This window comes from Podarcis liolepis (genome assembly GCF_965112155.1).
Source record: "Podarcis liolepis genome assembly, chromosome: 15".
NCBI lineage: Eukaryota > Metazoa > Chordata > Lepidosauria > Squamata > Lacertidae > Podarcis > Podarcis liolepis.
In genome coordinates this window covers 24,076,351-24,147,725 of record NC_139566.1, presented here as the reverse complement: position 1 = coordinate 24,147,725, position 71,375 = coordinate 24,076,351, and the positions used below count along the sequence as shown (strand labels likewise).

Below are 71,375 nucleotides of genomic sequence, written 5' to 3'. Positions count from 1 at the left end.
GGAGAAGTCGCATATAGTATCAACAAATTCTACCTGAAGTGAGTTTCGAGAACAGAAAATGTGATCTTTCCAATGCAGGCAGTATCTGGGCTGCAGCTGAAACGAAACTGCTCAGGAGACATTCTCCCTGAAAAGGTTTCTGGGGATTTTAAATCTGAATTAATCATCTGAATATAAACTAGTCATCCTTTCAACGTTAAAATTTACGTCCTTATCCACTGAACCAAACCTCATGTTGAGAAGCTTTTGTCCCATGGAAGAAGTACAAGAGAACTGGGGATTTATTATGTGCCAGCTATTTCTAACCGTTAAGCAGGAAAAGCTGTCTTTTAAGATTGTTGTTGTCATTCCCAATGCCATTCCCAGCAGAACTCATCTCGCGTCCAAAGATCAATGGGTGTGCCCATAACTCAGATTGCTTCTTCAGCTTGCATCCTTACCCAAAATCTGCTGGTGATGGTTCCACACAGAACTTCATATAGCTTTTTTTCTTTTTCAAAGGCAGTGCCCCTCCCTACAACCAAGATCCTTCTATATTAGAGATCATAGAATGGTATGGTTGGAAGGGACCTTGAGGATAATCTAGTCAGTGGTGTAGCGTGGGGGGTGCAGGGGGGGCCGGCCGCACCGAGCGCAACATCTGGGGGTTATGGTTAGGGGGCGCAAATCCACGGGTTAGGGGGCGCAAATTACTTGCCTTGCCCCGGGTGCTGACAACCCACGCCACGCCACTGAATCTAGTCCAACCCCCTTCAATGCAGGGATATACAGCTGTCTCAGCGGCGTAGCGTGGGTTGTCAGCACCCGGGGCAAGGCAAGTAATTTGCGCCCCCTAACCCGGGGCAAGGCAAGTAATTTGCGCCCCCTAACCCGGGGCAAGGCAAGTAATTTTCGCCCCCTAACCCCTAACCTGCCGCCGCTGCCAGCTTCTTCTTGCTGCTGCCTGGTCTGGTCTGGTGTGGTTCTCTCCCGCGCTCAGCGCTGCGCTGGGCAGCCGCTGCACTGTCCCTCCCCCAGATAGTCCCTCGCTCTCTCTCCGCACCGCACGCCTGCCACCCACCCCCTCCACAGTGGGCGGCGACCCGGCGGCTCGGATCGGATTCGCACAGCCAGCACTGCAGTGAGAGAGAGAGAGTGAGCCAGGTAGGGGCAGAGAGCTGCGAGTGCGAGCGCCCCCCCCAGATGTTGCGCCCGGGGCGGCCGGGCCCCCCTGCACCCCCCACGCTACGCCACTGTGTCCCATAAGGGAACTAGCAACCTTGGCATTACCAGCACCATGTTCTGACCAACTGAGCAATCTAGGCTTGCTTAATCAGAAGGTCCCTTACAAGGTTAATTAATAGCTTCTCCCTTGTGACTTCTGCTCCTGTAATTGCTCCTAGGTAAAGGTAAAGGGACCCCTGACCATTAGGTCCAGTCGTGGCCGACTCTGGGGTTGCGGCGCTCATCTCGCTTTACTGGCCGAGGGAGCCGGCGTACAGCTTCCGGGTCATGTGGCCAGCATGACTAAGCTGCTTCTGGCGAAACAGAGCAGCACACAGAAACGCCATTTACCTTCCCGCTGGTTTATCTACTTGCACTTTGACGTGCTTTCGAACTGCTAGGTTGGCAGGAACAGAGACCAAGCAACGGGAGCTCATCCCGTCGCGGGGATTCGAACCGCCAACCTTCTGATCAGCAAGTCCTAGGCTCTGTGGTTTAACCCACAGCGCCACCCGTGTCCCTAGTGTAGCACAGAGGGGTATTAATGATGACTTGTGCCTTAACCAGCAGCATTGATCTGAAATGAAAAGGGGCTGTTATTGACTATTTTATGTTTATTTCTGCTGCAGAAGGAATATTAGGGGGAAATGAACAGAAAGATGAAACTGACGTCCCAGTTCCACTCTGGCGAGGAACAGAAACTGACGGAAGAAGGAGCTATTCATCAGTAATCCGCCCCCCACAAGCCTCAGTAGTGACTATTTTGAACTTGTTGATGCTGCAAATTCGTTGAATTATATTAAAAAATTGCTGCAAGCCAGAGCTGGTGGGCAGGCGGGCAAACAGGAGGACAGCTCTGCAAACTCTGGAATAAAACAATTTGACATTGCAACCATATCTATAAACGCCATCTATAAACAGCATTGATTGCATCCTGATGATCTGGAAAGTGAGTGAGCAACAGATTGCAAATCCATAGTGTGGAAACAAACAGGCACACTAATTAAAATAGCCCTCCCCCAGTTAATCAACCAAAGCTATAGTTGATTAATCAGTGGAGTCCATTAAAATGTGCAACTCTATGTTTCTGCCATCCTCTTTATGGGCTTAGGAAGCCTTGAAGTTCCTCTATGAAAGTTCAAGTTGACAGTCATCTCATGACCTTACACTTTCACTCCTGTCTAGACGGGGATGTTGGCCAACAATGGGGAGTCAGAGGAACAGAGGGCTCATTTGGCCCCATGACGAAATTTTATTTTCTATCATCTTCCCTCTTGATTTCTTGCAGACTTGCCCAGCCCAATTCCTGCTCATACACAGAGGGGGGGGGGGATCCTTCCCTCCCCCACGGCACTCTCCCTGCTGCTTCCAGAATCATAAAGGAGAATATTTAATATCAAAGAGAAAAGAAGGAACTCTGTTCCTGCACTAGCCCACTGGAAATGTGTGCTCAGAATGAGGGAAGAGTTGTAGCCAATGCTTTTTTCCTTTAAAAAAAAATGTTTAGGGGTACTCTCATTTTCCTACTCATACTGAAACACTGCCCCTCAATGAGGCCAGATTTCGATTCACAAAATTTTTAGGGGTATGCGTACCCCTGCGTACCCCCTGGAAAAAAATGCATTGATTATAGCTCAGTGGGGTAGCATTGCCCCTCACCCAGCTACAAATCCCAGCATCCTTTACAAACTACATTCCCCAAGATTCCTTGAGGGAAGCCGTGTGACTTTAATTTATGGTGTGGATCTGACCTCTGTCCTGTCGTCCTTACAGGGAATTAGTAGCAGTTTCCCTGTGTTTTGAATGGGGAAATGATCTCCCGCTACCTAGAGACGCCAGGGATTGACCTGGGACCTTCTTTACTGCTCACCTTCCAATGGCAGGGATGCGAGCGAATGTCTCCTAACTTTTTCCTCTTTGATGTGGTTGCGCAAATCCTCATCCTCTCTTCCTGGGATGGGAGGGTGGGAGCAGACAGGACGGGATGGTGAATTTCAATTAGGTTTCTCAGACAAGGGCTGGTCCCAGCTGACATTTCCTTTCTGAATCAACATGGGGAAGAATTTCCCATTTTAGGCAATCGATGACATCTCTTTGCCCAAAATCTTACACCGGATGCTTGGTACCACTCTGGAATGTAACTACAATCAGTGGCGTAGCGTGGGTTGTCAGCACCCGGGGCAAGGCAAGTAATTTGCACCCCCTAACCCGTGGATTTGCGCCCCCTAACCCGTGGATTTGTGCCCCCTAACCCTAACCCCCAGATGTTGCGCCCGGTGCGGCCGGCCCCCCCTGCACCCCCCACGCTACGCCACTGACTACAATAGAGAAAACTAAGCTCAGTGGTTTTGACAAGGACTAGAACCACTTTTTATACGATTTGGCATTTTACATATACAACATCGTTTTCGAGACAGCCCTCTACACCAGCCTGAGGGCACATGGACCATTCGTTCCTCTTTATTTGCCTGGAAGAGATGAGGTACATTCACATTTGTTCTGATTTGTGTGCAGGGAGGTTAGATAATGTTGTGTCAACATTGAGTGTTATCTCACACTTCCCAGTAAATTCCCCTATCTTGCTTTCCTTATCTTTTGGGCCACAGCTTTGTTTGCAACCGTTAGATCACACTGAGCCAAAGTTAAACACTATTACACACTTCCTAGCGCATTCTCTCCCCATACACACTTCACTTTCCTTTATCTTTTGGGAGAGTGGTTTCCTTGCGCAAAACCTCCCAGTTGCACAGCCTCAGTTTGCGGGTATGGGTTTGAATACCACCTGAAGATAGCCAGAGCCTGGGACTGAGAGATAGCAATGGTGCCGTGGTTAGAGTGGACCTGGGAGACTAGGGTTCAAATGCCCACTGGGCCCTGAAACTCACTGGGTGACCTTGGGCCAGTCATTCTCTCTTTGTCTGACCTGCCCCACAAGGTTGTTGTGTGAGGATCAAATGGAGGGGTGGGGGAAAGCGTGAAGGCCGCACCTTGAGATCCTTGAAGGATATCAATGTAGAAATAAATAAGAGTAGACTCCCATCAGCCCCCATCCAACATGGTCAACGGCAGACCCTATTTTTCAGGGATAGTCCTGGATTTACAGAAGGGCTCCCAGTTTCTGATTTGATTCTGGAATGTCTCATTTTTCCTTAAAGGTAAAGGTAAAGGGACCCCTGACCGTTAGGTCCAGTCATGGACGACTCTGGGGTTGCAGCGCTCATCTCGCTTTATTGGACGACGGACAGTTTCCGGGTCATGTGGCCAGCATGACTAAGCAGCTTCTGGCGAACCAGAGCAGCGCACAGAAATGCCGTTTACCTTCCCACCAGAGTGGTACCTATTTATCTACTTGCACTTTGACGTGTTTTCAAACTGCTAGGTTGGCAGGAGCAGGGACCGAGCAACGGGAGCTCACCCCGTCGCAGGGATTCAAACTGCAGATCTCAACCATCTGCTCCCCCAGGACACTCCATTCTATTCCACCCCTCCACAACACAGCATTCCATGCCTACTGATCATGCTCAGTAATCACTAGGCTATTTTTTGCATTTCACCCTCTTTGGGCTTTGCGCATGTGTGTGCTTTTACAGATATTTTTGTGGGTGATCTCCAATGCTAGTCCTGCTCAGAGCAGACCCGTTTAATGGATCTGCTCTCCGAGTGTGACTTAAAGGGCATTATCTACAAACTGTGTGCACCTATGTACACAAAGAGCTGAGCCATACACTCATGATTCACATGCAACATTCAACAAGTGTGCGCACCAGGGAAGGAGAACCTCAGGCCCACATTGTGAACCGATGTGAGATCTTTGGATGAAGAGCAGCATATAAATTTAATTAATAATATGTGGCCCTACAGGCCTCTCTAACTGGCCCTTCCATCTTTCTGCAGGCCACACCCCCTCATTCACAGGCCACGCCTCCTCATTCATAGGCCATGCCCCTTCATTCACCAGCCTCCCTTCTCACACCCTCATTGAGTGTTGATACCTCTTGCATTATCTGGGCAGTGGGTAGCCGCCCCTACCCCTTCCGTAGCTACAGCTCTGAAATGGAATAGCTATTTACTTATTTCATGGAATTTATATACTGCTTGATTGATTTTTTTTTAATTAAAAAACAAACAAATCCAAAGCAGATTACAAAACAGGAAATAATGAAATGATTGGTAGAACAACAGCAACAGTTAAAAACAGCCATTTGATGCCTCTGAGAAAGAATTGCAATCAACGAGAAGCTAAAAAAACACACACATTAAAACAAATGGCAACAGTCTACATGTGTGGATAGGCTTTGCCTAAAGAAAAATGCTTCGAGCAGGGACTGAAAATACCGTGAAGGCACCTGCTAGAATGAGAAATAAGAGGTAAGGAAATCTTGCAGGTAAACTGGTCCCAAACTTGATTTCTCCTTGTTCGGCTGAAAACCTGTGGATAGCTCTCTCTTGGGTGTTGATGGGACTATTTTGGCTACAGAAGGCTTAATTCTCTGTTTGCTATTAGTCTACTCTACAGCAAAGGTATGGTATCCCACAGCTGAAACAGTCCTAAGATGCTAAGATTGTCCATGGTGTTTAAGCAGTAAGCAGGGGCAAGAGTTGACTAGCCAGGGAATTGCTCTGCAGCGATAATCTCTCCCCAAACCCCACCCAGCCCCACAGGGGATTTTCTGGGCTGGAGACCTGAACACAATACAAATCTGCGTGGCCTTTTGGCTAGGAGGAATGATCTCTCGTGGGGGATTCTTTTATGCAGGCCAAGAAGCAGAAAATAAGTGTTTCACTCCCGTGGCTTGGGGAAAGCATTGGGGGGGGGGCACTCTGGCCCTCCTGAACTCATTGGACTACAATCCCAGCATTGCCCCCCAGCCAGCACAGGAATGATAACCCAACAATGTCTGAAGAGCTACAGATTTCCCCCACACCTAGCTTAGGATCTGTTTGAACAGAGTCCAAATTCAGCTGGTGAGCTTTGTGGAAGGATTTGAACCCGGATCTCTCAGGTCAAAGTCTGACCTCTATGCCAGGCTGGCCTCCCCAGGCATTCTACCTCTCAGCGAACACTTTACGTATCAGATAGTCTGCTCCTGAAGCTGTATGCACTGCAGAAAGTTTGAGGGTTGGGTCACCCAGAACGGCATTCAGTTAAATAGTAGAGCTGGCAGGAACCCCTGTGCAAGGACTCCTGTTTGGGCAACAGGGCTTCTCAGTCTCTCCTCCTCCCATGCCCCCCCCCTCAAATCAGCTGGGGGTGGGAGACGCTGGATCCTTCCATCCAGCAAGCAGAAATGCTTGTGCCAAAGGAATGCTCATTTATTTATTCATTTCATAAAATTTATACGCTGCTTTATTGTTAAAAACAATCCTCAAAGCAGTTTACAAAACGATGAAATAATAAAATTAGCGACAAGCAAAATCGGCAACCGTAATTTGAGACTTTCAAAAAGTTAAAACTAGATTAAAACTCGCACCAGCATTCTAAACATCTGAGCAGGCTTGTCTAAGCAAGACTGTTTTTAGCAGCTGCTGAAAAGAGAACAGTGGTACCTCGGGTTACATATGCTTCAGGTTACATATGCTTCAGGTTACAGACTCCGCTAACCCAGAAATAGTGCTTCAGGTTAAGAACTAGGATAAGAAGAGAAATCGTGCTCCAGCAGCGCAGCAGCAGCAGGAGGCCCCACTAGCTAAAGCGGTGCTTCAGGTTTCAGGTTAAGAACAGACCTCCGGAACGCATTAAGTACTTAACCCGAGGTACCACTGTTCAGTGCAGACGCCTGCCTGATATCAATAAGCAGGGAGTTCCAAAGTGTAGACCTAGTTCTTTACAAATGCAGAATTGGTATTAGTCTCAAAATAGCAAGACGTCGAATGATGTCCATGGTTCACCCAGGGCAAATGGTTTGACAAACCGTTATTAAAATATGGCTCAGTCTGGATCAGGTGAAAGAATATAGGGTCAAATGTCTAGAGTTAAAAATAATAATATTCCCATGAATATCTGAGGGGAAATGTGGGCTTATTGATCCACATTTTGATCCTAATGAAATGCCGATGATTCTGCCCTGTAACTGTACATTTCAGGACTTGAGCAAGGGAAGCTCCAGGGAAGTTTCTGTGCCATTACTGGGTTGATCATCGAGGAGACGAAGGTGGAATCTAGACACTTATAAAAAACGGCTTTGAAGCGTTTTAAAAAATACATTGAATTTTCCATAAGCCTCACCATCACCACCCAGTGTCACATTAGATATTGCACTTAAAACACACTTAAAATTTTTATTTGCAGCTGTATAGCTGAGTCCTAAGGCTGGATCTAGACACATCAAAAAAACTTTTCAGGAAAACACATTGTAAACCTCATAATGGGAAAATCATGTTGCTGAAAGATAGAACTCCACAGCGCCATCTAGTGTCAAAGTGTTATAATGCATTTAAAACACTTCTTTTTTAACTAATGTAGCTGAGTCCCCAGATGAGCTTCTGAAAAGCCCTAGAATCCACTCATCCCTGATCTGCTGCCCGCAATTGTAATTGTAATCCTTCTACATTGTAACCCTCCTTCCAGAGTGGCATATTTCCATTAGCAGGGCTATAGAGAATGGTTTGCAGTCATTGCTAGTCCTACTCTGAGTAGACCCCACTGAAATTAATAGAAGTCACCAACTTAAGTCCATTAATTTCCTTTTTTTTAAAAAAAATATTTTTTATTAAGTACAAATCAGAAAACATACATATTTACAACAAAAGAAAATACAAAGGAAAAAGAAAATACATATAACCAAGGGAAAAAATGAGAGAATACTTTGCCTCTTTTCATATTTACAGTTATTTATACCTCTATAAAATGCTATTCACAATAAAGGAGTGAAACGAAAGATAAGATGTCAGAAAAAAAACAATAAAAAAATAAAGAAGTAAAAGAAAAGGATCATAGGTGAAAAAATTTAAAAATAGATAAGTATTCACTATATATAGCCGTTTCCCATCTATATGTGGGAGCCCTAGGAAAATGCATTCACACTTTTTCCAGGGTCCCCTTTCTATCCAGTGGAAAGAGATCATTTGCATGAAGTATAAACAACCTATCCTGGGCCTAGGGCTACTTTCGGGAGAAGTTCCCATGCCTGCCTCAGGGACTGGGTGCCTTGAAAAAATGCCTAAGTGCCCTTAACTCAAATTTCCCTGTCTTCCTACAATAAGAGCATGCAAGCATTCCAGTGGCAAGGAGTTCCTGCGGCAGGGACCTCTGCCTAGTGCACATTCTTAACCCCACCCCCAACAAAAACGTAAGTCTAGCCAAAGCTCTCACTTCAGCTGTTCAGTATCTTTCGCCGCTTGCGCCCCAAACACAGCAACATCTGAGCCATTCTGTACACACAACACCATTCAGTGCCTTGCTGGATAGCACCCAAACATTACCTCGCTCTCCAATGTTCTCTTTGGATGGAGGTCAGATCAGCAGTGAAACGGAGGAGACCTCAAACGGCACTCAGTTGAAGCGGGATGTGTAATTTGAGTCACTTCAAAGCAAGATGTCGGAAGAACTCCTTCTGTTAGAGAAGACCCTCTTTTATCTTTCCAAGACCTTCTTGAGAATCCACCTCTCGGGGCTGCCACAAGCCTCATCTATGGGTAATCCATTGCTTAGGCCGTCCGCCGTATTGTACCAAATCGGGGTTAGAAGGGGGAAAGGAGCTCAGATCCACTTGCCTTCTGAAAAGCAAAGCCCTCAAAAAGAGACTGACTCACTGATCCAGCTGATTCTTGCTCTCCATCCTGGGCTGTGCCCAGAGGCTGGTCCGGTGAGAGGGGAACGACTGACTGTCTTTGATCTCATGACCAGACAGTGGATGCCTCAGGGGTTTTTTGGACTCCATGAGGCTCTCGTTCACCTTGCACCACTGCAGCCCCATAGGGATAGCTCAGTCGGGAGAGAATGAGACTCTTAATGTTCAGGGCTGTGGGTTCAAGCCTCACGTTGGGCGACAGATTCCTGCATTTGCAAGGGGTTGGACTAGATGACCCTCGTGGTCCCTTCCAACTCTACGATTCTATGATTACAGCAGGCCTATGACTGTATTCTACCTCCACTGTTGGAGGCAGTATGCAGGGGCAACTGTTTGGCCACTGTAAGATGGACTAGATAGACCATTGGTCTCATTCAGCAGGGTTCTTAGTCCTGAACAGTGGCGGAGCTTCATGCTTCGGCACTGGGGGTGGGTGGAGAGCAGGTGGGGGTGTGACGTGCATCTGGGGGCGTGGCTCCTGCAGCCAATCAAAAGCTGCGGAAGCCCCGCAGGATGTTCGGGTTCCAAAAGAACATTCGCAAACCGGAACACTCACTTCTGGGTTTGCAGAGTTCGGAGCCAAAACGTTCAACTGCCAAGGCGTTTGTTAACCAAGGTACGGCTGTATGAACTTTATTTTATTAATCTAGATATTCAAAACATCCTACAAAAGAGAACCATAAAACAAATATAAAACAGATCAAAAAGCTTTTTGGAGTTTTAATTGGTTGTTTGTAAGTCACTTTAGATCACTTTCTCAGACCCTCCAAGTGACCCTATTTTCCAGGGACGTCCCTGATTTAGAGAAACCATCCCGGTTTCTGATATGACCCCGGAATGTCCCACTTTTCCTTAGGATGTCCCTATATTCATTGGAGAAATGCTGGAGGGTATGGAGTTATCCGACCCCCAAGCCGTCTGAAGGTAATCCTGTACAGTGGTACCTCGGGTTACAGACGCTTCAGGTTACAGACTCCACTAATCCAGAAATATTACCTCAGGTTAAGAACTTTGCTTCAGGGTGAGAACAGAAAATGTGCTCTGGCAGCACGGCGGCAGCGAGAGGCCCCATTAGCTAAAGTGGTACATCAGGTTAAGAACAATTTCAGGTTAAGAACGGACCTCCAGAACAAATTAAGTTCTTAACCCAAAGTACCACTGTATAGGGAAGGGTTTTTTTAAAAAATGTTTAATGTTTTATTATGTTTTTATATATATAGGAAGCTGCCCAGAGTGGCTGGGGCAATCCAGTCAGATGGGTGAGGTATAAATAGTTAAAATTATCATTATGGAATGGGACGTCCCTATTTTCATTGGAGAAATGTTGGAGGGTATGCTTTCTACTGCCACACCACCAAGACTTTCTCGGTTCTCCTTCTCTATCCCTTTCTGAACTTTTCCTAGTTCCTGATAGAAGAACATATGGATCAGGCCAGTAGCCCATCTGGTCCAGTGTCCTGTCTCACAGTGCCCAGCCAGGTGTTCCCATGGGAAGCCCAGTAGCAAGAATGGAGTGCTCTCCCTCCTTCTGATTCTCAGGCTCTCGGAAGCATACTGTCTCCAGCAGTGGAGGCAGAACACAGCCACTGCAGCCAGGAGCCATAGAAAGCGTCATTCTCCATACCTGTAAGTGACGGGCTTTACTCTACCTGGAAAAGGCACCCAACTGGATCTCTGATCACCCCAAGGATCTGGCAACCGTTTCCGCCACTGCTGCAGGCGTCCCTCAAGAGGAGCGAAGCTCACCTCTCACCTCCCTTTGCTGCAAGTTACCGGATGAGGTTTGGAAATCAGGGAGGGAGATATTTCTGCAAGCGCCATTGTGAAACAGAGGCAAATCTCGTTTGAGAGAGCTTAAACCAGATGGAGATGGTTGCGAGGCCACCTAAAGTTTCCGAGCATAATGGAAAATTGAGGGCATAAGAACACGAGGCTTCCGGATCAGGCCCGTGGCCTGTCTAGTCCAGCATCCTTGTTCCTGCAGTGGCCAACCAGAGGCCCCAGTGGGAAGCCCAGCAGCAAGATCTGAGCCTGAGAGGGAGCCAGTCGAACTCCACAATCTGGGAGCAGCCACAGAAAAGGCTCTCTCACGGATCACCAACAGTTGTGCCTCTGATGCCTAGGAGACTGAGCGAATATGCCCACCCAAAGATCGTGGCACCAGGGCAGGTTCCTGTAGGGCAAGGTTTCCCAAACTTGGGTCTCCAGCTCTTTTTGAACTACAATTCCCACCATCCCTGGCCATAGGTCCTGCTAACTAGGGTTGATGGGAGCTGTAGTCTGAAAAAAGCAGGAGACCAAAGCTTGGGAAAGACTGATATAGGGAGATAGCCACATAGACTCCCTGGTAACTGGTCCCTTGAAGGACCAGGTGCGCAGCCTGGGAGTCATTTTGGACTCACAGCTGTCCATGGAGACACAGATCAACTCTGTGTCCAGGGCAGCTGTTTACCAGCTCCATCTGGTACGCAGGCTGAGACCTTATCTGCCCGCGGACTGCCTCGCCAGAGTGGTACATGCTCTGGTTATCTCCCGCTTGGACTACTGCAATGCGCTCTACGTGGGGCTACCTTTGAAGGTGACCCGGAAACTACAACTAATCCAGAATGCGGCAGCTAGACTGGTGACTGGGAGTGGCCGCCGAGACCACATAACACCGGTCTTGAAAGACCTACATTGGCTCCCAGTATGTTTCCAAGCACAATTCAAAGTGTTGGTGCTGACCTTTAAAGCCCTAAATGGCCTCGGTCCAGTATATCTGAAGGAGCGTCTCCACCCCCACCGTTCTACCCAGACACTGAGGTCCAGCACCGAGGGCCTTCTGGCGGTTCCCTCACTCTGAGGAGCCAAGTTACAAGGAACCAGGCAGAGGGCCTTCTCGGTAGTGGCACCCACCCTGTGGAACGCCCTCCCACCAGATGTCAAAGAGAACAACAACTACCAGACTTTTAGAAGACATCTGAAGGCAGCCCTGATTAGGGAAGCTTTTAATGTGTAATAGGTTATTGTATTTTAATATTCTGTTGGAAGCCACCCAGAGTGGCTGGGGAAACACAGCCAGATGACCCAATAGAAACGAACCTGCAAGTTATCACTGAATTGTTGAAACTATGGGAAGGCTTTGCCCTGATCCAGTGAAGAGCTTCATGAATGTGGCTGCTTAAATGTGCATAGCATCTGCTGGATCAGGACTTGAAAAGCACATCAGAGTGTGGGTGCTCCCTATCCACAGAGCATTGCACAAAATTGGGTGGGTTGCCTTCACACCTGCATTCCACCTTCTAGGCTCCTGCTTGTCACATGGGAGATATATTTTTATATATTGATTTGAGCAGGTTCAGGGGTCTTGCTACAGGCTTCAGTTCCTTCCTCTCGTGGTTACTCGTCAACATGGTTGTGCTATTATTCTATAGCAGTTGCAGAGAAAACCCAGAATGTGCGACTGGCCACAGAATTCAGTTTCCTGCAAACTGAACTGTTTCCTTTTTAAAAATGCAAGTTTCTAGTCCTTATGAGTAAGTGCAAGAGATGGTTGAGAGTGTGTGGGCAATGCATGACATGAGATCTCAGAAGTGAGAGTATTTGATGAGTAAAATCTCCAGCAGTCACAGAATGAGGAATCAGTGAAATATATAGGGAAACTCAGGACCATTTCACCTATTAAAATGGTAGCCAGTGCACAACCCACATTCACACAGAGTTTCAGCCATTCCTAGGTCCTTGGCTGATCATAGAATCATAGAGTTGGAAGGGAACACAAGGATCATCTAAGTCCAACCCCCTGAAATGCAGGAATATTTCACCCAATGTGGGGCTTGAACCCACAACCCTGGGATTAAGAGACTCATGCTCTCCTGACTGAGCTATCCTCTGTGCTAATTTCCCACATTAACCAAAGTAAGCTAAACATTAATGAATTGATTAGACTTCATTAGATTACAAAGCATTTGATCAAATAAAATGGTGAATGAAATTTAACGGTCAGTGAATTGATCAGTCAGGAAATGGTCATTGAATTCGTCAGTGAATTTTAATTGCAAAAGAAAAAACAATTTTTAATCAAAATGCCTCTTAAGTTTTTCTTTAACACTTAGAATTTTCAATTACCAATTGCAAATTTTTGTAATTCCACAGCAGCCACTAAACCAGGCATGTCCAAAGTCAGTTTTGGGGGCCGAATCCAGCCCCTGTGTCAGTTTATTTTCTGGGGTAAAATCCTAAAAAAAACCCTCAACAACTTCAATCCTAAAAAAAGGTCAACAACTTTGGTTGGCCCTCATGGCCCTTCACTTCATCAAATCTGGCCCTCTTTGAAAAAAGTTTGGACACCACTGCACTAAACGGACTAGGTTTTAATTGGTTAAAAACCATTTGAGCAACTAAAAATGTCCTTCCACCTCCCAACCTCCCCATGACCTGACCAGTGGATATAAACATATCAAAGTTGTGTTTAATATCAGAGCTTGCCTCCTATGACTCAGACCTACATCATCTGGAAACTACGGAAATATGGTGTGTGTTCTCCCCCTTTGTATGCAAATATATGCAGAATTCAAATGATTACCAAATAAGGGAACATAGGCAGCTGCCTCCTAACGAAATAAAATATTGTGGGGGCCCAGGTAAGCCCAGCCTTGCATAATGACTCAGCTGCCCTTGCTTGGAATCAGCTTCCTATGTCCCTGTATCTTAAGGGAAGGGCTGTGGCTCATTGGTAGACCATCTGCCTAGCCGGAATCAAGTCCCAGGTTCAGTCCCCATCATCTCCATGTATGGCTGGGAGAGACACCTCTTTGAAACCTTAAGAGAGATGCTGCTGCTCAGAGTTGAGAATACTGAACTGTAAAAAAGGTAAATGACCCCTGGATGGTTAAGTCCAGTCAAAGGTGACTCTGGGGTTGTGGTGCTCATCTTGCTTTCAGGTCGAGGGAGCTGGCATTTGTCCACAGACAGCTTTCCAGGTCATGCTGCCAGCATGACTAAACTGCTTCTGGCGCAACGGGACACCATGACGGAACCCAGAGTGCACAGAAACGCTGTTTACCTTCCGGCCACAGCAGTACCTATTTATCTACTTGCACTGGTCTGCTTTCGAACTGCTAGGTTGGCAGGAGCTGGGACAGAGCAATGGGAGCTCACCACCCATGTCCCATACTGAACCATACGTGTGTGGGGGGGGAACGCGGGTGGCGCTGTGGTCTAAACCACTGCACCTCTTGGGCTTGCTGATCAGAAGGTCAGCGGTTCGAATCCCCGCAACGGGGTGAGCTCCTGTTGCTTGGTCCCTGCTCCTGCCAACCTAGCAGTTTGAAAGGTAAGCAGCGTTTCTGTGCGCTGCTCTGGTTTTGCCAGAAGCGGCTTAGTCATGCTGGCCACATGACCCGGAAGCTGTATGCCAGCTCTGTCGACAAACGTCGGCTCCCTCGGCCTGTAAAATGAGATGAGTGCTGCAACCCCAGAGTTGTTCATGACTGGACTTAACTGTCAGGGGTCCTTTACCTTCTATAAAGGTATTTATAGATAGATTGATAGATAGATAGATAGATAGATAGATAGATAGATAGATAGATAGATAGATAGATATGGAACCGCGTTCCATACTGAACTGTATGTTTCATTGGTCTGACTTATAAGGCAGCCATCTATGTTCCCATGTAACTCCAAGAACATAAAGACGAGCTCTCCTGGATCAGGCCAATGGCCCATCTAGTCTAAGTAACCTGTTCTCACAGTGGCCAACCAGATGCCTGCTGGAAACCCACAATCAGGATCTGAGCACAAGAGCGCTCTCCCCTCCAGAGGCTTCCTGCAACTGGTACCCAGAAGCAATACTCTCTCTGTGACTGTAAAGGCAGGGCATTGCTACCATGGCTAGTAGCGATTGGTGGTCCTCTTATCTCAGAGGGTAGAGAATGAGACTCTTAATCTCAGGGTCATGGGTAAGAGCCCCATGTTGGGCAAACGATTTCTGCATTGCAGGGGGCGTGGACTTGATGATCCGTGGGGTCCCTTCCAACTCTATGATTCTCCTCCATGAATTTGTCTTTCAAAATCATCCAAGTTGGTGGCCATTACTGCCCACTACCTGCATGCAGTGGTGTAGCGTGGGTTGTCAGCACCTGGGGCAAGGCAAGTAATTTGCGCCCCCTAACCCGTGGATTTGCGCCCCCTAACCCCCAGATGTTGCGCCCGGTGCAGCCGGGCCCCCCTGCACCCCCCACGCTACGCCACTGCCTGCATGCTCTGCATAATTTTATTCTACTCTGTATTTCACATTATCTGAATTGCACATTTCAACTGAAAACTAACAGCCAGTTCTTTGACATTGGGTCTTGGGCTGTAAATATGGAGCCATTGCTGAAGTTGTTTTTATTTTATTTTTAAAGACAATTATTTGCTTGCTTATTTAAAATAGTTATATTCCACCTGACCTCAAAGCTCAAAGGCGAGTAACTCAATAAGTGAAACTGGATGTACAATGGCAAATCATAAGATTATTTATTTTATGAAAATACAAAAAAACCCCACAAGATTTATATTAATATCAGAAAACAAGTCAGTGCAGGTGGAACGTTATTATTCCACAAAGTCACATTCATACAACCGAGGCTGAATGCTTTTACTTATATAAACATACGTCATCCACTCTGGAAGAATAAATAAACCTGAGAAAACAAGTCCCATCTGCAGGACAGCAATGTGTTATTAAGTTAACTTTTACAAATATGTACATGTTGTATAAATATTGACCTCAACGTTTTAAATAGGCTTTCCCAGTGCAAAGGTGCTCTCCTAAAAATAAAAATCAGTGACGTTTCAATAAATAATAGAACCTTAATATTGGAAATAGAAAGAATTCTATATACTGCACATTGGCTGCTGAAAGTCTAAAAATAAAAAGGCGGTGTGTTGTCTCTGAAGCCGGTCTTCCTCAAAGGAGATGCATTTAAATTAATGAACATGACTATATCTTACTTCCACTGGTATCAGTGGGTCGCCTTGGATGCAACCCAGTATCATGTTAATTTAAAAATATATGCATTCTAAATATCTTCAGTAAACCCTCTCCATGTCCAACTGCCTGCAGAAGAACTCAGGTGTGCCGGTGACATTTATGAAAGATTTTCTTTGACAGTGCAGCTGTCCTCCCCCCCAAAAAACTTAGGGTGTTGAAATCTCTGATCTGTAGCAGCTTAGCTGTAGATTTGTACTTATTTATGGACGTCATCTCTGTGCATAGCTCCTGGGAGGCACTATCTAAGAACATAAGAAGAGGCTGCTGGATGAGGCCCATTTGTTCCAGACTCCTGTAGCCACAATGGCCCCCAGATGCCTTTGGGAAGCAGGTAAATAGGAGCATTCTGAGCATTCTCCTTTTCTGTGGCTTCCAGCAACTGGTATTCAGAAGCATTACTACCTCGCACTGTGGAAGCAGAGCACAGGGTCATCTATGGTCAGCCTCAATATCTTTATCCTTCATGCATTTGTCCAGTCCTCTTTTAAAGCCAACCAAGTTGCTGGGCATCACTGCCTCATGTGGCAGAGAGTTCCGCAGCTTAAACGATGTGCCTGCATCTGGGAAAGACGCATATAATGATACCAAGGAGGATGACCTAAAAAAGGGCCAGATCTCCTCCAAAATGATTCCTACACAGGAATATATAACTCAGCAGATTGTCGTCCACATAACCTCCAGGGAAAGGCAGAGATAAACCCGCCTTTAATTATGAAAGCACAACACATAAGGGAGGGCAGTATAAGGTAAAGGGTAAAGGGACCCCTGACCATTAGGTCCAGTCGTGGCCGACTCTGGGGTTGCGGTGCTCATCTCGCTTTCCTGGCTGAGGGAGCCGGCATTTGTCCATAGACAGTTTTTCTGGGTCATGTGGCTAGCATGACTAAGCCGCTTCTGGCGAACCAGAGCAGTGCACGGAAACGCTGTTTACATTCCCACCGGAGCGGTACCTATTTATCTACTTGCACTTGATGTGCTTTTGAACTGCTAGGTTGGCAGGAGCAGGGACCGAGCAACGGCAGCTCATCCCGTTGCGGGGATTCGAACTGCCGACCTTCTGATCAGCAAGTCCTAGGCTCTGTGGTTTAACCCACAGCGCCACCCGCGTCCCTATAACCTCCAGGTAAAGGCAGAGATAAACCCGCCTTTAATTATGAAGGCACAACACACAAGGGAGGGCAGTATATTGCCCCCTAAAAGGAAAACCATCCCCAAGGAGATCTCTCCGGGCTTTTGGACTAAAATGAGATATGTGCCTGCACGAGTGAGTCCTGTCTTTTACCTGTCCAGAATCTCCCAACACTCAGCTTCACCGTTGTCCATGAGTTCGAGGCCAGGGGAAAGACTTCTTTTCTCTGTCTACTTTCTTGCAGAATTTTCTAAATGCCTATTATGTCACCTCCAACTTGCCTTTTCGCAGAACTGAAAATTCCCAAGCGCTGCAAACAGGTAATTTTGCTGCAGGCAAGCCGTGGCTACAGGTAATTTGCTGCAGGCAAGACAGGCTCATTGAGGATTACTGCTGAAAACTCCCCCCCCCCCAGGCAGTGGCTCTACACTGGGAAAGTCCCCCTGATCTAAATATGCCACAGGCAACTCCCAGCATCATCTCCCTCCTGAAAGGTGTAGATTCCACTGTCCAGTGACATACCGGGAAAATAGAAGGGGGGGGGGAGTTATGCAGATGAAGAGGAGGGACCATGCAAATGAAAGCTGGCTCACTTTTCTGTAGCTTCCAGTGATGGTTTTCCAATGGGAGTAGACAACTTGACTGCAGCCTGAGACATGGTCCAAAGAGTGTCACCTGCAACCATGTGTTTACCAACCTTTTTTTGTGGAGGGGGCGGCAAATGTAGCCCCTTTCCTTTCTCTCTTCTGCATTGCAGAGGGTTGGACCAGATCATCCTTTAGGTCCCCTTCCAGCCCTACAGTTTTCTGTGGTTCTATGACTAGCTGCCGTTTCGCTCCCATGGGAAAGCCACAACTTGGATTGGAAGTAAACAGGTGAATGGGTGAGTCCTGCTCACCCCCCCCCCTTAGATCACAGAAACAACTTCTGCCTAGCAAAGGGAAGAGAGCATTTGCCTGTCAAAATCACATGCCGTCGGCTGTGGGGCTTCTGCTCCTCCTGCAACATGCAGCGATTTAGTCAAGCAGGGGATATTGAATCACTGCGGGAAAATCATTGGGCTATGATGGACAGCCATCCTCAGCTGGCCTCTGCTGATGCCCTGGAGTAACCTCTGAAGTGGATTCTTCCCAGGGATCTATTGCTGCAATCAAAACAGCAACAGCCCTTCAAACGCTGATTCAGCTGCCCCCCCATTTTATAATTTGTGCAACCTTATCTCGCTCCCTAATTCAGCTGCCCCCCCATAATCAATAAAAATTCAATACAAATCTGAGGTTCTGCCCACCCCTAACAAAAGCCTGCCCCTCAACAAAAATCCTGGCTATGCCCATGTGTATAGATGATATCATTTCAAAGTGTAGCATACCAACCAAGAGAAAAGTATTCCTGTCCATGTGCAAAGTTCCTGAGGCCAAAGTGTTCCTGTCCTTGTGCAAAGTACATTCTATGTCGGCGACACACACATTTCCTCAGCGGGAAATATAGGAGGCCCCTTTGTGCAAAGTGCCAGCTGAGCAAAAGGCAGCGAATCTCTGCCCCTATATCGTTCCTCTTCTTAATGCTGCCTTCTGTTCCACTCTTCTTGAATTCTGGATCTCAGGCCTGGCAACAGCCTATACTGCACAGAGCCTGGAGACAGGAAACAAAAGCTGTGAGGCAAGACTGAAGAACAAGCACCCTAGCTCAGTGGTTAGAGCATCTGACCCACATGGAGAGGACGCCAGGTTCACTCCCCGCCATCTTCAGGTAGTGTTGGGAGAGACCTAGTCCGAGACACCGCAGAGCTGCTGGCAGTCAGTGTAGACAATACTGAGCTAGGTGGCCTCCACTATAAGGCAGTTCACTGTGTCCCTGTCAGCAACAAAGGGCCATAATCTGTGTTTTGAAACATGTCACCCAAAGGCCTCTTCATGTCTTGAGGGCACCGCTTCTGCATTTGGGCTGGCCTTGCACGCAGATGCCTTCTGAGTTATTATTGTCTTTCGGGGAGGCTGATGAAATTCCATGTTTCTTTTCCTTTTTTTCTTTTTTGAAAAAGAACACGCTTTTGATGAGTCAGTCAGAAAGCTGCAGCCGGCTTAGTCCTGTTTCTCTTTTTCTGACGCTCTGCCCCTTTCCCTTTAGCTAGGTGCTTTCTGAAGGCCTTTGCCAAGTCGCCAATCAGCTTGGAGTAGTTCCGGAGCACCCGGCAGCCGTCAATCTTTTGCTGGAAGGCCGATGGGCCCGTAGGTCTCGCTGGGAGGGTGACGGCGGGCAGAGTCAGGCCCTGCAGGCAGAGGGTGCACTGAGTATTGGTGACCAGGCCGGTCACTTGCTGCTGGGCTTTTTCCAATTGGCTGTGCAACGCCTCGTGGGGACCAGTCAGTCTGCTTTGCTGCTCTCTGATGAGCATGAGGGAGTCTTTCAAACAGAGTGCTGTCCTGTACAACTCCTGCAGCATAAGATTCTGCGGTTTCCTAGCGATATTGCTATCTGGGAACCAGGGAACTGGCGTCGTGCTGCAAAGCTGGTCCGCATCTTGCACCAAGCCCATATGGGTCAACTAGAGACAAAAACAGAGGCATGTCAATTATTGGCTTATTGATGAAGACTGGCTTCGCTTCTTTGAATATATTATCTTCCCATATCCCTCTGACTTCCTGTTCTTCACTACGGTGGCGGTATTTAAATCCCACCTGATATTCAGTGAAGTATTATTGTAATTTGGCGCAGAGGTTTGCTGCTGTTATATTTCATTCTGCAACTCTGTGGTGCTTTTTCTTTGTTAAAGGTAAAGGGACCCCTGACCATTAGGTCCAGTCGTGGCCGACTCTGGGGTTGCGGCGCTCATCTCGCTTTATTGGCCGAGGGAGCCGGCGTACAGCTTCTGGGTCATGTGGCCAGCAGGACTAAGCCGCTTCTGGCGAACCAGAGCAGCGCATGGAAACGCCGTTTACCTTCCTGCCAGAGCGGTACCTATTTATCTACTTGCACTTTGACGTGCTTTCGAACTACTAGGTTGGCAGGAGCTGGGACCGAGAAACGGGAGCTCACCCCGTCGCGGGGATTCGAACCGCTGACCTTCTGATCAGCAAGCCCTAGGCTCCGTGGTTTAACCCACAGCGCCACCCGCGTCCCGTTTTCTTTGTTACCTACCTTCTTTTTCTGTGCCTACATGCTTTTGTTTATAACAAAAATTCAAAATAAAAAAGTTCAAAAAGTCATTTTTGGCATATGTCTTTTAATTCTAACCAACAGAGACTGGCCTAGCCCTGTGGATCGCTCGGCCGGTAGAGCGTGAGACCCTTAATCTCAGGGTCGAGGGTTTGAGCCCCACATCTGACAAAAGATACCTCCGTTGCAAGGGATTGGACTAGATTACCCTCATGGTGCCTTCCAATTCTATAATTCTATTCTATTAGGGCGAATAGGGTGCTTGCCCTCTCAACTTCAGTCTGTCCTCAGCCAGCACCCACCTGTCTGCCTGCTTTTTGCAACCAATCCAGGTGTTGGGACCTGTAGTTTGTTAAGGGTGCTGAGAGCTTCCTGTCCCCCTCTCAGATCTACAATTCCCAGAGTTCCCTGTGAAGAGGGACTGATTGTTAAATCACTCTCGATTGTAGCTCTGGGAAGGGAATATGGGTCCCCCAGCAACTCTCATCATCCTTCACCAAGGCCGGCCCACCTATTAGCCCGGCTGAGGCAGTTGCCTCAGGCGGCAGGCTGGGAACAGCTGGGTGTACAGCAGATCTGAGGAGCCTCTGTAGCCACCTGCCTAGATTCGTTTTCTCCTCTTCTGCTGCTCTGAAGGCCCTCAGAGGAGTGGGTCATTCGCCACCACCTGGCAAGAGCAAGGCCAGTACCGCCGACTCCCCTCCAGCCTCTTTTTCTCTCCCCCGCTACCGTCAATGCGCCAGGGCTTTCCTGGACCACCTCCAGTCACCTCAGGTGGCAGCAGAGAGATATAGGCAGCAGTGGCAGATTTTCTTTTTTCCGTTAAGCAACAAAATGTCTTCGGCTGGCCCTGCCCTTGACAAACTACAGTTCCCAGAATCATCTGGAGGAAGCTGTGTCTGTCTGAGTGTTATCATAGTGCTTTGAATGTGGGCTTAGTCTCAGGGTTGCCCTTGTAGGACTCAGGTGGGTTCTACACACAGATAAAAACCGTTCTGAAAATGCTCTTTTTAAAAGGCGTTTTTTAAAACCACATTGAATTTTCCATATGGCTCACCATCGCCATCTAGTGTCACATTGTATATTGTACTCCAAACACGCTTAAAACGTTTTATTTGCAGCTGTATAGCTGAGTCCTCAGTGGGGGACGAAACCAGGATTAGTTGGCTCCGCCTGTCGTTGGCTCTGTCGCCACCTGCTGTTGGCTGTGGAGCCTTCCTCCCTACACCAATCCCACGGGGCGCCAGCCATCACTGATTCAAACAGCTGATACCGCCAAAATGTAGGGCAAAGCAAAAAAATCTGAAGAGGGCAGGATTTCTCTGCCACTGGGGTTGCTGGAATGAGCAACAGCCGCAGGCAAACAGGAAAGGGCAGCAGGAAGTATGTCATAGAATAGCAACTTCCTGTTGTGGTGTGACAGAATGTGACCTTCTGTGCCAGGCTGGCAACAAAGCGATTGCTTATTGTCCCCCAGATGTGAGTCAAAACACAAGTGCGGTTTGTATACGTTGACAGGTTTGTGCGGGCATGCAAATGAACAGAAGTAGCAGGGCCGGCCCTATCCTTAGGCAAAGTGAGCCAACCGCCTCTGGTGGCAGATACTAGAGGGCAACAGTAGCGGCTTCTTGCTCCTCCTAATCCCTTCTCCTCTGATTTGTATATTTTGGCCTGCTGCCTCCAGTGGGTTGTAACCAATGCTAGTCCTACTCGGAGCAAACCCATTGGAATTAATGTATCTATGTCTATCATTATTGTTAATTTCAATGGGTCTACTCTGAGGGGGACTAACATTGACTACAACCCAGTATCCTGTCCGCAGGGTTGAAATAAGATCCAGCTACCTATATTATTGGTTGCCAAAGAAATGTTTCTTTCTGGTGCTTTTCTGAAAGTGCAGAACATCGGAAGGGCACCAGACTGAGGAACTGTGATTTGGACTGCAATTCTAACCCCATTTATCTGGGAGTAAGCCCCACTGAATTCAATAGGACTGACTTCTGAAGAGGGGTGTGGGGAAATTCTGATGGAAACAGGGAGTGGAAATTGCTACGGTTTGGTTTCAGTCCACAAACAAGATGTGTTTGATTACATTCCTCACCACCAACACACTTGCATTGTTTCGTCGGCACTGAAATTGATGTGGTGGAATAACATAATGACATTATTATTATTATTATTATTATTATTATTATTATTATTATGGCAATGGAAGACAGCTTGGAGTCGTTCAATGGCATACAGAAATGTGTTTCGTGCAAAATTAGAAGATGACCCACTATTCTGAATAATAATTAACAATAATATTAACAGCCTGCCCTTCACCCTGAAGCCCAACAACTAAAACAGCGTGTTGAAAACAACTTACAACACCAGAAATGAAGTGGGTTCTAAAAATATCCATCTCAAGTGTCGTAAGTCAGGGTAAAGAGGTGTATCTTATGTAACTAACTGAGCACACAAATGATCTAAATTATGTAATTCCGCCACAGCGGGATAGATAACATCGTTTTTGCAGAAGGCAAACTGCAACAGAATGTAAACAGAGTTGTATGTGAGGAATGCAGGGGTAGGATAGCAAGTGATTCCTTCTTACACCCCTACTTCCGAGTAGGCATTGCTCTGTTAGATTCCCTTGTAGGATGTCCGAGTGAATCAATCCCAGTTTACTTACATAGGACTTGTAGAGCTTCCGGGCAGGCCTCCTCATCGACATAACCAGTCGCTTTGTTTGGAGGAGGGTCTCTGAACCTGCAAAGCAGAGTTGGCAGGAGCTGGAGCTGGAATTCACTGGTGTCACGCCCAGGAGAACGAGTGGGGTCACCACGACTGGATGAGAAGATAGAGACAAGGAGCAAGTGAGACAAACAGGGTCCACGGAAGACGGCTGTCTCCGAAGTCCCAAGGCAAGCAGACTTGCGAGTCATTCAATGATACAGTGGTACCTCAGGTTACATACGCTTCAGGTTACATACACTTCAGGTTACAGACTCCGCTAACCCAGAAATAGTGCTTCAGGTTAAGAACTTTGCTTCAGGATGAGAACAGAAATCGCGCAGCAGCGGCGCGGAAGCAGTGGGAGGCCCCATTAGCTAAAGTGGTGCTTCAGGTTAAGAACAGTTTCAGGTTAAGAACGGACCTCCGGAATGAATTAAGTACTTAACCTGAGGTACCACTGTATATGGAAATGCATTTTGCACAAAAATTAGAAGATTTTGTCATTTAAAATAATCGGCCAAGCATTGCTCCTCCATGAGCACAACAGCATCCAAGCAATCTTTTGAATTTATCCACAAGAGCAGAGATTTTCAACCTTTTTGAGTCCACAGCTCCCTTGACCTTTCTATGGCACCAGGGGCGCCGACTTATAAAAAATATTGGGGGAGCCCACGAAAGCTCATGAATAATAAATAAGCTCATGAATATGCAGATAAAGTGGCGCCGCCTCCTCGTGAGCGAATAGGGGAGAGCGTGCTGCGCCTATTAATCAGCTCCGAAGGAAATTGGGTGGAGCTTTTGCTCGGGAGGGAGGGCAGGAGGCATGCAGCCCGACCCTGTGCATTTTGGGCTGGGGGAGGGCTCTGCTGGAGGGGCGCCCGAGATTATTGGGGGGGGCAGAGGCCCCCCAAACGAATTTTTGAGGGGGCTCGGGCCCCCTCAGGCCCCATGGAGTCGGCGCCTATGTATGGCACCCCTGTGGGGCTCAGGATCCCAGTTTTGTCACCCCTTGCCTGCAGCCCCTCAACCTTTTTCGAACATCCCCCCCCCCCTGTAGAGCGTTCCCTCAGCCTCCTCTCTTCTCCCCTCTCCTTGGGGGTCGTCTGGGCAGCTGCCGCCACTGGTCTCTGAGCTAATCTCCAACCCAAAGAGCGGTGCCTCCTCACACTGCCCCACAGGGGCCTGAGAAGAGGATGCCCCCAGCCTTAGTGGCCCAAAGGAGACTGGGCAAAGGTGAACATGAGGCCAGCACCTTACCTTGGGGAGTCAGCAGTGGCAGCAGCAGGCGCTGCCAAGGCCTGCATGGCGGAAAGGCTCCCCTTCAGCACCGGGCACTCAGCTCCCAGGCAGGCCTTGCCAGGGCAAGAAAAGCACAGCACCTGCCTGCCTGGTCTCCCACTTCTCTCTCCATTCCCAACAGCAAGGGCTGGCGGACTGGCTGGCTGGGCTCCCTCAACCACTTGCTTGCTTACTCCTAGGCCACCTCCTGGCAACCAGCCCCCGAGGCACCATTTTCCTGGAGAGTTTGTAGCCAGGGCTGCTGCAAGGAAGAGTCGTGCAAGCTTTTGGGGACGCAAGAGGGCAGCAGAGGAGAGAGGGAAGAAAAAGGACAGAGGCTAGCGTTGCCCACGGCACTCCTGACCAGCATTCAAAGCGCCCTAGGGTGCCACGGCACACTGGTTGAAAACCACTGCATAAGAGTTTCTGGCTGGCCCACTGCTGGGGGTCATTAGATATTTCTAAAGCAGGTTGACATTTCTCCGCAAAGGAATAATGGGTTAAGGTCTCAAGATGTGCGCTGGTGGGTGCATGTTGTATGCATGCATGTATGTCAATATGACATGTATGTGCTGTATGTATACATATTCCTTTTATATTCCACCTTTCCTCCAAGGATATCAAGGTTATGTGCATCGTTGTTCTCCTCCTCCCCATATTTTATCCACACAACAACCCTGTGAGGTAGGTTAGGCCAGTGTGTGTGTGTGTGTGTGTGTACATGTATGTAATATACATGTAACACACATACTGATTGTTCTACTGGAATAATTTGCGCTTGCAAATAAAGCAAAAGTGGCAATTAAAAACAGTGGCGGCATACATAGCATAGATTTAAAGCACACGACTGCCCCCAAAGAATCCCAGGCATTGTCATTTACCCTCGCAGAGCGAGAATTCCCAGATCTACAGTTCTCAGGATTCTCTGTTAGGGTGGGAGAAATGTGCTTTAAATACTTCTGCATGCAGAAGGTCCCTCTCTCTGCACCTGAAACCCTAAGGTAAAGGTAAAGGGACCCCTGACCATTAGGTCTAGTTGTGACCGACTCTGGGGTTGCGGCGCTCATCTCGCTTTATTGGCCGCAGGAGCCTACGTACAGTTTCTGGGTCATGTGGCCAGCATGGCTAAGCCACTTCTGGCGAACCAGAGCAGTGCACGGAAACGCCGTTTACCTTACCGCCGCAGCGGTACCTATTAATCTACTTGCGATTTGAAGTGCTTTCAAACTGCTAGGTTGGCAGGAGCAGGGACCGAGCAACGGGAGCTCACCCTGTCGCGGGGATTCGAACCGCCAACCTCCTGATCGGCAAGTCCTAGGCTCTGTGGTTTAACCCACAGCGCTACCTGCATCCCGACCTGAAACCCTAGAGGGCTGGTATTTGTCCAATTGGGCACTTGTGGATGTGAAAACGCTGAGCTTCCATATGTATATCTACATTGCTGGCTGTGGCTGATGGGAGTTGTGGTCCGAAACATCTAGAGGGCACCAGGTTGGGGAAGGGAGCTCAAGGTGTGTTCAAAAGCTGGCCACAGTGCTGGTTCCCCATGGATTCTGTTTCCAGCATCTTAGAGGTAAACAGCCACAACACACAGAGGAGCAGACCAGATGCTGGGAACGAAACAATGCAGTACCCCATGCCAGTCCTACTCAGAGTAGACCCATTGAAATTAATGGACATGGCTAACCTAGGCCCATTAATATCAGCGGGTCTGCTCTGTGCAGGACTAGCTTTCGCTACAACCCTCTGTACTCCAGCCGTTCCCTTTATCTGCCTAGCTCTGTCTTGTCACCTCATTAACAAACCAACACAAAATAACTGTTAGAACTGAGTAGCACACATGGAAAGAGGAACTTGAAAAAGAGCAGGGAAAAGAGAAGACACAGAATAGGCCAGCATCCCAGGCAAAAGGGAGGAGAGAGCGAGATTCACCACGTACCGAGACAAACAGCAATCACCCGGGGCTTCAACACCATGCTCAGACCGCCACGGGGTTGTTCAGCCAGCCACTGCTTCCTTCGCAAATGGCTCAATGAAGGTGGAAGTTGAGTCTTCCTCCCAACCCCACCCCGCTTGCTGATTAGCCAAACTCTGCTTTCAGGGTGTGACATTGCGTGGTGGAAAGAAAAGAGAAGAAGGAAAAAAAAACACGAGAAAAAGAAGAAGCGCCGTGGACCAGCCTCAATGAGTCTCTCAATGTGCGGTCTCCCACAGGAAACACATCCGGTCCCCGGGTCTTCGAATTAAGTTCCTCGAGGTCATCGTGTTTCCTGGGTGCCAGCTACCCAATACGGTCTAACTGTGTCTAACTGGGTTACCGAACCCCACTTCTCATGGTAGCAGGGTTCCAGTGATTTGGTGTCAAAACCAGGAGGGTGGGCAGGCGGTTATAGCTCAAAGCAGTGGTTGACTTTTGCCAAGCTAGGGCCCAAATGTTTTGTGCAGCTATTCCCATCATCCCAGCCAGCATGTCAAATTTAGACTATAGCGCCCATCGTAACAGCCATGCTAGCTGAGGCTGATGGAAATTGTAGTCCAAAAAACACTGTACAGTGGTACGTCGGGTTAAGTACTTAATTCGTTCCAGAGGTCCGTTCTTAACTTGAAACTGTTCTTAACCTGAAGCACCACTTTAGCTAATGGGGCCTCCTGCTGCCGCCGCGCCGCCGGAGCACGATTTCTGTTCTCATCCTGAAGCAAAGTTCTTAACCCGAGGCACTATTTCTGGGTTAGTGGAGTCTGTAACCTGAAGCGTATGTAACCCAAGGTACCACTAAACTGAGACCCATTGTCTAAGCACAACTTACCCATTATATTATCAAATATAGACGCGGTGTGATTTATTACAGCGCTTGCATGCGTTATTTATAGTCGCATTGTCTCAAAGTGGTAACAGACCACAACAAATAGATAGTTCTTACTTATTTTAAAGTATTTCTACCCTGCCATTCAGCCCAAAAGGCTCCTGTAGCAGTTTTACGTAAGATCAATAACAAACAAGGCAGTCCCTACCTAAAGGCCCACAATCCAAAAAACTGACACAAAAGGAATAAGGGAGAAGAGAAGAAAACAAGGAGCTCGCACACCAGTTCTTAAGTTCTTAGAATAATCGAAGGGAAACAGTTCAGAGAAAAGTAAGGAGTCAGACTGAGCTCATCTCTCTGTCTGATGTTGGCCACCAACTTGAATGGTTTGCAAGTAAAACATGGAAGAAATAAAAGCTATTGATTGTGGCTACTAGTCATGACGCAGGTGGCGTTGTGGGTTAAACCACAGAGCCTAGGACTTGCCGATCAGAAGGTCGGTGATTCGAATCCCTGCGACGGGGTGAGCTCCCATTGCTCGGTCCCAGCTCCTGCCAACCTAGCAGTTTGAAAGCACATCAAAGTGCAAGTAGATAAATAGGTACCACTCCGGCGGGAAGGTAAACGGTGTTTCCGTGCACTGCTCTGGCTCGCCAGAAGCGGCTCAGTCATGCTGGCCACGTGACCTGGAAGCTGTACGCCGGCTTCCTTGGCAAGTAAAGCGAGATGAGCGCCGCAACCCGAGAGTAAGACACAACTGGACCTAATGGTCAGGGGTCCCTTTACCTTTAATAGTCATGATGGCTATGGTCTGCCTCCACGGTTGGAGGCAGTAATGCTTCTAAACACCAGTTGATGGTGATCACAGGAGCAGAGAACGTTCTTGTGTTCGGGTCCCGTTTGCGGGTTTCCTACAGGCATCCGGTTGGCCAATGTGAGAACAGGATGCTTAGACGAGATGGGCCATTGGTCTGATCCGGCAGGCTCTTCTTAAAGTTTTTATGCACTGGGAAGTGTAGGGTGACACTTGCTTTGACACAGTGTTTGGCTAGCCTCCCTGCAAACAAACCAGAGTGAATGCAAATTAAATAGCTAACTTCATCCAATCTCCCTGCAAACAAATGAGGATGGATGCTTAATAATAATAATAATAATAATAATAATAATAATAATATATTATTTATACCCTGCCCAGCCACTTCCCCAGCCACTCTGGGCGGCTTCCAACAAAATATTAAAATACAGTAATGCATCAAACATTAAAAGCTTCCCTAAACAGGGCTGCCTTCAGATCATCTGGAGTCCTCCTCCATCGCCTCTGCATGAGCTTTCCTTCCTGTGCAGTGGGAAAATGAGTGCAACGCTACTGTCTACTTTGACATTTCCACCAGCCTGATGGCGGAAGCATGTAGGTGTTCCTCCTCCACTGGTCCAGTTTCTTAAAAACTGCAAGACAGCAAATTTGCTGGCGGGATCTCTTTTCCAAACAGTTGTTTTGACTCATGGACTGGTTCTGTGCAGTTTCAGAATCTCACACTGGGAGCCTTGGTAAAGCTGAGGTGAGAGAAGCAACGAAAAGACTCCCCAGCGGTTTGTGGTCTGTTTCCATTCTGACTAGGCAGCCGTCTATATACTGATGAAATTTCTGACAACTCTGCCACAATGGCAAACAGCTCCTTTATCTATCGGGGCATCGTTTTGCTGGCTTGGTATATATGGGATGGAAAGCCACTACATTGTCACAATGGAGGGAACAACAGCATTTAACTCCCCTCCTCTCCTGACCTTTTCCTCCCCAGGTGCTCATTAGAAGACCTTGCAGCTATGATTTTGTACCTGAGCTTGCTCATTTCCTCCTCCCTCCCAACCCATTTTCCTTTTGTGTCTTGTCTTTTGTAGATCAGACTTCTCCAACCTAGTGCCTTTCAGATGTTCTGGAGTACAACTCCCGCCTCGAAGGCGAACCCTTCAAATGTGCAGAACACTGTTGCAAACTGAAACACAGCCAACTTCGAAATATTGCAACCTCTCCAAATTTTGCTACGCAGTTAGCTCTCCAGCCAAGTCATGTGTACAAAAAATGCATACAGTTGGACAGAATGTGCATTAAAATGCATATATTAATGAAAAGAACCTACAAAAAAATCTCTTCTATTTGGGGAAATTGCTTTGCAAACTGTTATGGGCATTTGGAGAGCTAAACTTAAGACGGGGGGGGGGGGGGTGTGAGAAACTGAGAGAAACTGGAATTGTCACATTTTCTCATTTCTGCTCCTGTCACCCTTGATCATTGGCCATGCAGTGTTTTGAGAGAGGGAGAAAAACGTCTCTACCGACTTTCTCCATGCCAGGCATACTAATTTTATAAACTTCTGTCATGTCATGTTTTAATCACCTTTTTCTAGACTAAAAAAGTCCCCAATGCTACAACTTTTCCTTGCTCCATCATTTTCCAGCCCCAATGTCCTTTTTGAGGGGCGGCTGCCAGAACTCACCAGAGATTTGTACGATGTACCGTAGATTTGTATAATGGCCTTATGATCTTGGCAGTTTTGTTTCCCAACAATCCCTTAGGTAATAGTAATAGGGACCCCTGACCGTTAGGTCCAGTCGTGACCGACTCTGGGATTGCGGCGCTCATCTCGCTTTACTGGCCGAGGGAGCCGGCATACAGCTTCCAGGTCATGTGGCCAGCATGACTAAGCCGCTTCTGGTGAACCAGAGCAGCGCACGGAAACGCCGTTTACCTTCCCGCCAGAGCGGTACCTATTTATCTACTTGCACTTTGATGTGCTTTCGAACTGCTAGGTTGGCAGGAGCAGGGACCGAGCAACAGGAGCTCACCCCATCGCGGGGATTCAAACCGCCAACCTTCTGATCGGCAAGACCTAGGCTCTGTGGTTTAACCCATAGTCCCTTAGCATGAGGCAATGGACTATTTTTCCACAAGGGATCATCATTTTTTCCAGCAGGCTCAGTCTGGGAGCACCCAACTATGCCTCAAGCAAGTCACCATGACCCCCTTTGATGCTTTGTGATTAGATTTTTGTCACGTTTAATGACTGCAGGGTCTTTCGAGTGCTGATATTGACATAGCTGGCTTATCTATCACACAGAGATTGCATTTCTGCAGCTTTTTTGACAGTTGCCCTCTATTGCCATCCAGGTGGGGGGACAGGACACTCCTTCTGCTTATTGCTAATGAGAAGGAATGAGCTTACATGCCAAGGATTCCAGCTCCAACCTTTAGCATCCAACACTTAAAAGGAGGATTGGGGGGAAATATTTCCCCCCGCCCACCTGCCTGAAGGAGAACCACTGCTGGGTTAGATAGTGCCAGGGCTGGGGTGGACAATCTGACCTAGTTCACAGAAGCTTCCTGCATTCCTAGCTTCACTGATATGGCCAATACAACTTTGATTGACTGTTCGCTGAGCTTTCCTTTTAGAATTTCTAAAGCAGCTCCCTTGAAGCCCAATTTAAGGTGCTCAGGTTTGTGTTTAAAGCCCACAAACGACTTGAGCTCTCAAATATCAAATACCTACTTCCCCACTGACCCTCTTGCAGGCACACCAACTCTATGGGGCTGAGGCCTCTATGTCCCCCCCCCCATGTCCACTGGGATGGGGTTCAGCCCCTCCCCCCATTTTGAGGGGGCAGAGCAGTTTTGGTGGGATGTTTCCCTGGAGAGTTTTAATGTATTTTCTCCTATATGTATGCATGGTTTCTGTCAAAGTGACTTACCAGGGCAAAAAAGTAATAAAAATAAATTCAATTAATCATTATAATTATTATTTTAATGTTATATTTTTTATACTGCTGGGACCTTGTGGAAAAGGTCAGGTAAGATGCCATCAATCGCCTTTAATCATTTTCCTAGGATCTAGGGTATTCTTTTGTAGAGCTGTACCCTGGAAACCGTTCCAGGAGTCCGTTCGACTTCCAAAATTTTCAGAAACAAAAACGTGTCTTCTGATTGGCTGCAGGAAACTCCTGCAGCCAATCAGAAGCCCTGTTGGACGTTCTGCTTCCAAAAACAGTTCGTAAACCGGAACAGTGACTTCTGGGTTCGTGGCGTTCGGGAGCCAAAACGTTCGGGAACTAAGCTGTTTGAAAACCAAGGTACGGCTGTATTCCCTCTCAGGAATGTGCTCCGGTGTCAATCTGAAATAATTATTAGCATTTCCTTTGGGCCTCTATGGAAGGCTGGCAACAGCTTCCTCTGCTCCAACGTCATCACTTATTGTGGTTGCGTCTAAGCAACAGCCTGCTTCTTCTCAGGAATGTTCCTAGTCCGTTACTTGCGTATCTGCTTGCATGCTTGCGTTCGCTTCTGAAATGCTTTGTCATAGGGTCCATCCTGCATATCTCCCTGGGGATGAGAATTCATGCTGCCCTGCTCATCTGCTCTCAGCATGCGACGTGCAAGGAACCTAGGAGGCAGCCTCAGAACAAGTCACGCCACTGGTCCATCTAGCTCAGTAGGCAAGCTAAGGCCCCAGGTGCCGGATCCGGCCCAATCGCCTTCTAAATCCGACCCACAGACGATCCGGGAATCAGCTTGTTTTTACATGAGTAGAATGTGTCCTTTTATTTAAAATGCATCTCCGGGTTATTTGTGGGGCCTGCCTGGTGTTTTTACATGAGTAGATTGTGTGCTTTTATTTAAAACACATCTCTGGGTTATTTGTGGGGCATAGGAATTCGTTCATTTTTATTTTCAAAATATGGTCCGGCCCACCACATGGTCTGAGGGACAGTGGACCGGCCCCCGGCTGAAAAAGTTTGCTGACTGGCCGCGGCTCCCCGGAGGTTTCCGATATGGAGTTCCAACTCAACCAAGAGATGTCATGGGTCCTTCTGCATGCAAAGCAGATGTTCCACCTCTTCCCACTAGAGTGGATGCTCGGAACCAATACAGATCAGAAAATGTGTAGAATTTTCTTTGGGGGGAGGGAACCCCACAACCATCAATGTTACAGAAGCCCAAAGGGCTTTAACTCTGGCGTTTAGCATTGCTGGTCCCATCTCAGCTTCCCAGCAGAGATTCACACCCCTCACTGCTAACTTAAGGCCATCCCTTGAAGACCTTTTTATGCTGTCAGGCCTATAGAGCTGTTTCAACTTTCCAGTGGTGGTTGGTGTTTGCTGGGACTGATAGTGTGGAACACAGGGAGCCCAAACAGTGGAACGCCCTCCGATCAGATGTCAAGGAGATAAGTAAATATACAGTGGTACCTCGGGTTACATACGCTTCAGGTTACAGACTCTGCTAACCCAGAAAATAAGATAAGTAAATATACAGTGGTACCTCGGGTTAAGTACTTAATTCGTTGAGGAGGTCTGTACTTAACCTGAAACTGTTCTTAACCTGAAGCACCACTTTAGCTAATGGGGCCTCCTGCTGCTGCCACGCCACCAGAGCACAATTTCTGTTCTCATCCTGAAGCAAAGTTCTTAACCTGAAGCAATATTTCTGGGTTAGCGGAGTCTGTAACCTGAAGCATTTGTAAGCTGAGGTACCACTGTATCTGATTTGTTCAGCAACTAAGCTGTTCGGGAACCAAGGTACCAATGTACGTTTGATCTCGTTAATTTGGGCTACTGGTACTCAGTTATCTGGCAGATAGCTTTGTTAGAAAAACTTCCCTTAAACTGAAAGTCTCTAGGGGGGTCTAGTTTTAAAAAAACCCAGACAGATTTTATGCAGTGTGGTTTGAATAAGGCAGCCTATGGATGGATGTTCCCTCCAGTTTATGCTGCAGTATGGATTACAGGAAAATACAATCAATAAGATACAACACATCCATGCTCTTTCGTTTCATCTTATTTTATTCTTATGACATCTCTGTTCATATGGTGTACACCTGATAAGAAAGCGAGGGAATTAAGATTAACACTTTTGCTTGATTCCTCACACGTTCATCATATGGGTAATTGCCGTGTCATTTTCTTTTTCAAATAGACAGGCGTGTTTCTTAAGCCACAATAATATTTAGGCTGCGTTCATGTTCCATGTCTGGCCTGATGCTGCATAGTGATTTTCTTCTGGTATCTTCTTTTCCTTCTGTAATTTTTCTCATTTATCATTTTAAAGCTTCGGCAAAAATGATAGTTAAAAAAAATAAATATTTTAATATAAGAAACGGGTACGTGGCAGTGCTATTATTTTCTAGAAAAAGAGGTTCTGGATCTCGCCATGAATGCTGCCTCTCATGTTCTCTTACAATGCCAATGGCGCATACCTGAGATGTGCCAGAACTGAGTTCTGGCGAGTTCTGGCTAGGGAAAAAAAGCCCTTGCAATCTAATAAATTGTAAATAAAATGTGCCCCTGCAACATAGCCCTTCCCTTTCCTTCCCTGCCACTGCTTTTACAGAAATGCATTTCTTTTTTAAAAAAAAGATCAGGAGATCTGAACTTCCACGTCATTCTAGCTGGCCGGACGCAATGTAGGCACAGTGAGAAAGGAGGAATATTATTTGTCTCACCCAAGCGAGATTAAAAAAAAAGACGAGTGGGCATTGGGGAATCCCAGACCACTGCTGGCGTAGTAATGACTGGGGGGGGGGAGTTCTGGGGGGCTCTCCCCGGCTTGGAAGGCCCTTGGCTTTGCCCCTTAAATTCGCTGGAAAAGGATAAGAGGAAACACTTTACACAGAACTCGGTTTAAAAATAGCCTCTGTGGTTGGCTGTAGACTATCATGGTCTGTGGTTTCTTAATCTTACTTGCTCTTCAATAGACGTCACTGTGGCCTCATGATTCGGGAAAGAGCAGGAGGGCATTGCAAGGGAGGGAGCGTCAAGCTTCACTAGAACTTCTCAAGAGTTGCCCTGCCCAAGCAAATCCCGGCAGTGCTGGGCAGTTAGAAAACTGCTTGCCAAGGTGGAAACATTGCCACGTGAATGCCGTGGTCTTCTGCATGACCCCAGCCGTGTTCAGTATGGCTGGAGGAGAGGGGAGGAGATGGCCTAGGGGGCTGGGAGATTAACCTGCCACCCCACCCATCCCAAACTCTGGATTGCTGCTGCCTGTCAGCGTTGCCAACACTGAACTAGGTGAGGGATCAGCAAAGTTTTACCTGCCTGGGCTGGTCAAGTCCCGCAAAGATCTCTGCATGGGCCAGATCGCGCACATGCGCAATTTCCGGTGTCTGAGCATTTGCAGACGCAATTTCCGTCGCCGCGCCGGTTTATTTTTATTTTTTCCCAATTTTTAAAAAATTGATTTTCCAGAATTTTTAAACACACAAACAAGCATAAATCTTAACTGTACTTAATCCAATCTTAGTAAAATTGTTAAGTGACTTCCTCGAATCCCCGTGGCTGGGTTTCAGTGTATATCATTTTAACAGTTTTACAAAACCAAATTTCTCATCAAAGTAACTTAATCACTTAACATCATTCTTTCTTTTCATTTTAACTTTAAACATATTATTCTCTAACATCACATATTTAAATCCTAAGCCTATCTGGTATTTGCAAGTTTCCCCAATTAAGCTTTCTTAGCATATTTAACTAAATAGTCTTTGAATTTCATCCATTCCATCTGGTACTCTTCCTCCTTCTGGTCGCGGACTCTTCCAGTCAGGTCGGAAAGCTCCAAAAAGTCCATCATCAGTTTAGCACAGCATGCGGGGACTCGCCGAGTACGCGGCTCGGTTCGGGGGCGGCTCAGGGGCTCTCGGGGGCCACAGGTTGCTGACCCCTGAGCTAGGTGGACCAGTTGTTGACTCAGTGTGTGAAATGTCTGTGTTGGCTTTTACAGCCCAGCTCGTGAATGGACTCAAGTCCCCCCACTCCCAGTCAATTATCTGTCAGAGAAGAATGGATGAAGACAGAAAGCAGTAGAAGAAAAGCAAGGAAGATATTTATTTTTTCTTTTGCAACAGAGGTCCCCCGCCCCCGCCCTGCTCCCCCTGCAAGGAGGTGAGGACCCTAAACAAAGGTGTGTAACAGCTTTTAAAGGCTTTAGAAATTGCCCAACCCCTTAACCAAAGACCACCCAAAAGCATCACATGAGCATCACAGAAAGAAGCGGTGTACAACAGAAATTTGAGAGTGTGGCTTGTCTCCTGTTTGTCAATATAATGCTTGATGGTTGCATTATCCTGACGATCTGGGCTGTCTTTTGAAATGGCAAATACCCTAGTTTCTGAAACCATTGTCACAGCAGACCTCCCCTATTCAAACACAAAATATGCTCTTTTGACAGCATTTGAAGGATCTGAAAGCGAAAAGGAACTATTGGGAAAGGTTTTTTCCGAGATACTTCTACTGCAGAGGAAATATCTGGGGTCATTAAGAGAGTCAAGATGGCTTTGGGATTGCTCTTTGTACTCGGATAAAGCATATTTATTTTTCCTGGAATATTTCCTAATTTTGAAGGGTGGGGAGGGAGGAGTCTAAATATTAGAACAGAAACCGAAAACAATGCAAACTACCACATTCATTAAAAAAAAATATGAAACCCAGTTTAAAAAAATAAGGCTGTATCTTGCAGAGGTGAGGGCATACGGTGCAATACTTTGTTGCAGCAGGTCCCCCTTGCAGGAGCCGATTCCCAGAATACAGAACAGCTTGCTGAGGAGTGTGGTCGTGCACTGCCTCGCGTCCCTTCTGTTCAAAATGCACCCTGCGACTCCATTGCATGAGTGGAATGGCATCCGAAGGGATAATGTGCCACGTGACTTCAGCCTGCAGGGACCTGAGGAATTCCTGCATGATTCACGGCCATGCAGCGGAGGCAGTGATGTGGAGCAGCATCTGAGATCTGGTAGCTCCGGGTGGAGCCCCCTTCCAGGTTACCAGGGATTATCCCAATGTGCAGTCACATCCTGTCACTTTCCAGTCACGGAGGGCAGAGGCAGAGTCAAGCGAGGACCTCAGGGCAAGGGCCGTTGGAAGCATCGTACGAGTGACGGCCAGCCCAATAACACGCCAAGTGACGTCATTCGCCTGCTCCTCCATTGGCCCAGGGAATCATCTGCTAAGGACATCCGTCCTTGCTGGAACGTTGCAGATTTGTGTAGTTTTACTTAAGACTCCTGTTTCGTTAGAAGGGAAAGCACAAAAAAGGCCTGCTCTTTTTAATCAGCAAGGGACAGGTCTGTTCACGTCCCTGAATTAGTCATCCGACTAGATTTCAGAGACTTTCTGCATCAAGGGCCCATCTCCTGACATTCCCGTTCACATAGTGGCCAACCAAATGCCTCTTCCTGGGGAGCTCAGGAGCAGAACCTGAACTCAGCAGCCGTCTCCCACCCTCCTGCAGTTACCAGGAACTGGTATTCAGAGGCATAATAGATACCAGTCTAGCCTCTGGTGGAAAGTTATCTCATGTTAGTTTTGTACGAATGCATTCCTACCCTGCCTTTCACAGTATGAGAAAACTGTGAAAGGTGCCTAACATTAAAATCAAATTAAACATCCCAATTAAAATCTAATGCACATAAATATTTTTTAAAAGTCATTCCTCTTTCGAGAAGCCTTCCATAATCTTTTATCTCGGTTGGTGTTTGACTTGGATTTTAGGAATGGGTTTTTACATTTATGAGTTTATATTATATTATAATTATTTAATATTTTGTTTTATTTTATTAATCAAGTTTATATCCCACCCTACCTCCAAAGGAGCCCAGGCAGCAAACACACAAATAATGAAACCCTTAAGACAGCTAAACATACGGTAATTCCAGTGCAATTTGTTTTAAGTGTGTATATTTCTGTTTTATATAAGTAATGATATTGTAAATTGCTTCCTGATGCCTCATGGAAAGTGACTGAAAAATGGAACACATAAATCAACGAGAAAATTAATACCCCCAAAAATGTCTTTTACACATCAAAATAACAGCAGCCCAAATCCCAACTTGTTGTTGCCCAAAGAGCAAAAGATATGTCCTCTTTTGTGGGGGCCAGTATGCCCCACTGGTGGGAGTTTTACATTTTAAAGGAAATGTCTGGGATTTGGGGATGGATGGATGGATGGATGGATGAAGGGATGTGTTTTTTGCCTTGGGTTTGGATGTGGGCTGCTCTGCATGCCATGGCTGCTGCCAGACCAAGCTGGGGAAAGAGGCATGCAAGCACGGCGGCAGCAGCCCCCCACACCTCTTTCCTGGCACAGGCTGGCAGCAGCTCAGGCTGTCCTCTTTTCCGCTCTTCAAGATATGGCAATCCTATCTGGCTCTCCAACCTCTGTTTGAAAACCTCCAAGGAAGGAGTCCACCATTTCTTGTGGGAGACTGTTCTACTGGAAAACTATCAAAGCAACATTCATTCATTCATTCATTCATTCATTCATCATTCATTCATTCATCACCCACAGTTCTCCCTGATTGGACTTAACATTAGCTGTGTTTTCCCCAGAGCATAAAAAGGAGAAACAGCCCAATTCCCTCAAAAAGCAAGAGTTTGGCTCCCTCTGTTGACCAACCCTGTCATTTTCACATTAGCCAACTATTTTAACTCTGGAAGCAGAAGGAAAAACAACCCAAAAGCCTCTCAAACTTCTCCCCCCTATTTTCAAGCAGCAAAACCAGGTGCATAATTTTAGAAAATATTCTCCAAAGGTAGGAGAAATTGTACAGCAGCTTCTGAGGAAACGAGTCTACCAAAAATGCTTTGAGGTGGTGGTTTTACAATCATGCAGTTTATCAAATAAATTATGAAATGAAGAGAAAGAAGGGATGAAGTTTGGGACCCGGCTCTTTAAAAGCATCTAATGCAGTAGGGGCACCAAGAGGCAAGGCGAGGCGACAGGGCCAGAGGGGTAAATGACTATAAGACCTTGAAAAGCTGGAATCATCAGATCAACTCCATCCATTCTGCTGAATTAATTATAAACCAAATTGTTTCAACTGTATTTTGATTTGTGTGATTCCCTGTTCAGGGAAGTTTTTAATATTTAATGCTGTATTGTTTTTAATATTCGATTGGGAGCCTCCCAGAGTGGCTGGGGAAACTCAGCCAGATGGGCGGGGTAGAAATATAATAATAATAATAATAATAATAATAATAATAATAATAATAATAATTAATAATAATAATAATAAATTATTATTGACTGTTTTGGATTCTGTTGCGTTATTACCATATTGGCCTGAATATAAGCCTCACTTCCCCCCCAAATTCCGACTGTGAAAAGTTGGGCAAAATATCCCTGCACTGCAGTGTGTTGGATTAGATTATCCTTGTGATCCCTTCTAACTCTGATTTTTATTATTATTATTTCCAGAGAGTATTCTGGAAAATACCACCCTCTTTCTTCAGGGGGAAGCAAAGAAGTATCAACGTTTTGGCTTGTGTCTTTTACGTGTCATGTCGATTTTTCAGTTGGCTCTTCCATCCTGCGGATAGATTTACATTCTGGGCTGTGAATGTAAAATTTATTGCCCGTGTCTTGACAGCGTTACCACATAAACAGCTCCTACAGAGCTCCCACAGGCGCTGTTCCCTGCCAGGGAGAAGCCGTCCTTCAAGAAAAGCTGTAAAAGAAATTCCTTTGCTGACAGGAAAGTCAAGTCCGGGTGTTGCTGTTCTTTTAATGCCCATTTTTCATCACCCGTCTTCCTTGCCGGTAGCTGCTTAACAGGACTGGCGCCTCAATTTTCAGGCTTCTGTTTTCCAAGGCTGTCATTGGTGGCTGTCATCCTGACCTTTTACTATGATAAATCCCACATGGAGTGGCTGTGATAATCTATAGAACAGTCTGTGCTGGATCAGGCCCCTGGCCCATCTAGTCCAGCATCCTGTCCTCACAGCGGCCAACCAAATGCCTGTGGAAAACTGGCAGCCAGGATCTGAGCAAAACATAGCTCTCGCGTCCTGCAGTTTCCAGCAACTGGCATTCAGAATTGAAACTGAAATACTTTATTGTCACTTGTACAACTTGTATACAGTGAGATTACACGAGCACCCCCCACTCAGCTCTCTTAATTCCCCTCGTTTACTGACGCACACCCACCAAACCCGAAAGTCAGTTGCCCTGTTATCTTTTCATTCAGCAGCCTAACAGCCCACGGATAGAAGCTGTTCTTTACCCTGTTGGTGCAACTAATCATGCTTCTATATCTTCTGCCCGAGGGCAGGAGATCAAGAAAGTGCCAGCCAGGGTGTGAATCATCCCTGAGAATTTTCCTCACTCTCCTGCTATTTCATCCAGCGGATTCACGGGACAGCCCATAATATATTGTGCTGTATTCACCACCCTCTGTAGGCACTTCCTATCAGTTGATGTCAAACCAGCGTACCACACAGTGATGCAGTATGAAAGGACACTTTCTATTGTTGACCGGTAGAAGGAGATAATCAGATGTTGATTGACATCGTTCTTCCACAATACTCTGAGGAGATGGAGTCTCTGTTGGGCTTTCTTAACCACCTGGGTTGTATTGATTTTCCAAGTAAGGTCAGCACTGAGATAAACTCCTAGGAATTTGAAGGAAGAGACTCTCTCCACAGAGCCCTCCCCAATATACAGCGGGGCTAGTTCTCTCTTCCTCTGAAAGTCCAACACCATCTCCTTTGTCTTGCTGATATTAAGGTGCAAGTTGTTCGCTAGGCACCATGTAGATATTTTTTGGACCTCCCCTCTATATGCTGATTCATCTCCACCTGTTATTAAACCCATTATGGTGGTGTCATCTGCAAACTTAATAATTGCAGTAGACGGTAATTACTACATCCACATCTGGAGGCAGAACATAGCCAAACACTCAGCTGGTAACACTCAGAGGGACACGGGTGGTGCTGTAGTCAAAACCACAGAGCCTCTTGGGCTTGCTGACCTTCTGATCAGCTGTTCGAATCCCGTGCAACGGGAGCGTTGCTCTGTCCCAGCTCTGCCAACCTAGCAGTTTGAAAGCACACCAGTGCAAGTAGATAAATAGGTACCGCTGTAGCGGGAAGGTAAACGACGTTTCTGTGCGCTCTGGCTTCCGTCATGGTGTTATGTTGTGGCAGAAGCGGTTTAGTCATGCTGGCCACATGACCCGGAAAGCTGTCTGTGGACAAACGCCGGCTCCCTCGGCCTGAAAATGAGATGAGCACCGCAACCCCACAGTTGCATTTGACTAGACTTAACCATCAAGGGGTCCTTTACCTTTTTACCTATAGCCATGGGTGTAGCCGAACACTCAGCTGAGCAATTTGTGACTGTCAATGTTAAAAATCCAGCAGGGGAAAATTTCTGTGGTGCCCCCCACCCTGCCGCCCGCTTCCCTTGATTATTTTGCTTAATGGTTACACCAGCCTTGATTAGACAAAATCACCTGTCACAAGCATTATTTGCAAGAAATAAATGACCTTTATTGACAAAATGTAAAACTATGCGCACACGCACAAACACACACAAATAATGTAAAGGACTTTGCATTCTCGCGGCACGCAAACTGGCTTTCATTGGTGTAGTGTTGAAAAGAAGTATCGCCGGGTAATTCGTCTTAGAACTGAGCCAGGAATCCGGAACTAGCAGCCAAAATGAGGAATGTCAGTAGCTGTGAGTTAGCCCCCTATGAGAGCCCTTCGCTTTCTTGAGATCTACATAGGAGGCGATCTCCTTATCTGAGCACACCTATTCTCAGCCCTGTATTAAAATACTGGAAAACAATTTCAAGGATGCCATCACTGGTCTCTGTTCCCTTGCGTTCTGCCAGAGGTCTTCCAACGGTGCTGGGTGGCTGCGTAGGAGTTCTCAGGCCGGTTTAGTGTCTGCAAAAAGCTTCATTCTCTATATAAACTGGCACAAAAGGAATCCAGGACTGGGAGGGTCGATTTCAGGCTCTGTGGTGTGGAGAGAAATGAGGGCAACACCATCCCTCTGGAGGGCAGGCACACAGGGCTTGGGCCAGCCCACCCAGAGGGCAAGGACTCCAGCCCTGATCAAACCTACCCTCTTAGACTTACCCAGCTCCCACCACTCCTTTGTGGCTGCCTGCTGAGACCTAGCCCTTCGCCATGGCCTAGAGAAAGCACAGACAGTGTCACCTGGCAGCTGTGCTACTTCACCTGTGCGCCAGGTGAGAGGACTAGGGATGAGCAAAAAGGTGGCCACAAAGGGGGAAAGCATAAAGGAAACACATTGTGCAGCTCTTGGACAGAGACTAAGAATGCCCAGTCAGCTCTAGCTAATTGGCAACCATAGAAACCCAGTTGTGCAAATGACAGGCAGCCACACCTTTTCCTAAAGCTCTTCCTGAAATAAGCCTGAAACCAGACGTAGCTGTGAGACCTTACCCAAACTAAAGGGGTTGCACTTCACTTGGTTAGCAGGCCCAGACACAGTAGAACCTCTATTTGCGACCATAATCCATTCTGGAGGTCCATCTGGAGGTCAAAACGGGTCGCTGGGAGAGGCGCCATTGTGCACAGGAGCAGGCGGTGATCGCCCGCTTCTGCGCATGTGTGCACGGCAATCGCTGCTCCTGCGCATGCACGAATGGCGTCAAACCCGCCGGTTACTTCCGGGTTTGACGCGGTCGCGACATGGAACAACCGTAAGAAGAGGCAGTGGTAAGTAGAGGTTTGACTGTACTGGCAACCTGCTTTATTTATATTTATATATATTAAAGAGAAACACAAACAGAATAGGTTCCCTTTAGGCTAGCTTGCAAATCAGAAAGTTCCAGTGATGCAAGGCTGATCCATCACAACCGGGAAAACTACATTCAAAGCTGCTTCAAAAAGTTAGCACCCAGGAATGATCGAGAACTTGCCAAAGGTTCACATCTAAGCACTTCTGATTGCCTGAGGCCCAGCACAACAACACCCCCCCCCAAAAAAACCCCAAAGCAGAAAGGGAGGCAGCATTCTTCAGCTCGCTCTGGTTCCCTAGCAGGTTCATTTCATCAGGCAAGGACCCTCAATGTCTTTCACCTGGCTGGCTCTCTTTGGGGAATCAAAAGGGCTCTCACCCCAAACAAGAACAGAATGAGGGTGCCTTTTTCCTTGAGATGAACCCCAGCAAGTCAGGTTTGGCACTACCCTCCTTACAAAGCACCTGCCATCTGAAACAGCTCCAAAGGTCTGCATGATCTCGACTACCCCCTTCTCCAGCATGGAGTTCTTCAGCTGGTTTGGAGTTGGTTGTTTTCAAAACAAACAATACCCAAAACCCAAATCAAGCTCTCCAAGCTGCATACACATCAGAATAAGCTGGAGAGAGCTACGGGCACCAGTTTTAACTTGTTTGGAGCAGCTTCGGGGGGGGGGCAACCAAAAATAGGATCCCCACCACCACCACCTGCCCACTTTCCAGCTTACCCCACCTTCTTCTGGTCCTGGAACTGGGTGCCCCTTTGACTGGGCTGCTGGCCCAGCTGCTCCTCTGTCTGTCTGTGCCCTCCTCCCCAAAATAAAATGAAATCAAACACAGGGTACCGCTGGCATGAGCTCCTTCGCCCGTAGCCCAAAGGAAGGAGGAGTGAGAGGAATGGGACTAACTTCATACATCATTATTTTGTAAAAAGTATATAAATGCTTCATGATAAAGCACAATAAGGCACCCTCAGGTTTTAAGGCCACATGTAATAGAGGAATTGGGGGGGAGGGGGGTTTGCTCAAGTCCTTCTCCTCACCCTCCTCCAGCTCAAAGATCTGACGAAGTATCCTGTCTATTAATGCATGGGGGGGGCGGCACAGATGCTGACAGATGCCAGCTCCCATCAGCTCCAGCCAACCTGGCAACATCTGGAGGGAACATCTGGAGGAATGAGCGTTGCCTTAATACTGTTAAAACGGGGGGCACTGTCCCAGCAGAAAGCAAAGAGGGTGCAGGATGTGCATCAGTGGTTCTTAGAACAGCCACTGGGCAAGCAACCTACAAATGGGAACTTGGAGGAAGGTTAAAGTTTAAAAAAAACTGATGATGATCAGTCACTTAGGCCACAGTCCCACCATTCACAGTTAAAGCCCTGTGGTGCCCCTTTAAATAATCCTAGCTTCTCTCAATGAATTATGGGAGTTGTAGTTTGTTAAGGGTCATTGGAGGAGACATCCCCCCCATTCTCCTTCCAGAGCTACAATTCCCAGAGTGATAACAGTCAATCCCTCTCCCCAACGATCTTTGGGAAATGCAGCTCTGGGAGGGGAAATAGAGGGTCTTCCTAACAACCCTTCAATGAACTACGGCTCCCATAATCCTTTGGAGGAAGCCGGGACTGTTTAAAGCAGTATCCTAGAGCTTTAAACTTGTGGTGTGAATGTGTGGATTTTGCCAACCACCTCAACAAGGAATGGCCCCAGTTATATCCCAATCTTAGCACTGTGGATCATTTTGTTTTAAAAAAAAATCACAATAAGAAGTAAACTGTGCAATTCCAACAAATTAGTAACCACAACGAAAACGGCAACAAAAAGTTCCAGGCTTGTCTTCCTATTGGAGAAGCTCAGGTAATGTGCAAAAAAGAGACGGAGAGAGCTAGATTCTCCAGAAGCCCATCAGGAGCAGGAATCTCCCTCCTTGGCTCCAGATACACAGCTAGGCCGAGGGCTGAACGATAGGGCCGGAAGGCTAGAGCGAGGTTTGGAGAATACTAAAGTCTGATGCAGGCAATCGGAACTGATTCACCGGGTTCTGGGAAGTGTCTAGATAAGGCACAGGTTTGGGCTCCCCTCCTGGGAGCAAAGGAACAACAGCTCTCCTCCAGCTGGAGGGAGACGCACCAGTCGCTCCACGTTTCCAAGAAAACACTGTGAAAAAAGGACAGCTCAGCTCACACTCAGGGCAAGCAGCTTCCGCCTTGCTCCAGGGAACACCAGGTGTCAGGTGCAGTAGAAATCGGTGTACATACTGAGCCAAGGGGCTATCTCCCACTCTCCTGCCGTGTCTGAAGAACTTGGGTGACGTTATCAATGCCATCCTCTGGAACCTGGAAGAGATGGGGAAGGGTAGCAAACCAAATGGCATCTCCTCCCTGCAGTACAGCTCAAAGAGGATTTAGAATATTTTTTCATTTAACAAAATTCATACAGTGGACGCTCAGGTTGCGAACGTAATCCGTGAGGGATGCACATTCACAACCTGCAGCGGCGCATCTGCGAACGCACAGGTTCAGATTTGGCGCTTCTGCGCATGCGCAAAGCGCGATTTAACGCTTCTGCGCATGTGCGACTGCCAAAACCTGGAAGCAACCCGTTCCGGGTTTCGGCAGTCCGCAACCCAAAAAAAGGCAACCTGAAACATCTGTAACCTGAGGTGTGACTGTATGCTGCTTTAGTTCAAAAGACGAACAAACATGGCCTCTAAATAAAACATTAAAATGATAATTTAAAATAAAATAAAATAGGTAGGCAGCTGCTCACAATTTGGAAGACAGCCTGACCGACTTACCAGGGCGTGGTCGAAGTTGAAGGTGCTAATGTAATACGCAGAGATGTCTGCATCAGCGAGAGGTTTGGCAATCTGAGCGACAATCCCACATTCGTCTGGGGAGGCAAGGAGGCAGGTGATAAACTTGCGCCCTTTTAAAAAGAGTAAGAAAATCCCTCCCCTTCTCTTAAGCACTGATTGGAGCGCAAGCATGTGCGCTGGGTAGCAAAGGTCAAATGCACACCACACATCTAAGGTACTATGATACCACTTAAGCAGTCCTGGCTTCCCCTTCCCCCAAAGGATTCTGGGAGTTGCAGTTTATTAAGAGTACTGAGAGTTGTTAGGAGAGCCCTATTCCCCTCCCGTTTCACAGAATTCCATTTCCCAGAATTCCCTGTGAGGACGGATTGACCATTAAAGAACTCTGGAAACTGTAACCCTGGAAGGGGAATAGGGCCCTCAAAACAGCTCTCAGCACCTCAAACAAACTACAGCTCCCAGAATTGTTTGGATGTCTTCCCCATTGATTATAATATAGCAGCCAACATCTACCTTCCAGCGTTGGCTTAATGTTTTGTTTTATTTATTTAAAAACACACACACACACACACACACACACACACACACACACACACACATATATATATATATATATATATATTTGCTTTCGTAGATTTTCACGGGTACAGGAATGCAGGTTTTGGTGTCTTCGGGTGTCTTCCCGTGTAAGAGTTGGGGTGTCTAGGCGACGTTTCGACGAGGTCTCACTCGTCATCTTCAGGCTGGTGCTTTCGGCTTCTTGTTACTGGAACAGAGCTCTGTTCCAGTAACAAGAAGCCGAAAGCACCAGCCTGAAGATGACGAGTGAGACCTCGTCGAAACGTCGCCTAGACACCCCAACTCTTACACGGGAAGACACCCGAAGACACCAAAACCTGCATATATATATATATATATATATATATTATCCCACCTTTCACCATGTTGGTCTCAAAGCAGCTTAGAGCAATAAAATATACAAACATGGTAAGCTCTTAAAATAGCCCCACTAAGGCTGTGCCAGCTGCACAAAGAACACATTTTTACTAGATAACCCACGCTTACCTGGTACACGCTTACCTGGTACAGGTAAGCGTGGCTTAAAAGGGAAGGGAACAGAAAGAGTTGGCTCTTGCAAGATCTTGCTGCCTGCTCGCCTGGAGGAAATTCTAACTCGCCGCAGGCGATCAGGTAACTGAGCACTTGCAAGGCTGTACTTTATGGCTAGCATCTTATACTGTTAAAAACAGCCGTCCCTGCGGCTATCAGTAACACCACCCAGAAGGAAAAGCAGAGCTCAGAACGTGAGGGTGCACTCACTCACCGAAGCCCAGGGGCTGGCCACCAATCCTCACCATCCTCCAGAGCTCCCCTGAAGAGCTGGTCAGCAGGAGGTCGCTGGGGAACCTGGGAGGAGGAGACAGAAGAATTTAGTCACTGTCACCAGGTACCTTTTCTAAAGCCCCACACCCAAGTGATGCTCTGTGCTTTCCGCCCTCTGGCTCAGTTTTCCCAACACACAGCAACACACCAGCACAATCGCATCCACACCACGCATTTAAAGCACATGGCTTATAATTATATTCCAACCAAAGAAGAATGGTTGAATAAATTATGCAAATACTTGGAATTAGCAAAGTTGACTGATTTGATAAGACAAAAACCAAAAAATATAATCCAGAAACAATGGAAACGCTTAAATGATTATCTATGTAGACAAGGATTAAATGTAAGGTATTGGTTGTGTTCAGAATATATTTATGAGAGATTTAGAAAACTTATTGATTAGAATATTTGTGTGAGATTGTATGGGGAAAATACGGAACAACAGATACACTCTTGCTTAAAATGTATATAGGAAGTGCAGTGTAAGCGATGGAAGTCAATCAATGAAATTTTATTATTATTTTCATATTGAGATATCTGTAGAATAAACTTGGAAGAAATTCTTCCAACATTATTTCTTCTTTTTTTCTCTTTATTTTTTCTTCTTTTTTCTTTTCTTCCTTTTTTCATATATATGTACTTATTTGAAATATGTATGTATTTGTAACATTTCGCTTAAATTTTGTTACAATTATGTTAAATAAAGAATAAAATTATCCTAAATAAATAAATAAAGCACACAGCTTGACCAGATAACCCTGGGAACTGTGGTGCATTATCTGTGCTTTTATGGTGCTGCATGGATATGACCCTTTATCCCAAGACTGCCACGCGACAAATAGAAAGGATGAGAATCCAAACCACCGCATGCATTCCAGCATTCCAGTGTGACGCGGCAGCTAAAAAAGCCAATGCAATTCTGGGCTGCATCAATAGGAGTATAGTATCTAGATCAAGGGAAGTAATAGTGCCACTGTATTCTGCTCTGGTCAGACCTCACCTGGAGTACTGTGTCCAGTTCTGGGCACCACAATTCAAGAAGGACACTGACAAACTGGAACGTGTCCGGAGGAGGGCAACCAAAATGGTCAAAGGCCTGGAAACGATGCCTTATGAGGAACGGCTAAGGGAGCTGGGCATGTTTAGCCTGGAGAAGAGGAGGTTAAGGGGTGATATGATAGCCATGTTCAAATATATAAAAGGATGTCACATAGAGGAGGGAGAAAGGTTGTTTTCTGCTGCTCCAGAGAAGCGGACACGGAGCAATGGATCCAAACTACAAGAAAGAAGATTCCACCTAAACATTAGGAAGAACTTCCTGACAGTAAGAGCTGTTCGACAGTGGAATTTGCTGCCAAGGAGTGTGGTGGAGTCTCCTACTTTGGAGGTCTTTAAGCAGAGGCTTGACAACCATATGTCAGGAGTGCTCTGATGGTGTTTCCTGCTTGGCAGGGGGTTGGACTCGATGGCCCTTGTGGTCTCTTCCAACTCTATGATTCTATGATTCTATGAATTGCCTAGGAACACAGCAGCCGGCAATTTCCTAAGGCAAACTACGAGGTGCTGTCCAGGGCTTTCAAGCAAGAAAGGGGATTCCTGCCCTGACAGACACCCCCCACCAGGAGACGCTTCGACTGGCACTGCACATTGCCATCATTTGTGAAAGACAACACTGGTGACCATTCTTGGAATATACTGTGTATGCCGTTCTGGTCCCCTCAAAAAGTATATTGCAGCATTTGTAAAAGGTTCAGAAAAGGGCAACACAAATGATCAAGGGAATGATGCAGAGCCTCTCTATGAGAAAAGGTTGCAAAGTTTGGGACTTTTAAGTTTAGAGAAATAAAATAATAATAATAATAATAATAATAATAATAATAATAATAATTATTATTATTATTATTATTATTATTATTATTATTATTAATTTATACCCCACCCATCTAGCTGGGCTTCCCCAGCCACTCTGGGCAGCTTCCAAAGAAATATTACAATACTGTAATACATCAAACATTAAAAGCTTCCCTAAACAGGGCTGCCTTCAGATGTCTTCTAAAAGTCTGGTAGTTGTTGTTCTCTTTGACATCTGGTGGGAGGGCGTTCCACAGGGCGGGTGCCACTACTGAGAAGGCCTTCTGCCTGGTTCCCTGTAACCTCATTTCTCACAGTGAGGGAACCGCCAGAAGGCCCTTGGAGCTGGACCTCAGTGTCCAGGCAGAACGATGGGGGTGGAGACGCTCCTTCAGATATACTGGACCGAGGCCGTTTAGGGCTTTAAAGGTCAGCACCAACACTTTGAATTGTGCTCGGAAACGTACTGGGAGCCAATATAGGTTTTTCAGGACCGGTGTTATATGGTCTCGGTGGCCGCTCCTAGTCACCGTTCTAGTTGCCGCATTCTGGATTAGTTGTAGTTTCCGGGTCACCTTCAAAGGTAGCCCCACGTAGAGCGCATTGCAGCAGTCCAAGCAGGAGATAACCAGAGCATGCACCACTCTGGCGAGACAGTCTGCGGGCAGGTAGGGTCTTAGCCTGCATACCAGATGGAGCTGGTAAACAGCTGCCCTGGACACAGATATGACTTGTGCCTCCATGGACAGCTGTGAGTCCAAAATGACTCCCAGGCTGCGCACCTGGTCCTTCAGGGGCACAGTTACCCCATTCAGGACCAGGGAATCCTCTACACCTGCCCGCCTCCTGTCCCCAAAAAACAGTACTTCTCTCTTGTCAGGATTCAACCTCAATCTGTTAGCCGCCATCCATCCTCCAACCGCCTCCAGACACTCACACAGGACCTTCACCGCCTTCACTGGTTCCGATTTGAAAGAGGTAGAGCTGGGTATCATCCGCATACTGATGAACACACAGCCCAAACTCCCTGATGATCTCTCCCATGTAGATGTTGAAAAGCATGGGGGAGAGGACAGAACTCTGAGGCACCCCACAAGTGAGAGCCCAGGGGTCTGAACACTCATCCCCCCACCACTTTCTGAACACGGCCCAGGAGGAAAGGTCAAGTAAGAGGCAACATGATAGACCTTTTTATTAAAAGATGCATGGCAAGGCAAGAGCAGACAGAGAAGGTATTTTCTCCCTCTCTCAGAACACTGGAACTTGTAAGCCTTTTGACTGATATACCGGCATGCTGTGCTAAATTTCATTTTGTGGGAATGTTCAGGGTGGCAGGAGAGGATATATTGTTTATTAATATTAGTATCATTAATATCCTTCCTAACTTGCGCTAGCAAGTTCCTTCACTTAGCAGAGTTTACATTCCCCTTTACACAGCAGAAAACTAGTTGCGAACTCGTGTGAGTTTCTTAAGACAATACACAATTCAATCTGGCTTGCCCAGAATGAAATGTGTTCTAATATTTTCCTGGTAAGGCCCCTGGAATCCCTCCTAAAAGAATAAAGACACCACAGTCTTATTCATAGGCAAGAAAAAGAAAGTTTGCTCACGATCAGACAAGAGCACAGTGTGATTCCTGAAGACGGGCTTTAGGCTTTAAAGTCACAAACTTATACTAACAGGTTTATCCCATAAGGGAGATGACCTGGGGGGCTGCTTGGCTGGCAGCCAGCAGTTCATTCCAGGAAGTTCGCAGGACGAAAGGAAAATGGAAATGTGAAAGAGAGTGGCAGGATGCCTTGTCCTTTTACCAGGTCTGGAAAGGTCACACCCACCCACTAGTCACATGCAAGGAAGGATGCTCCAGGCCAGGAGGAACAGGAAGTTTCAACTGGCTGGACCAAACATTCCCTTGCATGTCCACTCTAGGAAAACAAGGAATGTTGCATTTGACTGCTCCCAGTGGATTACATCCCACACATTTACACCAGAGGGCCTGGTAAGGCACAACAATGATTGACATTTAATGTTGCCGATTTCCCACCCTTTCTGCACATGCCTGTTTTTGTTCCCCCATGGGAACCTCAAGGAAGAACTTGCACGCTGGTTTACTGCTCCAAATTTCATCACTTTTCTCTTGCAATTTTCTGACTTAGCGGGGCTGCAAACAGGGTCCCCCCCCCCTCCTCAAAGCAATTAATATGAAAATGAGTGCGAAATTTCCATAATGTTCTGCTACGTTTCCCAGAAGCAGCTTCTGAGTCATGCAAAAGCTCAAATGTAATTAAGAGTCAGGGAAATGTTAGGGACATAGAATAAACTGCCATGTGAATGCAGCCCTACTCTCAGAAAACATTTAATATAATAAAAGTTTTCCTGCTACCTGCAGCAAAGCTATCTACCTGACGGCACTTACTTCTTCTTGGTCTCAGCATCCATGACGATGGAGATGTACCCCTCGATCAGCGAAAAGGCAAAGAAAGTAATGGAGTCGAGGTCCTGGCTGGCTGAAGCAGCTTCTTTTGTGGGGCTGAAAAATGGGGTGAGGGGAAAACACATGAGTTGCCAAAATAAAAAACCGAGTAGCACTATGTGGCGTTTGCCTCCTAGGTGGGTCATAAGGAAAGGGTTAAATGAGTGTGATGTGATTGGCCAGTGGGAGCCTGAGGGGAGGAGTTAGAGTGAGAGATAGAGTTGTGTGAAAGTCAGTAGAGAGTTGGGAGTTGGAGAAGAAAGAGGAAGGATAAGTCTTGTGGGTTGGTCGAGTTGTGTGGGGAGAGGGTGAGAGGAACTGTTAGGTGGAGTCAGATAGATAGTTGGGATAATCAGTTTGAAGTTGTTAGGAACATATAGGACAGTAAAGTAACTAAGATTAAGAAACTGACAAGAAAAATTAACTGAAACCATAAACTTGTTCATGTTTAAAAAGATAAACTTGATTATTTGTTAATGTTAACAACTGTCTGGACTCCATGTGTACCCAAGAGAAACGGGTTGGTGGCAGCGAAGAGGCAATCACAGTGGAGGCACAGGGATCAATAGACCGTCAAACGTCTGGGGACCCTGTGTGATCGCCACACACTAACTGAGGGGGGTAATAATAAATTTCTATTAATTTTCAATTAAAGCCCAATAATAGCCTCATTATAACAATACCAATTTATATTACAATTATTAATACCAATCATTCACATAACAATTTGGCTAAAGTGGGGCTCCCGCATGCTAGATTTGATGATTTTCTTTATTTCTGCGTTCCAAAATCTTACTAGTTTCAATTACATTCCGGTCATAATAATGATCCGTTATACAACAACTGCAATATTAATAACGTCTATTCATGTTGACACTTTAAATGGATTTATAAGATCGCAAATGAGAAACTCAAACTATATCCTTGTTCTTCCTGTGTGCGGGAATTATTCTTGTCTGTGGTGTTTCTTCCTGTCCTTGTAAGATATTATGGCTTTCTTTCCCCGATTTTTGCTGTTATCCGTCATGCCTTTGGCAGAGCTGATATCCCATTGTTGTTCCAGAAATTTCTCAATCGTTCTGTCTCATGCTTCGTCGTTTTGCACCAAGAACTTTAACAACAGCTGCAAAAGTCACTCTGTCCCAGTAGATAAACTGTTGTCACCATTTTCCCTCTCAGCCTGGGAAGAAGAGAGGTCTGTCGAACTGCAGATGACTCAATAAAGAACCCTATCAATTTATCGGCAATTCACACACTCCTTTCATCTTTCCTTCCAGCTGAAGATATATGGGCAATTATACTTCCAATTAAATTAAATTCCAGGTCCTCTTAGCATTATTCAGTTCACTCCGTAAATAATAAAGGATGGAGAAGAGTCAGCTCTAGGTTTCAACCGTAAACCTTTTGCAAAATAGAGCTTCCCTCCTTTTTTTATACACACCGTTCCGTCTGATGTTATATTCCATATTTATAATCCAATTTCTTCCATCCTCACTTGTATAAATATAATTTGAATTAACATTCAGAGGAGGGTTGCTGAATCATAAATGTAGAGAAGAAAACTTTAAATAAAGAAACCGTAGGCTCCCCACCCCGCTGTCTTTGGCACCGAATGAAGTCTTATCTCAAATTCAAACCTTAAAGTCCTTGCAGTTGGTTTGTTCCGCAGTTTGTGATCTCATCTCTTCTAGCACGCGCCTGTACTTTAGCCCAATCTAACAGGAACACCTCTGCTTCTTAATGGCGGCATTGGAGGATTTTTACACTTAACGCCTTCCTGCCCCCCATATTCCATGCCAGACCGAGAGCCAGGTACCGAGACGAACTGCGAGTGAAGCCCCCCCCCCCGGTCCTAGGGGAGAATTTGCAAGGATGATTACCCTCAATCATCCTTATTTTTCCTTCGCCAATGAACTTCCCACTGTCATGGAGCCTGCTTCCACTAAGGCAGAGCAGAACCAGAAGCCCCCCAAACAGTTAAGTTTTGATCTTTGCACTGAAAGCAGAACATGGCTTGTGTCCGCTACACCTCTGCTGCGCTCTTACCTGTGTGAGTAGAACAGGACGTCAATGAGGATTGTGGCGATGGCGGGCAAGGAGTCCGGAGAGATGCTCAGGATACAGAACCTGTTTTGGGGGCTCTGCACAGGGTGGACAGTGGGGTTCACGTCTAAGGACAAGAGACAAAAGTGTTAAGACACCTGGCAGAATTCCCAAGGGATTGGCTTGGACCAGACAAGGGAATGCCATGGCAATGACAGGAGAATTTCCAAGCAGAGGAGCAGGGTTGAATTGCATTTCCACAACACCTGCAGCAACAGCCCATTTGACTAACAGCCATCTTCATTTTCTCCCTCTCTCATTGCACTAGAATTTGGAGACATCCAACAACGTTGAATTTTGTTGTTGTTGTTATAATTTAATACCCACCCATTAACCGTAAGGCCCCATGGCAGGTTACAATAATGAAAACACCATAGTGGGAAAAAAGCTTGCAATGTTTAAAAAAGCTTGCAATCACAGAAACATGGCGAGTCCTAAAAATCTACATCTCAAGTGTCAGAATTTCAAGCGCTGCTCAGATCCTAATAATAATAATAATAATAATAATAATAATAATTTATTATTTATACCCCGCCCATCTGGCTGGGCCTCCCCAGCCACTCTGGGCGGCTTCCATAGAACCCAAAAATACAGTAAAATATCAACGTTAAAAACTTCCCTGAACAGGGCTGCCTTAAGATCCATATAGTTAGGTTACTGGATTCTTTTAACTGCCTGCTCAATTTTACCTTTATAGTTCTTTATGTCTTAAATCTGTGTTTCTCAATGTGGGGCACATGCCCCACAGGGGGGCAATTTGATTTTTAAGGGGGGCAATTCGAGAAGAAAATAAATTGACTGGATATCACCAAATGAGGAGACTTGGGACTGAAGTGGACTAAATTGGTGCCTAGTATAAAATCTGTCTGCAGCTGGCATGGAGCACAAGGATCTCACTAACTTTAAGTCTACTTATCTTGAGGTGAGCTCAAATTGTATTTTGAATTTATTAGGTACCTTTTATTTTATTGTATAGTAATTAAAATGATCAAAGTATTACAGGAAAAGCTTCCATTAAAATTATATTTATGCATTTCAGTTTTCTATTATACGTTTTGAAACTATTTGCTATTTTTTCATCATCATCATCATAATTTCTTAGTGATTTCTTCCTCGGTACTTCACCTGTCCTTTTGTTCTTTTATTTCTCTCTTTCATGGGTGCCATGTTCTTTGGAGGTTTGTTTAGACCAAGTTAATGGCCCTTTAGGCTTCCTCCATGTAAATAGGAGTTCGCTTTTCGAATAATAAGAATTACCGTATTTTTCCGTGTATAAGACTAGGTTTTTTTATTTTAGAATTCTGCAAAAAATTGGGGGTCACCTTATACTCTGGGTAATCTCCCCCCATTTTCTCAATTTGGAGTACCAAAAAAGAAGGGGCTGTCTTATACACAGGGGCATGTTATACACGGGAAAATATGGTATATGTCACCTGGGGGGGTGGACACCAGGATTTTAGAGATGCTTAGGTGGGGCATGGCCAAAAAAAGGGGGTGTTGGGAACCACAGTTTTAAATGTTTCTTGGTTATGCTACCAAGAGAGTGGTGACTAAAAAAAATATTTTAAATCAGCCAACAGCTCCCACAGCTTTGTTTGCAAGGTTAAAGCACAAATCCCCCTATTGTCTAAGCAAAACAAAAAGATACTTTCTTCTCCTCCAAGCATCAACACAATGGATGAACTTTGTCCCCATCGGACTGGCCTGACATATTTTTGATAAAACTGGATGGCAGTGGAGACAAGGAATCCAATTTCAAAGCCTCCAAAAGGAGCCATAAGGTTACTGTGGCTGTTTCCATTGCAAGCCCTCTCTCGTTCCAAAAAAACTCACCTTGCTTTGGCTTGAGGAACCCGTTGGTTGCGTCGTCGCAGCTTGCGGGGACCGGCTCCCCGTTCACCTCCTTGTAAATATCAAATTCGCCTTCCAGGGTGTGGATCACGACAGGGAGGTCCTTCTCCCGCACCTGGAAGAGAGAGCCAAGGTCGTCGCCAGTGCAGAGCGGCAGCTGGTGCCTTTTGGGATGGGTAGAGCGGAAGGCAGGGAGGCCAACAGTAGGTGGCGCCAGTGGCAAGGAGAGCCAACGAATTTGAGCATGTCCTCCCCATCCTTTTCTTCCTGGCTGAGTTCTACAAGGGGAACACAGAGGAGGAGGAGGAGGAGGAGGAGGAGGAGGAGGAGGAGGAGGAGGAGGAAACTGAAAGTCAGGTCTCCCCCCCTTCATTGGTTGTAAGAAGGCAGGCTGAGGTTGGTGGGGCACTGCCATTGGTTGGTGGGGCACTGCCTCCACTGGCAGTGGCCCAAGAGGCTGGACGTCTGTAGTTCGAATTCTGGCTCTGGCAAAAACTCATCTGATGCCCTTAGGAGAATCTCCTTTTATTATGCATAAGATGAACAGCCTAGGACAGTGTTTCCCAACCTTTTTTGGGCAAAGGCACACTTGTTTCATGAAAAAAATCTCGAGGCACACCACCATTACAGCCCCGTGACGTCAGCGCACAGCGTCACGCCGGGAGGGACATGAATTGCTAGCAAATTACATAATCACCTCCTTGAGGGCTGGCTCATCTTCTCCGAAGGCAGAACCCCATTAATTAACAGGACAGACTCACACCATAGCCAAGACGAGGGGGGAAAACCTCAGTCATGCACAGTCATGCACATGTGGGGGCTAAATGAGGACGAAGACCGGGCAGAGAGCAGGGTTCAAATCACCCCACCTGGCCAGGACAATCCCTGGGTGCTCCCTTGGGCCACTCGCCTGACCCACCTCGCAGGGCTGTTGTTGCGAGGATAACACGGGGAGAACCACGCGCGCCCCCGGGAGCTCCTTGGAGGAGAAAGCGGGCGATGAATGCAGTGCACGAAATATATGAGAGGCGACCAGGTTTTGCAGGTGAGGGGCCCCCGCCAGCCTCCGCTTCCAACACCCGGCGCAACGACGCCGAAGTTTCCCCCCGGGCTCGGCTCGGGGAGCAGTGCTGCTCCCCCCCCGGCTCCCCTTCGCCCTTCCGGCTCTCTCTGCCGCCCACTGGGGACCCCCCTCACCTGCCAAGTCCGGAGCGCCGGTGGAAGTTGCATGCATGCATGCAGGGCGCCGCGTTGCCATTGCATTGCACTGCACTCCATGCAACGCCTGCACGCATGCATTGCCTTGCACGCCCGCCAAGGGGTCTCCCCACGGTCCGATGCGTCCCCTCCGGCGCGGATGCAGCATTGCAAAAATAACCCCCCCCCGACGCAGCCCTACCTGGGGGGCAGCCTCCGCCGCTCTGCCTCCGCGGGGATCCCCGGGCTCCATCCTGCCGCCCAATCTCCGCGGGGGCGCAGGCAGGCTGCGCGGGGTCTTCGCGGAAGAGCCCCTGCCCGCCCGGCCGCTGCCGCTGCGCTCATTCCATGGCCGGGAGAAGAGCGCTTCAAACAAAACGCCCGGCCCGCCAGGCCACGCTGGGAAACGTAGTTCGTGCACCCCGCGCGGGCGCGGAGCCCAAGGGCGAGGGGACTACGGATCCCGGCAGCCCCCGCACCGGGGACGGAGGGGGAGAGGCCGGGTGCAGGGATGGAGGGACGGGTGGGCGAGCGAGTGAGTGGCAGCCGCCAAGCCTTGGCCGAGAGCCAGGAAGGGCCTCCCCGGAGGAGGAGGAGGAGGAGGGAGGCGCAGAGCGGGAGGGAGGGAGGGAACCCCAGGGGTCATCTAGTGACGGCGCCCCAATCGAAAATTTGACTTTAAAAAAAAAAAATCTTTCAAATTTTTTAATTTTTCCCGCGGCACACCAGGCAACATCTCGCGGCACACTAGTGTGCCGCGGAACAGTGGGTGGGAAACACTGGCCTAGGACAAGAGTCAGGAACCTCGGACCTAGATGCTAAGTCTGGCCTTCTAAGTCTGTCTATCTGGGGTTCGGCCGTACCCCACATTGACTTTGGTTCGTGCCCTCCTTGAGTGGTTCTGCCTGGCTGGAATGTGTCCATAGACTCTGGTCATGCCTCTTGCTTGCCCAAGTGGAGGATAGAGAAGGACAGGGGGAGTGTGTGCAGAAACTAGCCTACTGTACAAAGGTAAAATTTACATTCGTTGCTCTGCCCACTTTCACCTCGGGCACTGCCCAGAATGGAATGTGGCCCCCAAAAGGTTGCCCAGAACAGAATGCGGCCCTCAGCCTGAAACCAATTCTCCACCACTGTCCTATCACTAAAGAAAACGGTCTTTTTTTCCTCGGCCACATTCACACCAAACATTTAAGGCACTATGGCGCCACTTTGAACAATCATGGTTTCCCCCCAAAGAATTCTGGGAGCTGTAGTTTGTTAAGGGTGCTGAGAGTCATTAGGAAACCCCAACAATCCTCCAAGTGGTATAATAATAATCAATCCCTCTTCTCAAGGAGCTCTGGGAATTGTAGCTATGTGAAGCCTCCTAACAAAATTCTCAGCACCTTTAACAAACCACAGCTCCCAGAATTCTCTGACAGACGCCATGATGGTTTAAAGTAGTATCACAGCACATTGAATGTATCATGTGCACACAGTCCCAATTGTATCTAGAGATGTTGGGGGTTGAAGTTCGGGCCTTTGGGGAAACAAAGGGCTCAACCATTAAGAGTCTGCCCTTCCTTGGGTGGCCTCCTCCCATTACAATTGTCAACTGTCTCCCCTGGGGATGGGGGGGGGGAAGTCACCCCAAAAGACTCACCAGGATGAAGTCTGTCTGATAGGTGGAGAGCATTAGCACCGAGACGTTGTGCTCTGCCAGTGGTGCGATGACCGACTTGGCGATCTTGGTGACCCCAATAGGCTGAAGGTTAGCGGAAGCGCTGCCGTTGGATGAGACATTGAGCACCAGCCAGGTGGAATCGACGACTTGCAGGAACTCAGACGGGGGCAGCTCTGGAAGACAAGGGTGGGGGGAGATCCAAGATTTGTTTTTGTGCTCCCCCCTCCAAAAAAATAGAATACTGCTGATGAAGTACAACTTATGTTCATCAGATAAAATTACAATTACACACAACTGTCTACCCAGGTCAAAACCTGAACTAAATCTCTTTTATCTTCCTATATACATAAGAATGTAAGGCTGCCGTCACAACAGGACAGCAGGCAGGCAAGCAAGCAAGCAAGTGAGCAGTGCTGGTGGTCCAAGTGAGCTGTTTAATAGAGGGGGGCAAGCACTTCACAGAGGTTTCGCAAGCAGGGGATGGGGCTTAAAAGAGGTGGGGCTTTGGTCAAGCTTCGAAAAGACAGTGAAGGAAGTGGGTAAGGTTTAAGACAGGGGGGTTGCTCAGATGTGGGGGGAGGGTGGTTGGCAAAGGGGTTGGCAGGTAGGCAGGGTTGAGGAGCAGAGCAAATGGGGCAGTAGCCCTTAGTAGCTACATAAAAGATTATGCAAACAACCATCTTCTCCATGGTATCTGAAGAAGTGTGCATGCACACGAAAGCTCATACCAATAACAAACTTAGTTGGTCTCTAAGGTGCTACTGGAACCAAGTTTGTCCCCTTGCACAGACCTGCAAGGTTACGTAGATCTGGGAAATTCTACTCGCAGCAATGCACCCTACTGAATATTACAGGGTGGTGACCCCAAAATGAGCATATTTTTGTATTGCGCAGTCTGTAGCACTTAGGAATGTTTAAAAAATATTAAGCTGTTTAGAAGGACTTTTAATTAAATAAACAAAATGGTGCTGCAGTTTTTACACGGAAGTTGTTGGGTTTTTTTTTTAAAAAAAAACCTTGTCTCTTATTTTTAAACGATCCAGGGAACTTCACAGAATTTTGAGTTCCAATGAGGTTTTGGAATCAGGAGCAACAGTTTACTGCAAGACTCCAAGCCCCTTGCCTCCCCACTTCCCTGCCAATGGGCTCTGATGCCTTTGGCAAGCCCATTCCCACCTAAGACAAACTGTCCCTCTAACCAGAGATTTTAGCGCTCTCTCTCTCTCTTTCTCTCCCCAGAATGAAGCAGAGCCAAAAAGGGGCTTGGAACAGTCCCCACTCAAGGAGGGAAGCAAGTACATGGTGTTCTCGGCCAACAAGGATTCTTGTTGATTCAGCTACTCCAGAGGTTAATTCAGAAGATATGAACCGCCTTTGCTTGACCAGACCAAAAGACACAAGGAGGAAAAACAGGAGAGGCTACTGGATTAGACCACTGGCCCATCAAGTTCAACATCCTCTTCTCTCAATGGCAAACCCGCAAGCAGGAACCAGGCACAAGAGCACTCCCCTGCCCCCCTGCAGCTTCCAGCAAGCTGCCTTCAGAAGCAAACATTAAGAGGTTTAACATAGAAGACGCCCGCTGAATCTCTATCGGAAGAGCACCCCACAATTTAGAACCCTGCACTGTTCAAGGTTCTAAGTCAGAACTTTAACCCAAGGTTCTAACACTTACAAACATCCAAGAGATGGCTTCCTTCCCTACAGACCTTCTCAGGTGTTAAAAGCGGAGGTGTGTGTTTTCACCCTATTCCTGTGGCTATAACCTGTTTTTTTTTAATAAAATATTTATTAAAGTTTCAGAAAAAGGAATTACATAAAAACAAGAAATACAAAAGTAAAAGACAAAAATAAGAATACAAGAAAAATACAGAATAAAATATATATATATAAGTACACTTACAGAAAAAAGGCAAAAAATCAAAATAAAAAATCAACCTTTCCATATCTTACATTCATATCCTTGTTTCCTGTAACCTGTTTTAACTGTTCTTAATTTTAAGTTTGAAATTGCTGTAACTCACCATAGGGCGTGCTGGTGAAGAGTGGGTAATAAATTTAGTAATAGTAATAATAATGATGATAATCATAATAATATTGATAATCATGATAATGATGATATAGAAGATACTTGCTGAATCTTTATTGGAAGAGCATTCCAGTTTAGAACCCTGCACTACGCAATGTTCTAAATGAGAACCTTACTTAACCCAAGGTTCTAACTCAGAATCTTAAGATTCTAACTTGCCCTCCGTTGCAGATATTCAGACGCAACACATGATAGGGGTGGGGCCAAGGGTGTCAAAGATGTTCCTGCTCCCCCTCTCGTGCCGTGGGAAATGCACAAACGGCATCTGGCTTGGGTGTCAAAGCACAGCCACATATCTACATTTATATATGGAGAGAGGGAGCGATGCAGGTGGGAAGCAAAGCTGTTGCGTCATTTGCCGGCGCTGCCTACCCTTCCCAGCGGAAGGCAAAGGGTTACTTTCGAATGGGCCTTTTGGGGGCTTCTGTTCCAAGGAAACAGGATGGAGTCGTTCAGAAGAACAATGGCCAACCAGGCTGTAGAAATCCTGGGAAGGAGAGCAAGGACTTCTCAAAAAAAACACACAAAAAGAACACACAAAACATCAACCAAGAAAGCACCAGAGCTTTTTAACCAAAGAATAAAACTGTATCTCTAGACTTCTAGAGGAAAAAAAAGCACTGGCAAATCAGCTGCTCTCAACTTCCAAGGGGGCGGGAGGTTAGAATGGCCCTTTTAAGAGAATCTGGTGTGAATGAAAGCAAACATCTTGGAAGCAAGTTATCAAAGGTTATGTAAATCCCCGTCACTGCCTGGAGAAAAGGCTAAACACTGGAGATTCCAGAAAAGGAACCCCCTCCCCTCCCCATGGCCTTTCCAGGTTGCCTATACATCATACAGTACTGCAGCACACATACTTTGGAACTCCCTGCCACTTGACACCAGGCAGGCATCTTCACTGCACTCTTTCAAGTGCCTGCTTAAAATATTTTTGTTTATGCATGCCTATCTGGGCATGGACGGCACACAGAATGTTGGGTGCTTTGATCTATTTTTCTGGGAAAAAATGTTTAAAATATCTTCTTCTTTTTTACTGGTAATTTTATTGTTTCCTTCTTTCTGCAAGTTCTTCCGAGGTCTGCTTGTTTGTTTTACAATCAAGCGGTGCGGTATATGTAGAAGAAGAAGAAGAAGAAGAAGAAGAAGAAGAAGAAGAAGAAGAAGAAGAAGAAGAAGAAGTAGTAGTAGTAGTAGTAGTAGTAGTAGTAGTTTGGATTTGATATCCCGCCTTTCACTCCCCTTCAGGAGTCTCAAACCGGCTAACATTCTCCTTTCCCTTCCTCCCCCACAACAAACACTCTGTGAGGTGAGTGGGGCTGAGAGACTTCAGAGAAGTGTGACTAGCCCAAGGTCACCCAGCAGCTGCATGTGGAGGAGCGGGGAAGCGAACCCGGTTCCCCAGATTACGAGACTACCGCTCTTAACCACTACACCACACTGGCTCTACACCACACTGAGATAAATAAAATGGGGGGGGGGACCCCAAACCATCTCTTGGCTGAGTAAAAACCAAGACTTCACCTACCTGGCCCCTCACACAAGCAGCCAGGTAGCCACATTTATACATCACTCCAATGGATGTGTGTGTGTGTTGCTTTTCCATGGGAACAACACCAGAAGAAATCACAGCTTGGGAAGGCCACGCCTTCCATCCGCTCTGAAAAATGTCCTGCCAAAGCCACTCTGGAGTGGATCCAGGAAGCAGTTATACAAAAGCTGCTGTTGTCAGCAGTGACCGGGGCGGCTTCCTATCTCCCTTCCTGTGGCCCTGCTCCCTCTTCCCCATGGGGTAAATAAAACAGAGACGCACAGTACCAACATCTGCTCTCCATCTGTTCCCTCCTATACTTGGAAAAAGCAGAGAACAGCAGAGAGATTTTCTTTTTCCTCTCTCTCTCTCTCTCTCTCAATCTCTTGATAATGCTCAAAATTAAGTCCAGGGCGGGGTCACCCGGCAAAATCGATCAACAGAACATAGGAAGCTGCTTGCCTTACAATATCAGTGTGTTAAGTCCCTCCAGGCCAGTATCACCTGCCCTAACCAGCAGCATCTCATACTAAGGAAATATTTTTTTCTTTAAATACAAAAAAAGACTGGAGATGCCAGAAATTTAACTAGGGTCTGTCTGCATGCAAAGGATGTTGCCTGCCAACCACCATTTAAAAACATCCTTTTCTCAGGGCTTCCTGGACTAGATGAACTTTTGCTCCTATCCAGCTAAGGCTCAGTGGCAGAGCCTAAATCCTTTTCCCACGTTGCTTTTTGTCCAGGCGTTCCCTGACCCATAAGGTTGGGTTCAGATTCATGCGTCTGAATCCTCAGAATTTCCATTTCTGTTTCTATTACTAATGTTTTTATAGGACTGGTTTTACAACACATTTTTGTTTTAAGGATATATTGTCCGGCTTTCTTAGATCATATGCGAAGAGATTTTTTTTTAATTAAAAAAAGTTACTGGTAAGTGGCGTATGAATGCTCTTAAGTAAGTGTAAACTCCAACCAAGGTATCAGTTAAGACCTAAAAGGCATAATAACCTTGTGATGAGCCATTTCAGCATCAGAGAAAAGGCTCTTTTTTTTCTTTTTTGGTAAGCAATAAAAATTAAACCCAGAAAATTGCATTAAGTCAGGGATGGGGAATCATTCACTCCTCTCTATCTGACCTTTTGGGACTCTTCCCAGGCCCCGCTTCCTCTCCCAGGCCCCGCCTCTTCTCCCAGGCCCCACCTCCTCTCCCCAGGCCCCGCCTCCTCTCCCGCCTTGCTTTACACCCTCCATGATTGCCTAGCAATAATCTTTTCTTAACCCCGCACCTCCAGCCAGATGTAGGAGAAAGGGGCGTGGGAAGAGTGTAGACACTAGCCTACCCTACAAAGGCATCACTTACATCCATTGCTCCCACCCATTTTTTCCTCTGGCCCTGCCCACCACTGACATGTGGCCCCCAGAATATCACCCAGAAAGGAATGTGGCCCTGAGGCTGAAAAAGGAACAACTCAAGCCCCAAGTATTCCTTTATCGGCAGGTATAAGCTGTTCCTTCACCATAACGTCCCCCTCCATGCAAGTAACCCATGCGACACACCCTAAATTAAAGTGAATCAACAGCTGTCAGAAATGGCAACAATGCCACGCTGGGAATCAAGGACGGTCATTGGTACCTTTAAAGCCTTCTTCATCCAGCATGATTGTATAGTCTTCAGGAGTCTCTGTCAAGCTGAAAAATTTGCACCTGGGAAGACAGAAGAAGAAGAAAAATCAGCATTGCATTTTTTTAATTTTTAGCCAACTGCATGAATGTTTGCTAGGCTTTGAGAAAGCACCCAGAAATTTCAAGTAGCCCAAGATGTGGCAGGCAGGAGTTTTGAAGGGAGTCATTCATATATATATATATATGCTACATACAGTGGTACCTCGGGTTACATACGCTTCAGGTTACAGACTCCCAGAAATAGTGCTTCAGGTTAAGAACTTTGCTTCAGGATAAGAACAGAAATCATGCTCCGGCGGCGCAGCGGCGGCGGGAGGCCCCATTAGCTAAAGTGGTGCTTCAGGTTAAGAACAGTTTCAGGTTAAGAACGGACCTCCAGAATGAATTAAGTACTTAACCCGAGGTACCACTGTATATATATTACTCCACATACATCTGCTTCCAAATCATTTCCAAGCCTAGCACAAGTGGCAGTTGCTACGGGCAACTAATGGATGGCTAATGGGAGGCAAAGTCAACTCAGGAACCTGCCTATTACATTCACACCACTGGCCCATCTAGCTCTGTACTGTCCACAGTCTGCACTGATTGGCAGCGTCTCTCCAGGTACTTGGGTAGGCAAACTAAGGCCCAGGGGCCGGATCCGGCCCAATCGCCCACAGACGGTCCAGGAATCAGCATGTTTTTACATGAGTAGAATGCGTGCTTTTATTTAAAATGCATCTCTGGGTTATTTGTGGGGCGTAGGAATTCGTGTGTTTTTTTCCAAAATATAGTCCAGCCCCCCACAAGGTCTGCCTGCTGAAAAGGTTTGCTTATCACTGGATTTCAGGCATAATAATAATAATAATAATAATAATAATAATAATAATAATACCCCACCCATCTGTGGAATCTGGGCAGCTTCCAACAAAATACTAAAATACAATAATTCATCCAATATTAAAAGCTTCCCTAAACAAGGCTGCCTTCAGATGTCTTCTAAAATCAGATATTTGTTTATTTCCTTGACATCTGACGGGAGGGCGTTCCACAGGGCAGGCGCCACTACCAAGAAGGCCCTCTGCCTGGTTCCCTGTTACTTCACTTCTCACAGTGAGGGAACCGCCAGAAGCCCCTCAGAGCTGGACCTCAGTGTCCGAGCTGAACGATGGGGGTGGAGACACTCCTTCAGGTCACCCCCCAGCCCTACCTGGAGATGCCAGGGATTGAAGCTGGGACGTTCTACAAGCAAAGCAGATGCTTTCCCACTGAGCGGCAGCCATGCTTATTCTAGCTTTCTTCCCATTCTCTCATTCCCATTCTCCCTTGCAAAATTCCAGCAGACGTTTGTGCAATTCTCACGACAAAAAGCTTCAGGGGAGAAAAACGTGACCCCCATCTATTTCTCCTTCCCTGGGACTTTTTGATCAGAGGTTGGATGGTTATCTGTCATGGATGCTTTAGCTGAAACGCCTGCATTGCAAGGGTTTGACTAGATCAGGCTTCCTCAAACTCAGCCCTCCAGATATTTTTGAGACTACAATTCCCATCATCCCTGACCACTGGTCCTGCTAGCTAGGGATCATGGGAGTTGTAGGCCATAAACATCTGGAGGGCCAAGTTGAGGAAGCCTATAGATGATCCTTGGGGTCCCTTCCAACTCTATAATATACATTTCTAGGAGTCAACATCAATTACCAAAACAGAACTATAACTGTTCTGTTTGCTTCTACCAAGAGGGATGGACAAATAAAGACCGCAGAGAGTCTCCAAAGGATTGAAAATGTACAGATATCCTTCTGGGAAGACACAGGACTCCTTGGCAAAAGACTTCCTATCTGAAACCTTGGAGAGCTGCTGCCAGTCAGTGCTGACTCAGTATAGTGAAGGGATGTTAGCTCAGCAGTGAAGCGTCAATCGCCAGCATCTCCAGGTCTGGCTAGGGGAGACAGACCCTTGTTTAGAAACCCTAGAGGGTTGCTACAAGTTATGTGCCATTTCAACAAAACACAGTTTAAAAACAAACAAACCACTGTTTACACTGATGCAACCTCAGAGATGTAACAGAAACTCCTGACAGCCGAGAACTTACAACTGTAACATACTAAGAAATTAAGGTAAAATATTATGAATGGCAAATAAATGTTCTGATTGCTGTAAATCCATTGGTACTTTGCAGAAGAGAAAACCACTCCCAACTCTGCATGGAAGAAACTCAGATTATTTCACTACAGAAACCTCCTAATTCCATGTGAGTTTTAAATGCATGGGTGAGTTTTAAATGCACGGGGGTCCTATGCAAGGCAGAAGTCAATCCTGAGGATTTTAACAGAACTTGGGGCAGTGCCGGGATTTTAAAAGGCAACAACAGCAGCCCTTGATTGTCGAGAGACCAAAAATTTAACAATGGTGGTGTCTGAAGAAATTTTATTTCTTGGCTAACTTCACACACCCCAACTGCAGCATTGGGGACTCTAAATCTTGATGTGATCTATTTGGACTGGGCTGGGCTACGGGACTAAGAAACCAGAACATGAGCAATGAAATTATTTGCTTCAGATCAGTGGTTCCCAAACTTTTTCAAGCCACCATAAACTCATTCCCAGTGCCCCTGAGGGATAGCTCCATCCATAGAGCAGGAGGCTCTTAATCTCAAGGTCATGGGTTCAAGACCCAGGCTGGGCAAAAGATTCCTGCACTGGATTAGATTATGCCTTTCAACTCGGATGATTCAGCACCCTATAAAATGCATTATTCAGAATAGAGGTTTGCATGACCCACTAAGGAAGATAAACAGCACAATAACATCCAAAACAGTAGCAGTTAATCGTGCCTTCATTCAAAATCCGATTTAAACTAAATTTAATTAATTCAACACAACTGATAAAACTTGATCCAGCGATACCAGCTTCCCAGAGTCTGACAATCATTTAGCAAGTCTTAGATAAGAGGCTTAGATTACCATCTTTAGTTAACTACTTCACTGCTCAGCAAACTCTTAAGATAGATGGGCTTGACGAAGGGATACCAGTTTCCCAACATCTGGGATAGGTCACTCAGCAGAGCATGAGACTCTTTTAATCTCCGGGTCACGGATTCGAGTCCCGCACTGGGCAAAAGATTCCTGCATTGCAGGGGGGTTGGGCTAGATGACCCTTGCGATCCCTTTTCCAACCCTACAATTCTGTGATTCTAAGTCACTTAGCAGGAGCCTTAAAACACCACCTCCAGGTGACTCCCTATAGGGGGCAGTACCTCCTATTTCGGAAACAGCTGCTTTAACTGAAAGACTCAGCACAAACACAGGGACTTTCTCTCCAATTCCAGAATCCAAAAGCGGGGGGGGGGCGCTCTTGCAAGTGTGGAACTCCAGAAATATTTCCCTGTTCTGACCGACTTCTGGAGTTCCACACTTGCAAGAGTCCCCCCTCCCAATGCGTTTGGATTCTGGAATTGGGGAGAAAACCCCTATGTGTATTTATATATATTGGAAAGAGAGGGGCTGCCAGCCAGCTGTGAGATCCAGTTGGAAGGGCTGATCTAATAACGCCCTGTAATTGTTTGCTTATTCTCTGCAAGGCGGGTAAGAGGAGGGTGTTAGTTAGGTTGTTTTTGCCAGCCTTTGCAAGCCAACTGTAGGAGGAAAAAGTAGAGGGGGGGTCCATTTTCAATCCTGAGAAAAGGGAGGATTTTCCTTTTTTTTCTCTTTAATTAAAAAAAACACACTTTCCCCCACATTTGACTCCAAGCACAAAGTGTGGGAGTGCTTATAAGCAGAACATATTTAAAACCTTGGCCTGCAATTTGGAGGCATTGAAAGGCTTGCTTTGAGAAACAGGAGAAAGAAGCAGAGTCCCACGGGCTCAAACGCCAGCAAGAATAGTCCGCTGTTACTACAGGAATATTACCACTTGCTCACCCAACACCCTTAGTTTGGGATAAGAGGCACACAGAGACCAGATTTGCCTGTTTGAGGCAGGGTTGGGTCTTCAGCTGCTCGTCCTCTGGGTTTTAAACAGGGTAGCACATTCTGTGTTACAAGATGCTGAGCAAAGATACCTGCTGCCCAAACAAGGCTCACTCCATTTAACCCAGATAAAGAAACAGAAGTGTTTTTCAGTAATTCCCTGAGCCGAGTTTGCAGCAAAGCACCCTGCCTATCCTATAAGATCCCATGCAAAGCAAGAGTTTGGAGGCAATCCTTGCTATGTCCAAGTGGGGTCAGGATTGCATCTGCCACCACACACACACCTTCTCGGCTCAACAGCACAACCCCTTGGTACAAGCAGATGGTCCTCTCCCCAAATAAGGTTTACTCAGAATGCTCCACACACTCCCTACAGCTCTCAGGTAAGTGGGCCCAATCCTGCAGTGACAAAAGAGGCTTTCGCACTTTGCACTCAAAACAATGCACTCTTGTGTTTGTGCATTCCCACAACCTCCTAGTAGACTCATATACACGCACGGAGGAACCCAATCCCTTGAGAGGAAGAATGTTCTCTCTCTCTCTCTCTCTCTCACACACACACACACTCTCTCTCTCTCTCTCACTCTCTCTCTCTCTCACACACACACCCCTCCTTTGCTCACCAAAACAACCGCTTGGACCACATGTGCACGTGCCCCCCTACACCCCAATCCACACGTTCAATATACCACCTTAGTCCATCCCCACAACTTCGCAGCATGCACGCAATCCTTTGCGGCACGTGAGCGCACCTAACAAGGACCAATTCTGCCCCTTCCCCAAAGGGCTTCACCCTGCGGATGGTCCACAACACTCAACACGCCTCCTCGGCCCACCTTCCCACAACCTCCGTCTACACGTGCGCGGGCTTCTAAAATGGGGCTCGGCAACCTTCGCTCAATGAAGCCTTCTCCTCTCGAGACTCTCGCATCCCCTTTCCGTCCTCCTTCCTTCAACCCCTTGGTGTACACGCGAGTGTGCGTACACACGACACGCATACACGCCGCTCGGAACCCGACCCCGAGCCACCCAGTCCCGGTGGGGCACCTGCTTCGCTGGGGCAGCAGCAGCATCTTGAGCAGCGGGTGCGTGTAGAGCCAGAGGCCGCTGCGAGCCAGGCTCAGCACCCGCACGCGGGGCTCCAGGATCCGCAGGTCCATCGCGGCGGCGGCGGCGGCCCGAAGCGCGTGTCTCGGCAGCGGCAGCGGCGCACCAAGCAAGGCCGGATCGCAACCCCGGCGCTCGGCTATAGGCGAAGCCGGGGCCGCGGCGCCGCCTCCTCTGCCAGGCCTGGCCCGGCCCACGGGGTGGAGGCTCGCCGGCCCCGGGATCCACCCACCGCCGCCTCCTTTCCGCCCCTTGGCTGCCGGCCGCGATGGGCGCCGCTGGGAGAAGGAGGGGTGTCGGGGTTAAGGCAGCCCGTCTGAAAACGCAGGAAGCTGCCTTCTGTCGAGTCGGGCCCTGACCCACTAATAAATAATAATAAATAATAATAATTTTATTACTTATATCATCTGGCTGGGTTGGCCCAGCGGGAATCCTTTAGTACTGACACACCAATGGCTTTCCAGGCTTTTCAGCAGGGCTGGATTTAGGTTTGATGAGGCCCTAAGGTAATGGGGCCCTTTATATGCCCAGCTGTCCTTTGTCAACAACAAATTGTCGCTGTTTTTTGTGTTGAATATATGCTATATGGTAATTTATGGACCTAATAGGTATCTAAAGCCATTTGCACATAACAAATAGCAGCACAACACAACACAAAGCATTGTTGCTGTATGTAGGTTTTGTTTGCTATTTATCTTATATTTTGGGAATGTACATCCAGTTTTTTTAACCTTTAAATTTTTGGGGGGGCCCCAAGAGAGTGGGGCCCTAAGCTTTAGCTTATACGTAAATCCAGCACTGGTTTTCAGAGACATACCCAGCCTGTGCGCAAAGCAGATGCCCCCACCACTAAGGATTTAAGGACTCTTCCTTAAAAGTAAGATTCTAGTCCTCATGGTCCTGTAAAAAAGAGGGCTGGTTTTCAATAGGAACCTATCAAACCGAACCATTCGTCCACCTAGCTCAGTACTGTCTGCACTGACCGGCAGCAACGGTGCTCCAGGGATTCAGGTGAGGGACAGCCCTGGCTGGAGATGCTGGGGATTGAATCTGGGACCTTCTGCATGCCAGACAGGTGCTCTGGCACTAAGCTACAGACCATCCATTAGGTAAAGGTAAAGGGACCCCTGACCATTAGGTCCAGTCGTGACCGACTCTGGGGTTGTGGCGCTCATCTCGCTTTATTGTCGGAGGGAGCCAGCGTACAGCTTCCGGGTCATGTGGCCAGCATGACTAAGCCGCTTCTGGCGAACAAGAGTAGCGCACGGAAACGCTGTTTACCTTCCCACCGGAGCGGTACCTATGTATCTACTTGCACTTTGACGTGCTTTTGAACTGCTAGGTTGGCAGGAGCAGAGACCAAGCAACAGGAGCTCACGCCGTCGCGGGGATTCGAACCGCCGACCTTCTGATCAGCAAGTCCTAGGCTCTATGGTTTAACCCACAGCGCCACCCGCGTCCCAGACCATCCATTAAGGCAGTGTAAAAGGTGAGGCAAAAGATTCCTGCAGTACAGGGTATTGGACTAGATGGACCCTTGTAGTCCCTTGCAACTACAGTATTATTCCTCAGTATATCTTAGGTCTGTATTCCATATTTCCTTGGCAATTGCAACACTTTATTATACTCAAGCCTTTTTTTCTTTCCTTTTTTCTGGAACCTTTCTGTTGGGATTGAAATTCCATTTAAAATATATATATATGCAAATAATTGGCGACGGTTTGGTGGTGGTTGTTTTTTACTTTTCAGCTATTCCCTGGAAAAGGGAAATCCAGATTAAATTGGGGAGGGGAGAGATTTGTGGACTGGCGTATTATTGATGCTGCCAACATCATGTAGAAGCTGCAAAAATCTTGCATCCACAAGAGTGCAATAAACACGCTTTTAGAAGCACCCTCATTGCTCTCTTTCCCTCGAATGAAAACGCTGAGAATGGAAAAAGTCGCCTCTCCCAAGTGTGGAAAATTTCAGCCCCGTGGCCAAATTTTGTGGAAAGTTACAGGCAGCTTTGATGACTGCTCAGTTATAAAGAGACCTGTTGTGCAACTGCCTGGCTACTAAGTTTTATTTCTGGTAAATCCAGGTTGTAGGATATGCTTTCTCTCCAGCATTCAAAAAGTCAAGAACAGCAGCTGTCTTTCCACTTAATCCTCTACACACCGCTACGTATCTATGTCATAAAGTTATAACAACACTGCCTTTGACAACCTGGTGCCCTCCAACTGGCTTGCACTACAATTCCCATCGGCCCAAGTGCTGGCAATTCTCCCCACCTCTCTCCCCTATTGGGCAAGAGAGGTCCTCAGAGCAAAGCAGCTGGGAAATTCTGTTTTAATGCACACACACACACAAACATCAAATAATCGTGTGTTACGGAAAAATTTAGGTGCAAGGCTGCTCAGTCACCCAGCTCGTCGGGCAGAGCCCATGGGTCCCTGCGGAATAAAGGAAGGAGTCCAGCAACCAACCGGAGCAAATAGCTGTAGACCAAAGTTTATTGCGCAACAGGTTCAAAGAGGAATTTTGAACCCCAAGGATGGGGCGACAAGGACTTTTAAAACTTTCCCACCATATCCCAGAATACAATTCGCACAGCATCATTGCTACATCACTGACATGTCACAAAAGGGGAAGGGTAGACAGGGGTTACACTAGTTTAACCTTGGCAAACATGTCCAGACAAGTCCTTGGTACAAGATTAGCATAAGCAGACATGTCAGGGCAAGACCCAGGTATAAGATTAGCATAGGAAAACACCTCTGAAGTCCCACCACCCAAAGTACAATAGAACTTCCTTTGCATGTCTGGACTCCTTGGCAAGTCTGGTGATGGGATCAAGCTTTCCTTGGCCAACAACCAGCTCAGCAATTGTCACCTCTGAGCACTTCCTGGGGTAGGAGGTTTGCTCAGCTTAACAGACACTTGCCAGACTGTATTTGAAAAGGGAGGTGTAAGCCCCTACAGTCCAAAGACAATTGGAAAGCTTTCCCCATTTCCTTCCTCCTTGCAGAGAAATATTTGAGGTCAATTTGGGAGAGTCAAAATGGCTTCAGGATTGCTCTCCTGTGCTATTTCAGACACGTGGTTTAAATACTTATGTATGTGTTTGCCTTGTACATTTATGAATATTTATTCTGTATTTGAGACCTTAGAATTCTTATAACAGTGGTATGGAGGGTTCTGTTCTGTTTCTATTATATATTTTGTGTTATTATCTTGTATTTTTATGCTGTGAACTGCCCTGCGATCTGTGGATGAAGGACAGTGTAATATTTATTTATTTGTTTGTTTGTTTGTTTAATCAATCAATCAATCAATAATCAAGGACCCCTTGGGCTTTCCTCAGAGCAAGACAGGAGCAAGTCAAAGCCTCAGGAGATTGGCGGATGATGGCCAGCAGCAGCAGAGCAAGGGGATCAAGCAGCAGGAGAGCTGTGGGGGAGCCATTTACCACATACACCCCATGTATGCCATCTGCCTAAGGCAATTAACTCAGCTTGATGGGAGTTGGAACCATAAAATCAAAGTCTTTTCAAAGGGAGGAACCATGAGCGCCATCTCGTCCAACCCCTTGCAATGCAGGAATCTTTTGTGCAACACAAGACTTGAACCCACGACTGAGACTAAGAGTCCTGTGTTCCACCAACTGAACTATGTGTCCAACAACATTTGGAGGGCGACAGATCCCCCCCTGCCCCGCAATCCTTGCAAGAAAGCACAGGGTATTCTATAATTTGCAGTCAGCTCCTGCTGGACTGGGACGCGGGTGGCGCTGTGGGTAAAACCTCAGTGCCTAGGACTTGCTGATCGTAAGGTCGGCGGTTCGAATCCCCGCGGCGGGGTGAGCTTCCGTCGTTCGGTCCCAGCTCCTGCCCACCTAGCAGTTCGAAAGCACCCCTAAGTGCAAGTAGATAAATACCGTATTTTTTGCACCATAACAGGTAGGTACCGCTTTATAGCGGGAAGGTAAACGGCGTTTCCGTGTGTGGTGCTAGTGCTGGCTAGCCAGCTGCAGCTTCGTCACACTGGCCACGTGACCCGGAAG

At 47.0% G+C, this 71,375-nt stretch overlaps 2 protein-coding genes across 2 annotated transcripts; both read right to left on the bottom strand.

Annotated features, from left to right (window-relative positions):
- Positions 1–17,491: 17,491 nt before the first annotated feature.
- Positions 17,492–26,379, bottom strand: LOC310693907 (leukemia inhibitory factor-like). The gene is made up of 3 exons (XM_083476294.1): positions 26,229–26,379; positions 22,968–23,122; positions 17,492–19,682 (listed from the first exon to the last, which is right to left on the bottom strand). The coding sequence occupies exons 1-3, from the start codon at positions 26,263–26,265 to the stop codon at positions 19,200–19,202; spliced, it is 675 nt and encodes a 224-aa protein (XP_083332420.1). The 5' UTR covers positions 26,266–26,379; the 3' UTR covers positions 17,492–19,199.
- A 14,003-nt stretch (positions 26,380–40,382) lies between these two features.
- On the bottom strand, positions 40,383–67,582 carry CASTOR1 (cytosolic arginine sensor for mTORC1 subunit 1). Its single transcript, XM_083478848.1, has 9 exons — positions 67,271–67,582; positions 62,225–62,295; positions 56,954–57,147; positions 54,094–54,226; positions 52,204–52,327; positions 50,101–50,214; positions 45,771–45,853; positions 44,426–44,520; positions 40,383–43,964 (listed from the first exon to the last, which is right to left on the bottom strand). The coding sequence occupies exons 1-9, from the start codon at positions 67,381–67,383 to the stop codon at positions 43,899–43,901; spliced, it is 993 nt and encodes a 330-aa protein (XP_083334974.1). The 5' UTR covers positions 67,384–67,582; the 3' UTR covers positions 40,383–43,898.
- Between the last annotated feature and the right edge of the window lie 3,793 nt (positions 67,583–71,375).

Excerpts from the sequence above, each read along its gene's own strand:
- LOC310693907 (XM_083476294.1), bottom strand. The coding sequence starts at position 26,265 with ATGGTGTTGAAGCCCCGGGTGATTGCTGTTTGTCTCG. Across the intron at positions 23,123-26,228 it reads GGTGATTGCTGTTTGTCTCG|TCGTGGTGACCCCACTCGTT; the intron begins GTACGTGGTGAA and ends CTTCTCATCCAG. Across the intron at positions 19,683-22,967 it reads GGAAGCTCTACAAGTCCTAT|TTGACCCATATGGGCTTGGT; the intron begins GTAAGTAAACTG and ends TTTTGTCTCTAG.
- CASTOR1 (XM_083478848.1), bottom strand. The coding sequence starts at position 67,383 with ATGGACCTGCGGATCCTGGAGCCCCGCGTGCGGGTGCTGAGCCTGGCT. Across the intron at positions 45,854-50,100 it reads GATGCTGAGACCAAGAAGAA|GTTCCCCAGCGACCTCCTGC; the intron begins GTAAGTGCCGTC and ends TCCTCCTCCCAG. Across the intron at positions 43,965-44,425 it reads TCAACTTCGACCACGCCCTG|GTTCCAGAGGATGGCATTGA; the intron begins GTAAGTCGGTCA and ends CATCTCTTCCAG.